Source organism: Varroa jacobsoni, unplaced genomic scaffold (assembly GCF_002532875.2).
Source record: "Varroa jacobsoni isolate VJ856 unplaced genomic scaffold, vjacob_1.0 contig01942, whole genome shotgun sequence".
Taxonomy (NCBI): Eukaryota; Metazoa; Arthropoda; class Arachnida; order Mesostigmata; family Varroidae; genus Varroa; species Varroa jacobsoni.
Genome location: NW_019214724.1, coordinates 1 through 67,032, shown reverse-complemented (window position 1 = coordinate 67,032; position 67,032 = coordinate 1). Strand labels below are relative to the sequence as shown.

Here is a 67,032-nt window from a genome sequence, read left to right as displayed (position 1 = left end):
AAACGAATTAGATTTGTCCCATGAATTTAAACACGAAGGAAATATAAACCGTGTTAATAATAATAATATAAATATAAACCATAAGAATAAATAAGCAAGGCAAAACTAATATTTTTACAACATAAGGTAAATTTTTTTAGAAGTTCTTCACGTTTTCTCTGCAATTATATAAATAGTAAAAAGCTAATAGTAAATAAATAAATTGAATTAATATATTAATATATAAAACTATTGTTTTTATCCATGTTTAGACCATACAGACATGCCCAGACTACTGCCGAAGTAGCTGCGAGCAATGCTTTATTGCTTTAAAATCATAGTACTCTGCGAATATATTAATAGCTTTTAATAAAATGAAATGCACCTTAATTATATTTAATTTAAATAACTGACCAGTATAGAAAATCTATTAGTTCGCAAACCTACCCTTTAATGAGTCTGCTATCATTATTCTTGTGTAACATAATACAAACCAATTCAATACTGAACGTACCACTATCGCCCAATTCATCCGATTGCAGAGTTTTTTTCAACAAGTTTACACATTTAAATGTTATCACGTCATCGCCGTATCTTACTTCATCAAAACACCATCGGAAATCTACGTTTATTATATCACTTTCTATATAATCTACGTTTAAAATATATAAAATTAATGAGGCTGTTTTACAAGTAATATAGATTTGCTAACATTCTCACCAATTTGGTCAAGGGGTGTAAATGAGTCCAAGCGGTCACGTCTCCGTTTTGCTTCGTAGCTTTTGTGCAGAAGAGCTTTGATAAGGTACTCCCGTTTAGTAAACTTATACCTAGAAAAACATAAACGCTATAATATGTGTGAATGAGCATGATGATTTCAACAAAAATAGGCTCTCTAACCATCGGTGACAACAACAGGCGCTCAAATTTATCTTTAAAAGTGCACCGGCTCCCTTCATGAACACTACATAGAGTACCACCTCATTTGAGGCTACTCAGACTAAAAAAACCTCGATCAAGGTTTCTCCAAATGAAATCCATACGACTCTCGCGGTAGTCGTACGGATATATTATACACCAAATAACTTTATTGATAACGCACCAAATGATTTTTAAAACTACAAATGATGGACAAGAATAGGCACTTAGAAGTTTTTGACAACAACTTGCATAATATTATCTTAGATTGTTTATATATAATGACAAAATTATTTCTGAAATATTTGCATATATTAGCATATTTACATGCATACATTTGCATAGTTTAGCATGACTTATTGCAGCATGTATTGCCTACCACAAAAATACTACATCTACCTTGACCCTAATGTAATTCAATGGGTAGAAAATCTTCTACATAAATATCTAAAGCTTACAAAAGCAGTTACAGTATACTCATTTAATTTTAATTAAAGGAAATGTACATCGCTACGAGGCGATGGTCTTTATGTTTTTCTCTGTCTATTTTTATATATCTTGACAGAGCTATCCTGAACTCATGTACACAATGAGCGTGTTATCTTGAATGTCACTCTGGCACGCAAGCGTAAAATGATTCTGGAAGCTTAAATCCTACCTCGAAAACAGACTCCTGAGAAGAACAAGTTCACAGACCTTTGGCCACCGAGGACTTCAGAACCCACGCAGAGGCTATCTGCGCATTCTTGCTGGAGTTTGGGACAATAATTCGGCGTGACAATGCGCTTATTAATGATTTCCCCTAGGAGAGCGCTCCCAGCATAATAACCTACACAAGTAATAAGCCCAAAGTGGTCTTTGCTGACCTCGGTTGTCAGTGTTTATCCATTAACAGATATAGTTCAGAATGGGGTACGTTCTCATGGTTGTTTATGTTAATTCTTATAATTTGCAACTAAATAACATTATTCAACCTATTGTATCATTTATAGGATGAATGCAACAACAAAAAGCTGTAAGCATGTTTAATTATTTTCCTGCTTCGTTTAGAACTCTACCTGTTCTGTAGTACGACCTTCTCAAAATCTTGAGGAACCTCAAGAGCTAAATCAACGATGAGTGCCGGCGACAGTTTTAAGCTGTTCGGGACCACTGCGAGAAAAATAAATACGTCTCTTTTAAACTTATCGGCAAACTAATGTTCATAGTGCTGTTAATGGCAGGTTTGGTTAGTGACCATATATACTCAACATATTTTAAAGAATTTTCATTTATTCTTATTATTATTTTACAATTAACATTTTATAGAGAGTACATAGATGAAGTTGCCAAGAGTGTGCAGTTAACACACGATACCTTCACACTATCAGGCAAAAATATTTAGTGAGATTAATTAACCAAATAAACCTAAATTGACCTATGTTTTTAATTAGAAATAATTTACCTTTAGGATGCGAATTGTTATGAGAATATGACCTTAGCTGGAAAGTTTGACCCGCACAATGGTTTATGACAGGCATCTGAAAGGATGATGAGGATCTTACTTTGAACTCAATAAATAACCAATAAAAGTACGTAAAATTATTAGATTTCTCTTCATACTCTTTTTTCAGTTTGCTTATATCAACCTTCACTTATGTGTTTCTACTTGACAACGTGTTTCAGAAAATATCGGTACTATCCCCATCTTATTAAGCTTAACCTTTAAAAAATAAACATACAATGGTCATCTCACATGGCCTCAAGCGAAAAAAAAAATAGCATAGATGATAACGGTATTTGCACTATATATATATTTAATTGTCTCCTAAATCAAGCATGCACACCTCTATTGAAAACATTTTTCTATAGGACGTTCTAAACAACCACAATCGTGACAACAACAATTATATTTTTCGTAGGTAATCTGACGCGTCATCCGTTGTTAATAATATAAAAAATAATGTTCTAGATACTATATTCAAGGTGAATGACTTACAAAATATAAGGCTAAAAGAGGTCCAAGCTGCACAGTTCGTTCCAAGATCATCTTCATAGTTAAAGCAGAGCAACGACTTTTCTGTAATAGGGAATCGCAAGAAAAGTAAGTGATCATGCCTATATACATATATTTCCTATTTTGTACGAGAGCTGGAACAAAATAACCAAACAGCATAGAAGAAGGTTAGAGTGTTTGCAGCTTCATGCTTGTCGCCAACCGCTTAACAAATTTCCCTCTCAACTAATTGCTTTGGATGCGAGTATCACTTACTACGAAAGTGGGCTTAATCCTCCGCTGGATGATAGCTAATGGGTAAAACGCTTGCTTGATTATAGAACGCACTCTCCAGTTCCGCATCGGACTGCACCTTGTAACATAGATATTGGACAAAGATGCCTTCAGTTCTTAGTACAAAAACAAGAGGGATAATGAAAGCTCGCAGGTTAATCTTGTAATTTTAGAATAAAACGTTAGTTAAACGTAATTTTAAATCAATTAATCGGGTTAAATATGTCTAATTATTCATTGTTGTTACCATTTCGTTGTCCACATCGGATTCATAAACGCGTATATCCGCTAATTCATAAAGATAAAACGGATAAAATGCTGTTTTTACTTAAAGATCTTTGCGACAAATTAGTTGCACAGAAAAAAGAATACTTGACGTAATGTGAACTGCGCCTGCAATTCCTTGCTAATCGCGAATTCCTACGATTGATCTTGATAAGTTTCTTGCAGAGCAAGTAAATCAGCTCAGCTCAACGAAGTAGTCTAAAGAGCTATCCTTTATAGATATTTACAAGAGCGGCCATTGCAGTTCATGTATTTATTCATAGAGAACTATCTATCACTACCCTCTTTCTATCTATTAAGACAATATCTCGTTTCTAATTAGTGTCAGTAACATTAAGAAAACACTTGAGTAAGAGCTGCAAGACCTTGAACCTTAAATGGCTTTAATTATAAGCATGTAAGCCTTCGGTTGTATTTTCTATTCAAATGTATTGCTTTGCTTTAAAAATATACAGCCAATGATAATTATATGTCCAACAAAAAAAGTCCGCAATGTTGAAAAGATCGCAGAGGTTCGTTCCAATTAAAGCATTTGGTTATGCATCAGTTTAACAGAGTTTTGTTATTATTTGCTGTCATTCCATATTTCTCTGACCACCAAAATACACTGCTCAGGCTGGTGGAATGACGCAGTCACGTCGAAAGACTTCACCTTCTATTGTATCATTTTGTGCTTAAATGGTATCGGTCGTTATGCTGCACATCTCTCATTTATACAAATAATATAAAATACTACATTTGCTATTGTCTCAAACATATTGGGCCGCAGTCTAAGTCCTTATACTCTCACTAGCAATAAACCACAGAATTATACTTGGGTTATACTCCTGTATGGTAACAATAATAACGTATGATTCACGTTGAACATCCGAAGCCACATTAACACTGCATCAAACAAATGTATCGACTGAGATTTAAACACAACATTAATATGACTTGCTTTACCTACAGAGGTCGTTTTGTACGAATTAATTGGCTGCGCAGCAGGATTAATGTGTCTTAATATTTAACAGGGAGATACAGTACCATATTGTAACGGAAGCCCTAAAAAATAAGCAAAAATCCATCTAAGAGGTGGCTGTGATAGAACTCAGTGCAAACCAAGATCGCACTATAATTGTACATGAGGCAGGGTTTTATTGTACAGCACATTCAATCACGGGATGAGGGTTCTTGAGCCATTATTTTTTTAGTTTTTATTATAATTTTAAAAGAAGATTAATTTGTGGAGTACTTTAGAAAAACAAATTCGTAATGAGTATCATATCATATGGAGCAATGTTTGCAAGGACTGGGCACTCGAGCACAATTTAAGATTATCAGTAGCGTGTTATCGACAGTTTATGCTATATATTTCTCGGAGCGTCTTTGAATAACTTTTGACAAAATGACCCCTTTAATATTTTTAATTTTTTAATGCCTCATCGAGTTCCAGAGCAGAAGAAAGAGTTTTAGCGAAGAAAAGGGGTGCCCAAATGCCTTTCTTCTCTATCGTCACTAGAATTTAAGGCTCAGGAAAGGTACCTACAAGTTTAATCGACACAACACGCTCCAGATAGCTATATGAGTTCCTGACGAGAGCGCCCTACTAATATTGCTACTATCAAAGGTAGTTGCAAAAATAACGTTGCTTTAGAACGAAAAAGCTTACGCCGCCTAACTACGAGTAACAGAGTAAATACGCGATAATACTGTGAAATTAAAAGTTTGCTATACTACTGCAAAGCTCTTGCCAATTCTAGCACACTGTCTTAATATTGATACAATTCAAAACCCTTTTATTTAAAAAAAATTGATAGTACTACAAACATACCGAGTTATTACTCTTTGTGACATGCATCAAGCCAAGGCATTATTTACAGTTAACAGGTAAGCGTGTACAACTTATTTGTAGATATTCTAATTTAGGCACTCGTTCCCGTCTTCGAAATAAATTTACAACGAGCCATTTGTGTAACCTTGGATGTAACGCTTCCGTACTTTCTTCATTGCTGTATGCATGGGTTGTTTTAAGAATAACGCGAATTCAAGTGAATGGGGCGGGAAATAATTATGTTATTTATCTAGCAGATAATTTTTCTTTCACTTTTGACCGATATTGAAATGCTACGGTCGTGAACAAATGTTGTTATTATTATTATAACTAATTTGGATTAGAGCATTCGCGGAATCGTCGCCTTCCAAAGTTGTCCTTCTTTGCAGAACCCTAATTCGAAATTCTTCCCGCCAGATTAGATCAGCATTGGGTGAGGGCACTCGATCACGTGACTTCGATTTTGTTTACATTCGATTTTTGGGCTCTCGCTGCCTCGAGTCAGAGACAAAATACACGTGTTGTTTGTGTTCTGATTTAATAAGGCTAACCGACTTCGCTGGTCGTGATAGCTCATCTAAGCTAGTTGTGTTCCATCGCACGAAACCACCAACAATAAGGCAGAACTGTATAGATTATCGCAGAATAGGTGCGTGCATCGTATCGAATTTTGTGGCTGATTCTTTGATGTGATAGTAAGAAATTTTTTTGAGTTTAACGGAGAATCTTAAGCTATTAATCATTGTGCAAACGCTATACAAAGTAGTTAGCACAAATCGGTATGGCAATGAAAAAAGTAGTAGCAAAACCTGCTGGCGGGTCGGCCAATAAAGGAGTACCTGCTATGGTCGGAAAGAAAACCAACGTGAGTTTATCATTAATTTGTTACGAAACTGCAATACCATACTGCTAAGATATTTATTCCATAACCAAATATTATTGCCAAAATACTATACTGAAATGGACTTAACAGTGTACTTGAATACTGTTTATTTTCTATTTTATTATTTTCGGGAAGGCTTTTAAGGAAGGGTACTGTTTTTAATAATTTCATTAACCTGTACTTTACATTGATTACATTAAATTATATTAATTTCTATATAGGACGTTTACACGAAAACTGCAATGCGCTGAGTATTATTTTGAACTTACGCTCTGCATCGAGCAACACACTTATTTCCAGGAATCTCTTGAGTAATTAATTGAGTTCAGATTATGGGTTTCAACATTAGCACTGCGTTGAAGACTTGAAAATAACCAATGTTGCATGTACGTTTACGCAACGCACTACTTAGTGCGTGACACAGCATGTAAGCACCATCAGACGAAAATGAAGAAAAATAAAAATTAAAAGTTCGTGGTATAGATCTCATAACTTTAGTCTTAATCTGCCTAATTCTATATCTAGCCCTACGTATTTAATTAATAACATTACCTTCTTCTTGCGTTTCAATAAAACAAAGATGGGTTTGTATATTATACATTGACAAAGAAATTAGAGCAGTTACTATTATTACTTGTAGGCTTGGTCTACTTGGTTTATTAAGTTTTTACAGCGTATACTCTATACAGATTTCACGATTTCTTTTATCCCGATGATTGTATGGTTTTGTACGGTCATTCTCCTACGGTATCAATGAGTGTTAACATAAATTAAGCTTTATGAACAGTATACCTATTTCGATTTCACAGGTTCAAAATTCAAATCCCCAAATGGAAAACGAAAATGAATCGGATGAAGACGAAGAGCTCAAATTGCAGGTAGGCCACTCGTTATATTATTATATATATATATATATATATATATATATATATAACGCAATAATATATTAGGTTTTCAAACAGGCGTCATTTAGCGATCGCGCGATATGTTTGCGCCAATTTTGTAGATGCCAATGTTTTGATCATTCGAATGGGTCCCTAAATAGGGTTCATCAATAATGATCAGATAAGAACCAGAGGAGAAGTTACGTATTACCAATAGTCTTTGAAGCAGTTGTGCCCACGATCTTGAAACACTCAATGGAGTAAAAAAATAGAAAACTTGAAAAAGGTTGAGCAAATCGAAGCTAAAAAATTGTAAGAATCCGGCTTTCTAAATGAGCAAATATTTTAGAACGAAATGGAAGTAAGAAGCCATTTTTGTTTTGACCTGCCGAAAAAATTTCCCACAATTGCTTCACCGTAAAAATGTGTACAAGACTTCACAGTAGCCAATGTTGGGTTGTCGTTGTGAGCTCAATTTAGTTTACTTTCGTGCACTTTTTGCTATGAATATATTTTTTATTTCAGAGTTTGTCCAACCTTTTATAGCCCGCTTATTGCTATTTGTGGTTCATTCTGCAGAAATCTTTATTTGAGAAAATCAAGAAGGCCGCTGAACCTGAAGGTTCAGATGAGGAGGATGAAGATGAGGCCGATGAAGATCTCGATGAAGAAGAGAATGATGCTGAGGAGAATAATGGTGACAACCTTGATGCTAAAATTATTGGAGCATTGAAAACAAAGGTTGTTGCCAGAGGTAGAGGTGCTAAAGAAGGTAAATCTGGTAGGTCTGCTGTTGAGAGCAACGACGACGAAGAAGAGAAGGAAGACGACCACGACCACGATGACGAAAATCAAAAAGACGACGACAACGATGGGAAAGAGGAGGAGCAAGAACGTGACGATGACAATAAATTTGAGCGGAAAGTGATAGATAAAAAAGGGATCCATTCGCAACTCTTATTCAAACATCTTGAAGCAATGCCAGGTAAGGTGCGCGGCGGCGATGATGATGATGGTGAGATGGCTGGGATGGGTGAAGATGATGACGAAGATGAAGAAATTAGTGATGAAGAAGAACGCCCGATGGAAATGCCCAGCAAAGAGCAGAAAAAGGGCAATTCGATGGAATACGGAAAAAAGGCCGGTGGAGGCATAAAACGGAAGACCCTTCTTGACCAGGCCGATGATGACGTTGGGGGAGTCTCGACGAAGAGAACACCAGTGCAAAAAAGAGCCAAAAAAACTAAATTTGCTACCAGTGATGAGGATGAGAATGAAGATGAAAAGGAGGAGAATGAAGAGGAAGACGATGATGATGATGATGATGATATTGTCTGTGAGTGGTGATCCAGTTAATGCTCTGGCTCAGAAATTATATAGTGCTTCGGTTTATAATGCAATATAAGCATTTTTAACGGGAGCGGTCAAAACACGCTCTTTTAATGCATATTTTACACTGAAAAAAACACATGTATTTTATAATCTGATGTTTAATTATTTTCACGACTGGTAAGAAAACTAGGTTTCGTGATATCAATTGTATGGCGCTGAGATCAATATATTAAATATGATACCTTCACAACACTTGTTCGGGCTAGAACTTATCTTTGCCAAAACACATATTCGATTTTAAGCGTCCAAAGTGCTAAACGGCTTTATTAATACAAGTTTTAAGAAAAATGTTGTTGGAATAAATGTTGTAATTTGTTCTTGCTATATTTCATGCATTTTTGGATGGCAGTACCAGTAAAACCGGCCACACAGAAGGACAGAGCCAAAAAGATCGTGGATGGAAAGCAAATCGATGAGAAGCTTGATCAACTTTTTAACACCTACAAAAGTATGTATTGGATTATTACTCACCTTTTTATATATTTGCGGTCAATAAATCTAAAGATGTTATGCCTATAGTTATATTGTCGATATTAACACTAAAAGGTGGTGTCTTTTTGTCTATTGATTTGTTCTGCCTGCATGCAGTAATTGCTTTAATACAATTACTTGTGAGCTTACACGGTGCCATCCTGAACGTTCTACCTGGCATTTTCTGCCGAAATCTTTCATTGATGAAACAATTTTTAAAAGCATTTTATCCACCTCCCCGACGACTCTTATCGTTATCATACCAATTTATTAGAGTAAGAGGCGAAGCCGAAGTGGGCAGAAACCCATGAGTTTCGACTGAGCAGTTACTTTCTAGTAATTGCTCTAAGTGCGACATCCATTACTATTTGACTGATCGGATCTTTTTTTAGAGAAGAAATGTGTTATTTTTATGAGATTTTTATTAATGATACAGAAATATTATTCTATCAATAATATATTATAATGGCTATATCGAATTACCTTGACTGACACTGCCCTTATATATTGCTTCATGGCTGCACACCTATAACAATTGTCTATTATTACACTTTTAATTAAAATAAGAGAATGTTTTTTTACGGAGCGCAGCAACTCCGGAAGAGGTTGAGCAGTTTAAAAATAACTACCTGGTAATGGTCAGTACGTGGCTATTCGTGCCTCATGTCCCGGACGACGCTACCGAAGAGGAGATTGCTGCAACGCATCCGAATATTAGCAAGGTACAGCACCCGACACTGTTCATAGAAATACATTTTAGCCATGTTGTACAAAACGAACTCTTTTGCTACGTGGCGTTGATTTAAGAAACATCCCGTTATAAGCCGCCGCTACTCATTACTAAAATGATCATTAACTTATTCATATGCATCTGTAGTGCAGCCTTGAATTGATAAGGTACGCGAGAATAACAGCGAAGATATTATTTTTAGAACTTACTAGAGATATATTTTTGAAACTACTTTAGTAGCACATCGTGGTTTAGGTTTGAATCTTCTGATACACCATACCCTGATTCTGATACCAGAATCGATGCCTAATGGTTCAAGCAGTAGACGTAAAACTTGGAAAAATTTAGTTTAGCTCTGTTTGAAGCATCTGTGCAATACACTTTTGTCAGTATTTATAACGTAAGCTAAATATGCATAAGAACATAGCCTATGACCATAGTATATTTGATAAAGGACGTTGAAATTTCTTGAACAATTCTAAAACACATATGTAACATAAACAATGTTTTTTTTTTGTTGTGGTTGCGGTCACGGACTCAAATTACAGGTTAAGCTTCCACGAAAGCGTAAAGAGGGCAAGAACTTTGCATTTCTCAACTTTATATCGAAAGAAAAAGCCGAGGAAGCTCTCAACGACTTGACACTTTCTTCGCCAACTATCAAAGGTTCTGAATTGACGGTGCAACGTTCCAGGGCAACGGGTATAACCCCCCCGGAGTATATTAATCGACGGAAACTATCCATTATCGCATGTCCTAAGGAAACCACACAGGTAAATTGTGATCCTTAGAAAACCTACATGGGTAAATAAGAAATAACTATCAGAACAGAACATTTATAGAATAATTACCTTTTACATACAATATACATTCCCATCATATAATCAGCTGAGGACTTGGAACTTCGCGAAGTTCCAACAGTCAAACAGGCGTTTGATTTCATTTCGTATTAGAAATAACACCGACCCATGATGGGTTAAAATAAGATGACGAATGTATAATTTACATCACGTTATCTCGTTCGGTATGAACTACTGGAAAAATGTGTTGTATATAGTCGCCATACGATTTTATCTAAACATAGTAATCATGTAATGGTACGCGATAACCTCATTTTATGCTGTTATATTGATGTAGCAAACGCGTATGTGATGCGCAGAAAAGTAGTGTGATATGTACACCATCGAATGAAATATTTAAATTGAAATGCTTAGTTACAGTAACTATCGCGCTCGCGCTCGGGGATAAAATTTCCTGTCTATCACGTACGATATAGTAACCGTCGTATTCTGCTAGTTATTCTGCAATCGAAAGCTGTGTATTTAAAGAGCTGTGCGGTAAATGTTTGATCTGCTAAATACTTTGTTTTATTTTAGGAGGAATTGTGTAAATTATTCCCACAGGCTACAACCGTGTGGCTCTCCAAGAATCCTCGCTCGGATACAGTCGAAAACTATCTGATGTTTCCTGGTTAGTTAGTTTCTCATTAATTCGATTAGCTCATCTTCACGTTATACTAAGCCCTCAATGAATTTGCGAATACTTAAATAACTGCTAGTGGCTAATCCGGACAACGCGCACTATGATTGATCGCTTTGAATATTTAGTTCTTTCATTTGTGTAACACACTAAAACGCCTAGGGCCTGTTATAGCCTTTAACGACCGAGTGGCGCGGTAGTGCCACAAGTGAGTTCTGTGTACGAAGGTGCAGATAGGCTATTTCCTTTTACTACATTCTTGTTAAACAGAGATGATCGGTAAGGCGAAATTGATTCTTTATGATGACATTGCTAAAACCATTATTTAATTTTTATTACGTTTAATAGACCTAATGCTCAAAGATATATTTTTCTGTAATGCTTAAAAATTATTCAAATTGTGAAAATATAATGATTACTGTTGTCTTAGAATCGGAATCCATATGTCAGAGTTACCCAGCCATTCTGAAATGTAGTTCTTTTAGTACACTTCCACGCATATTTGTACCTGTAAGTAATCTAATGACTTATATATTTATCTGAATTGCTTCCACCAGATGAAACCATATGTAAACAGGTACTTAATGACAATGGCACGGTCACATTGCATGGAAAGTGCTGTGCAGTTTTCTTCGACAACTACACTTACAAGAAAAAGACCGCTAGTCGAAAGTTAAAGAAGAAATTCGAAAGTGGTAAACATATCTCCGTCGACCGAATCTCTGTCGATGCACCGAAAAAGGGTCGCCGAGGAGGAGGAGGAGGTAGCTTTCGCGGCGACTTTCGAAATGGTGTCCCGAGGGGCGCTGGCGGCGGGGAAGGTGGTGCAGGACGGTTTCGTTTCAGAAGAGGCGGGCGAAACTTCAAGAGCCATCGCGCAGGCGACTACGATAACAAAAGGGATGATGACCGCCCACGCGACAGAAATCGACAAAGTTTCCGTGAAGCTAACCGCCACGGTGTCTGTGAGGGTAAGGGTTTTAGACGTGGCTTCAATAACCGAGGTGGTTTTCGAGAGCATGATAGGAACCACCGAGAAAGTGACGGTTTTCGGGGAGAACGAGTTAGCGGAGCCGGATCTCGCAGCGGAAAAAGTGGAGGTTTCCGTGGGGGACGGAGTGGAGGTGGAGATGGACGCGGATTCCGTGGTGGTGTAAGAGGTGGAGGTTCCCGCTATAGTAGTAGTGGAGGCGCAGGGTTTCGTGGCGGCCGTCTTGGTAATAGCCACTCTTCCAGGCGAGACGACTAAGAGGATATCTGTAAAAAAGTGTAAGGATCGTCATCGAAGCACCCTTGGTGACGTGCAGCAGCAGCAAAATACATTGCTGTACACGTCGTTTTCTTATAACCGAAATATATAGGAGGTGGTTAAATCAAATGAGATGGCGGTTTCTGAGAGGTTAATAGTTTTGTGTGATTTGTTTCACAATCAATTAGTCGCTGATGCAATGCGCTATTTTCCTTCGGCTTTTATGGGTCAAAAAATCTATGGATACCTACTGTAGTTTGTCGGTGAATGACTGCATGGATTAGGTTTGCTTGGAAACTACAGAGATCAAGGTCGCTATTAACGAAGGGCTTACTCGTATATAATAGTAGCATGTATTGTTGTAATAATGACTATGGGCCGTGTAGACATTACCATGTAAAAATTGTTGATGATTTACCTATAAACATCCTGTATTTAATTCACCATTAACTTGTATACCATAACTGTATATACAAGTTTACTCTTTACATATATATATTTAGTTAAGCCAAACTACGTTCTTAAGAATATGCAGAATGGATTTTCCTTCAGCGTCGAGGGCATGTTGCATTACTAAAAGTTATTAATAAAATGAGCACATTCATTAACAACGCAGATTTTTTTTCAGTATTTAGTATAAATGATTAAACTAATATTGATTACCTTCATGAGCTACTCATGCTTAAAATTTTCTTGTTCTTGAAAATGGAGGCTTTCGTGCAGTTTTTTTCAGACGTATAAAAATAATCAGTTGTCTCTCTGAGAAATTAGCCCTCTTGGATTTAATTCGCCGTTAGAAGTATAGCGAGACTACGAAAGTGTGTATGTGTCCTCATGTTTTACTCCAAGACTATTAAGCATTACTGGCTACTATCTCGGTTTCGAGTCTAAACCTTACGTGTTTGTACACAGGCAAACACGTTGCTACTGTGTTATTAGATAGAACGTGTGTATCAGTAATTTGATGAATGGGTAGGATGCACATTCTTCAGTGCTTACTAAATAGCCTATTCATTTGTAAAGGACAAGGTTCGAAAACTTAGTCGAGTCTTCTAAATAACACTGATTGCAACGTTATGTTTCTATTATGGAAACATATCTATATTTTTAACAGAGCTACTGTCTTGACAATGAAGTTAAACAAGCGAAAAGAGACCTCGTAAATATTTGCAGCGTCTATAAATATGTATCACTTTTGAGGCGACCAATTGATGGCTAGCACTTAGTGGTCAGACCTCACCATTACTGTAAATTTGGCGGCAGTTCGATAGGGCTGTCAAGGATGAGAAAACAGACGATCTAATTCGCGGTTACTTCGAGAGTTTCTAGCAGGCTGAAAGGGTAAGATCAGGACCACACAGGCTCTGATGGACGGATTGAAGCTTTTCTGTCTAACATTAAGAAAAGATTATCAATCGCTTTCGCGAATTTCGTCACAGCGCTGAATCCTAAATTCGTGCGTCCTGATCCTTATCCAGTACTTACTGGGCAGAGTTAGGTGGGGATCCTTAAACCGCTGCAGTTGAGCCACTTGCAGCAGTTGACATACGTAAGGCGACGTTCCAGGTGGGCATGTTCTCCTATGATGTTTGTAACGCTTTATAACTTTAATGTGAGGTTCTCGTAACAAATCTAGAAAAGCAGCCTGTCTACGTCAAAAGCGTCATTAAGTTAGGGCGGGCCCATGTATATAGGTCATTCCCTAAAGAAGAACTCTTTAGTACAACTACCTACCCACCGAACATATCATCGAAATTCCGTGTTGAAGAGGGACTGTATTAGTCTAACAGACGTCGTCAGATCTAGCGAGCAGTTACTGGCAGTTTTCCATGCTGCTCAAAGATAAGGAGAAAACAGAATTTTACACATCAGATGGCTTGTACCGATTCCAGCGGATGTTTTTTTAAGCTGGCTAATGTTCAGGCGACATTTCAACAGCTAATGAACCTGGTATTGGGTTGCTATATCGATCACTCGTAGTTTACATAAATGATATCGTGTTTTCCAAAAAAAAACAAAGAACATTTGCATTGCCCTTAGCAGGTGCTTGCTGTTCTTAGTACTGTGGCTTTGCACATCAGGAAATGCTTGTTCGCTGCGCAAGAATTTGTATGCCTTGATGCTAACGACTATTAACCCAGCAGGGGGATTGCATTCATTAAAAACCGAATATTTGGCTTTCGTCTGGGTGGTAAATAGCTTCCATCCGTACCTGTATAAGCAGTACTTTACAATGGCTACCATTGTGGAGCACTGAAGTACCTACAGAGTAAGACACGCCTGCTTAAAGTTGCCCCGATCGGCTCTGAGGTGTTAGAATAGGATTTTGAGGTCCTACACTGGAATGGCGCTCAGCTTTGCCATTTAAGAGACAGGTGGCCAACTTCGTATTGTGTGAAGCCAGGTTCTACCGTTACAGTCTGTGAGATCCCTGAGCAGCCCTCCCACGATCGGGTAAACAAACGGCGTTAGCTTTCTTGCACTTGTTAACCGGGCTTCACAAAGACCATTCAAAGGTTAGTGTCCCGCAACTTCCCGGAGTGCGGAGTATGGATAAGTATTTGGGATTATATTCGCAGTTGCAGGGTGTACTAAAGAACTAATCCAAGCCGTAATCGTGGGCTGCCCTCGACTCTTGTTGTCGCGTTTCGCTAAGAGGGATTACCAGATTTTTGTCCCAGGACGTATTCCTTTGGTCCGGGTAATATGTAGACTACTCAATTCCATTCGTTTATTTCCATCCGGGCCGTGCGAGCACTGTTTCTCCTTTAGGATAGCTGCGGGACTGACTTTCGTCATCACGGATCAGGCAAGAAAATCAGACACAAAGCTTCAAAGTCTAGATGGAGTGCCGAGAAATAAATCGCGCAATGGACTTATCGATTATGTCGGTCACAGAACCTGTAACCTTCAATATAAGAGATATAAAAAAACGAAGCGCAGGTTGGAGGTATCTCGTCCGGTAGCGTGGTCAAGTGAAACTTACGCGAAAATATGCATTGTTAGAATAAACGAACCTGTAGTTTCGGCCGGCTGAGGTGATAAAATACTTTGCAGCAAACAGGTAACTGGTGATAAGACCTCGCCATTGCAGCAAAATGTGCCAAGTTGCTGCTAAATTACATTTTGAGATAAGCATCCTCAGAATTTAACAGAATCACGTCGTAACTACCGTATTAAGCTATGTCACAGCAAAACTGCGTTACTGAAATTGGTAACACTGCAAATTCAATTGCCATGGTTGATAGTGACAGAGCTCCGGCCTCTAATGCTTTATAAATCAATTTTAAGCGTTCTCATATAATTCGAACTATCGGATTGCATTTGACACTTATATTACAAGATATAAAAATCTGGGTAATTAGGCGAAAAACTTCGTTTAAGAATCATTTATGAGATACTGAGACGAGGCAAATCTTTCAAAATCTATGGAATTACTCAAGACAGCTTTTGACCACGTCGAAAACACCAGACCTCATTACCGCACAAGATCCTCACACGTAGTCGGTGTTTAAGCATATTTTATAGCATTGGTATCCCAGTCAAATCGATCTAGCACCCTTAGGTTTAGAATTATACTCCTAAATACGTTTATGGGAGATATTTTAAAACTATGAAATACTTCTAACTCCATTACGCCGCGTTTTCTTATACTGTAAAAGTTAATTATCTACATACGTTGATGTTCTTACACATCTAGTTTTGACATGATTTATAATTGGAGTCGAATTTTAGATTCCTATTGACGAATCATTTTTAAGCACTTGTCAAAGTACTTGCATAGCTTCCAGTGAATCTGAGCTCATCTTAGACAATGGTTAACTGCAATATTGGAGATAAAATTATTTTAAACCTATGATTTAAATATTTCGTAAAAATTTGATTTAAAGGAGGGTTCAATTGCATGTTCGAACTTTGCGGAAAAACCTACGAAGGTGAACATGGCGTAAGCTGAATGGCACAGGTACTAATCACATTTGGTAATTTTTTCCACCATCATTTGAAAATAATCTGACAACCACAAAGCCAGTATTGTGAAAATGATAAATCATCGCGAACTCGATCCCGCATGAAGACTATGCTTTAATCGTTAAAATTAGACTTGACCGTTTGCGAAAACCAAAGGCTTACATACCCATTGAATCCAAAGAGCAGAATAGAACGTCATGTTTCTACAATACGTTACCAAAGCTATAACTATATAGAGGAAGAAATCGATGGGTAAATTAACCCCTGTGTTCGTACCAAGTCACCCCACCAAAGCACCGATCTTTGTAATGAAAGAGAAATTAAAGGCGATCCGTTTTTCAACAGAGTATTCAACAGCTATAAATTATATTCACTGCCTAAGTTAATTAAGAACGATAAAAAAATTCTTCTGGAAGCAAATTATCAATTTATTTTGAGCCGAGTAAAGAATATTTTAACATTAAAGCTTTTGTTATTTTTTATTCTACGTAAGTTCCTTAAGACCGTACAAGTTTATTCACGCAACCAAGCACGCATGTAATAATATCGCTAAAAGACTAAAGTTAACTAGTCTCAGATCAATTTTATTTTTTTACTCAGTCTTATTACTTTGAATGTTTCAATAACTGCACTCATATCGTTTGCTTCATCGAAAATCGCTTTTTTATTTCTGCTAATTACCAGCAAGAATAAAGTCATATCGATTTATACGGCAGCATGGCTAGGACTTCGGGTTACAGCACTTTTCGGATTGACTTTCGACATACAATTCACTTGAACTTTTTTGGCAACCAAAAGAAACTTAACAGGATTTAAATTTAGAAATTGTATACAGCATCTAGCCGACATTTTCTTTGTACTGGGATCCAGCTGTCTAGTGTAACATTTATTGCCACTGTCGATGACCAACCGCTTCGCTCACAGCGTTGATATTCTATTAGGTTCTTTAATTCCCTTAAAGTAATTATTATCTAATTACTTTAATAACGCATTCAGGCTGAGTGGGGAATTTCTAAGATATTATCTATCTTAGAAATTAATTCACTGTCACGCCACAGGTAGTTTCTAGTGCTACAGTAGCTATGTCGCTACATTGCGTTATTGTTGATACTCCATTTTGCATGCTGTAGTTGCTTTACAAGCCGTAAGTTTGTAGAATTGTCCCGTTCGTTAGTTATGGTCACCATCGTTGTATGGTTATAGTTATCCCACTATCCTATTAAATTCGACATACTTGCGTCCCGTGTTTAACGACTAACTATGTCTATAACTCTGCCTACTCTTTCCTCTCCCATCTACATAGGGTTGTAAATCTTTGTCGGTTTATAAATCGGACATTATGTTTGCAACTAACTAAAATCGCCCGATTTATAATAGCATATTGAAACCTATTAAACTAATGCTTTTGTATGTGTTACACGAATTTAAATCCAAGCAAGAACAGTCTTTATTTGCTTTTCTTACAGGTTTTGCAAGTAAGAATGATACTGACCAGCGATAGAACTACAGAAAAGTTTGGCGACTTACAGTCGTGTCATATCTACGCTAAATAATCCGAAGCAGACGAAAGGCGCCACGCAAACACTCTCACCCGAGCCAAACACACGCTTGCGTTTGGCACTTTTCTTAGGTTCGATAATTTGATGACATTGTTCTTAAGGACAAACCGAAAGATCTTGGTTGTTAACGCCATTGTTTGTTGATAATTTTGACTCGTACTAATCATCATTTTAATGTATTGCAAATAAGATTTAGACTTAAATTAGAAGTAATCACATCGGATTTATTTTTCTTTTTTAGTAGAAGTAATGTGCATATTATGTAGTATCTCTGAAGATTGCCGCTTTGCTGTATTTCTAAATGGTTCACGTACCTTGAATTGGATTCGTTTCCTGCAAATGACACCGCACGATCGTCAGTACGTCTTGTAACCTTCAAGGCAACTCTCGGGCTCGGGCTCAGTTCTCACTTCCCGCTCAGTGCTTATAGGTTCATTCGAGCTTGCCGGTTTATCTTTATTACAAAACGAATAAATCAAGTATAAAATGTGAGCGACTTAGTCATCAAAGTCTTCGACATTTTGTCTGAGTATCTTTGGCTAGCTGTCTAGTGTTCGTTTTTGGCTTTCATGACATTCGAATATACCAAGTTTAATTGCTTCACGAATATAAAAGAAGGTGCAGGCATCTATCGCTAAGAAAGCTGCCTCATGTCTCTATTATCGATCTTTTTCAAACCGGAAACCTTTTGCTGAGCAGCAGCGAGGCCGATAAGGGTGATAGCGATGAAGGACTTAGTGGCGATTTTTGTAGATATATTTGTATTATCTTTTTTAACAAATTCTTGCGGAAATGATAAACGGTTTAGCTTCCGCATATAATCTATAGAGATATATCGTAGCTCAGATTTCTATCTCTCTCGAATCGCGTGCCGTAGACTTCCCGCTGACAGAGGTAATTGTGCTGTCAAAAGCAGCCATTCATTTTCTCGTTTAACAGCTGCGTTTCCGTTAATTGCCGGTTTTGCAAAGCAAATTGTTTTTGTAGCCCAGCATACGGTAGCTCGATATTAGCAATGAATTATTGCTATCATATGGCGACTATTTCTAACTTTATTTAGCAATGAGATGTATTGAATTTTATCAGGGACGTTTCAAATGCAGCGTAGATATATTAGTTGCGCGGTAATGCAGTCATAGCTGCTCGCTTTTTTGAAACAGTCGTGCCCTAAAAAAGTCGCTTCTGCCTGTGTGTTTAAACCATACCAGTTTTATGAGAAACTGCAAATACTACAAGGCTGCTACAAGAGTAAGTGCGCAGCTTTTTATGCGGCACTACCGTCAAGCATTGCTCCTGGTCATGTTAATTGCTTAGTAGCCGTATAGATTATGTGCATGATTGCACGCATCGTGTTTTAGATGTTATATAAAGCTGGCAAAACCTTGGAGACTATCATCGAAGATCTGAACAGTAGATATTATATGCAGCCCAATGATTTCGTCTTTTTTCATCCTCGTATCGGCCTGCTTTTGTTCCTATCATAAACTGTACAACTTTTTTTTTCTTTTCTACATGTTTATTTTTAACCATTTAATGTCTGTATCCCGAGCCTTACTTCAGGACACTAATATTATCGAATGCATCAATGTGTTTCTTTAACAAAGGCGCATATCTTCATGTAGTACAGGCATTTGAGTTTTTTGATGCCGTTATATAGGGTAAGGCAGAAATAAACCCCCTTTATAGAAAACAGCAGAAAACTGTGTCACATACCACATTCGCTATCCTCTTGATATTCGTGATGTGTGTGCCGAAGTTGAAGAGACGACTAACGAGAACGTTCAAATCATGGACCCGCTAAGGTTTGGTGGTGGACCACGATTAAGAATATAGGCTAGATCAGAATACGAAGTTGACACCTCAATATATTTTAAAACTGAAATTAATATGTAATTGTTTTTGCGTCACTATAATCAACATAATACAAGATGTCCACTACTGGTGTGACGCACACCTCTAGTATCCTCGGATGGGGAAAAGGTAGCCCACACGGGACTGTTCCAAGGTCCCTGACTTGTGACCATCCAGTAAGTCTTGTTTCCTGTTTACTATAGCGCCGAGTTTCCTGTCAGTTAGACAACCAGACTATTATCCCACTATTTAGCTTAAGGAAGAGTCATTTTCGTATTGGACGAGATAAAAATACTGGCAAATGGTATTAAGTGTATACATGAGTCAAGCTATGTTTTGTTTTTTGCATGTAGTGCAATCTTGTGTCACGAATTTTATTAAACTTGATTTGCCTCTGTGCAACCTTTGCTGCAGCAGATTCTCATCCAACAGATATGTCTAAGTGAGAAAAAGCTAAAGGTGCGTTTAACAATTTTGTAACAATGTAAGTTAGTTGTTGTCTCCGAACTGTTTTGCTTTTTCGATTATATATTTTAGGCTGAACTGTATTATTTTTTTAACGCACTACATTGTTACCTATATATATAAAGAAAGAAAATTATTAGTGTCTATACAATTGTATCTACTTGCGGTAGTTTGCGAACTCGATGTAAATATAGAGGAGTACCTCTATAATTAGCTCTGATGCCAACAATTGCCGCACTTAGAGAAAAGGGCAGCATGAATTGAAGGACAGAATACTTAGTTGAAATAATAATTAGCCATCGTTACCCTGTAAAGCGCTCTAGCAAAAGACGGGTTTGGCGATTTTTTTGCGCGTAATGGAATTTACGCGTTGGATATTGGCTGAAACATATAGAACCGACTTTGCCGGTTTTTAATTTAATCTGCTTGCTTTGTACTTTACGTAAGTGTGCTTTGTGCATATAAATCTATATAACTATACTTTGGTTTCTTTTTGACATGTGATTGCTTTCGGTAGCCTCTTGTATTTGCCATTTTCGACGGCATAAAACAAGCGAAGAAACGACCACATGACGTTTGACATGTAGAAGCACTTTTATACAGTTCAAGCGAAAACATCCATTATTACCACTATATATATATATATATATATATGCGTCCGAGATTTTCAGTTATAAGAAATCATTGGACATTGTAGCGAGTGACGGAGCAAAATCCCGTCTGATCAAGTGGACAGAGGTCTTTTCGGAAATGGGAGTGCCTAGGTTCGATTTTAGGTGTATTAAGTATTATTACGTAAAATACCAAAACTGGTATAAATAATATCTTTGCATGCCGCATTTTACGCTTGCTTTTGTTTGTTTGTATGTATATTTACTTTAGCAATAAAGTCAAATACCAAAGAAATAATATGCGCTGTAAATAAGCATTCACATTTCGGTTTGTTATTATATCGTTTAAGGCACGTTGCGCAAATCTTTTGCAATAAGCGTGCCTTTTAACCGGCTGAGACGATGAAAGGTATTTTCGAAGTTGAGGATTATCTATGAAATACAAAGGAAAAAATACCTCGCCAATATATCAACAATATTTTGCTTAATCAAATCTAAGGAAACCCTAGAATAGGCTGACACTGTAGCAACAGCTTTTAAGCTATTATTCAAGCTTTGTATGCTTGCTGATAGGACGGTAGAGAAGAAATGACGCAGCATACCGTTAATTATTTAAAAAGGTATCTACTTGATGCTCTAAAGCTGATTTTGCTCTATCGCAGACATCTGAGCATCACATTTAAGAGAGCCCTTTTCCGGCTTGGTTATGATTTCCATCAAGCCAATTTCTAAGCAATTTAAATCAGCAGAAGTTTCATTAGGACTTTGATCATGGATACTTCAACCAGTGCCCTACACGATGTGGTTCCTAGTTTTAACCTACTTATTCGGTAGCTTTATGGTGATTCTTTCATTACTCACTATCGGCTGCATGAACTGAGATATCTGGTAGCCTTGCAAGACGTCTGGATATAAATGTTTGTTTTTTTTTTTAACAACACGTGAAAAGAGATTCATTTGAGGATTGATTAGAGGATGTTCCAACAAAAGCTGTGTAAAGTAAATGAAAAATAGATTATAAAAATTATCATTAAAATGATTAGCTATTATGTTTAAGATTCTTAAAAATAGTTGTCATAATGCTTATAAAAATCTTCTGTATTTTCTGAGAAAGTAGCTATTGAAACATCGAATTTTCCGAACTGCGAATACCTAATACGTCCGGTGTCACCGTTGAACACGAAACGGCGGTTGTCTATGCCGGGGCTCGGACCTAAATTACAACATGTCTTTAATGTTATTAAACAAATGCGTTACCCGCTAAGCTATCACTAGGACACACAGTAGTACCTGCGTTCTATGAATGGTCACCTCGAAATGTCCAAGATCACTTTGGATAGGCAACAGACATACTACCGCCGTCTTTTAACTGAACTGAACACATTTCGAGACAATATTTTCAGTTGGAGAAGCAGATACGACCATTAAGCTTTCATTATTTTTACTGCCTTTTGGCTTTATCACAGTTAGTGGATACGTTGCCCAGGGATAGTTTTAATTCTAATTTAATTAACTAGACATGAATAGAGGCTTGTAATTGTCTGTATGCAGCTACTAGCTCATGTTCAGCTATTACTGGCGGTAGAAATAGGTCAATGATATACTGTGTACGTTAATGCATAGGTGGGTGCTTAACACTACTGGAGACGCACGTAATGTAAATATTTGAAAAGTAACTTAAAACTAATTACGTTTATTCTATGTATCCCACTCATCTATCCTGTAGAATCTTCTTGCACTATAAGTTATTGCGTACGTAAATATAATACGCTGTTCTTTCGTTAATTATGCGTTTTTATTGCTCATTGTTGATACGATTTCGTAGTGGCTTCATAGACCATATAATTACCCAATTATCTATCACAAATATATACTAAGATAACAAAAGGTTTTGATGCGCTAAAAACTTTATAACGTTTTTAGCTGCGGTGCTTGCGAATTCGGCGCCCGAAGATCGAAACACGGTCCATCTATGATGCGAACTTTTGAAAAGCTAGACCTAGTACCTTCCTACGCAAGGTTTCGCGATGGCTGTGGCTACAGGGTAAGTTCCGATTCAGTTTCCGTAGTAGGCTTCAGCTGAGGTTGAGCTCAGCATCCCATACACATAAAAAGCCATAGCAAATGAACATATTGTGCCTCGTTGTATTGAAAAGCACAATGAACCGTTTTCATTTTGGTTTTTCGAAAAATCACTGGATAGATACGCGACTAAACAGATTTAGTGTAAAATAAAATTTATTAATGACGTTGGTATAACTTGAAGGTGAAGTCTACACCCCTACAATACCGAATGTTCAGTTAATTATCCACTTCGCCTTAATCATTAGCTACGACTGGCCTTTGATAATAACAAAGACAAACAGTCATTTGTGAAATAGGATTAGTACCTTCAAGGGAAACCCAAAGAGCCTGAACTAAGGCACAATGCAGATAGCAGATGGAGGAGACGTCTAAGGGAGGATGATCATATAGGGATGGTTAACAGAATTTCCAGTGTAAAAGGAGGCTAAGTAGTAGTAAAAGAAGTATACAACGGACGGTAACAAGCGGTGCGCCACATTACTGTATATCAAATATACATGCAAGAGTGATATATAACTCGATAAGTGTGATATATTTATTGTACGAAAGAATTAGGACATTACGTTTATTTTTGACAAACTAATTTAAACCGTCGTGTTTTACTGCTAATCTATTATACATCCGTGTTGACCTCAATCCTTATATCAGAATACCGGGAAGACGCCTATCAGCAAATAATAAAAAATCAGTGGAAGTGTAGTTCGCTCTTTACATAGTCAACAAGTAGGGCTAAGATATGTAATCATTAAGTTCCATAGCCATTTGTGGGATGAGGGGATATCGATATCTTTTTGGGCCATGCATGAAAGATATTTTGAAGATAGAGAAAACACTCGCTAAATCAAAACTAGGCCGTTAAAAATGAAAGACATTTTCAATAATCATAGATGAGGCATTGATAAAATCAGCCTTAATTGAGGAACGCTGATATTCCTGCCTGAGCTGTAGCAAAGCAAATAGAAACGATTAATGCGAACGTAAACAGGAAGTTCATGAAGACTTTTTGAGTATGCATTGATTGCGCTTCTCAACGTCAAAATTTGTCAGTGTTGCCATTGCTGGATATATATGTAAATGCGCAACCCGTAGGGCGAGAATGACGGCACATATGTTTAAAACAAACCTACCACTATAAAGCCATGAGTTAATTAGGCCACGACGAGGTTCCATATGAAACACAGACCTAAAGCAACGGAGCTTACTATCATGTTAAACATAAGGAGTTGCCACATCTATGCAATGTTATGCATGTAAAACTTCCTTGTATTTGACATTTTGAAAAGCGTCATAGAATGATTCTCTACTGAGCGTAATTAGTCATACCATTAGGATAAACGCGGTACTTCCACTAGAGATTTTGAATTTTTTGCTATCGTTGCTTCCAATCTTCCTCAATGGCTACACTAGTTACGTACCATAAAAATTGTTCCCTTACTGTGAGCCGCAAGCACGTACAACAAGAGAACATGCTTGTCACTTAACATGAAATGTGTCACTGATTTTACGTTCTGTCGTAGAGACAGATAAATTTCATTAGTTGTGTGTGTGCGTGTGTAGTTCAACAGAAATAGATATGCAGTCATAGGCTCTTTTGTGTATCGCACGTACGGGGTAAAGTCATACTATATTATAATTTCAATTATTATTCGAATATTTAAGAATGAAAAAAGGTTACACTCACTAATAGCTTATAACATAATCCTAATATTATAATGTTTTAGAAGGGGCTTAGTAGATTTAGGAATAAGTCAAAAGTGAAGTACTGCAACGCTTCCTCAGACAGCTATAAAAAATGATTTCTGCTGATTCTAAGACCTCTCGGTTTACCAGTTTTTTTTGTAAGGATCAAAACGGCAAAAATTGAGAGGTCATCGTATTAACTGAATATATAGGCGAGGTCAAACAAAAAAACAAATCATTACAGGATTATTTTGAACGCTAGACTAAATGTAAATATTGATATCCTTAGGCACGGTCCATTATATAGTGCTGGAATCGTAAAATTTCCTATAGGAATGATTAAAAAAAACTTATTTCAGACAGTTTGCCTATGGCAAGTACAAAATAGAGTTGGATTTCGCTTTGCGACCTCACTTAAACGTCGAATAGAACGCGGTACAGCGATATCGTCGATGTTGATTTCAAGAACAGATTCGAAACCACGCTGCATAAATGTTTGCTCTCCCTATGACTCTGTTAGGGAATTTGTTTGACGGTCGTCTCAAATCTTCTGCGTAACTGGCTATTCATGACGAAGTTATACCATAAATGCAATAGGACAGGAATAGCCCATGGGACGTTAATTTGGAAAACTTTCCAGGCTCTTTATGATGTGTATCATCGAGCTGATGGGTAACGTAAGTTCATTACAGGATCGATCGAAACCCTTGTCAGCATCTATGTATGGACCGATTCTATAGAAATTTAGAAACATTCATGATACCTATGAGCTAGAATTTCCAAGGTCTGCTTTGCTACCTAGAGCGGAAATGTCCAAATTTTTAAGAAAACGATATTATTTACTTATTTCAGTTGGTTGAAAGATAACATAGAACAATGGGCAGCCTCGAGTATTTTTCCTAAATAATAAACCAATAACAATGAATTTACCTGACGAGTTGAAAAAAGACGGACGCTCAGAAAGTTTGGCTGTGAAATATGAAAGAGATATAACAAAACATAAATGACTTGATCAATAAGAGCGAGATAAAATCACCCACATCAAAGTAGCTCCCGTATTAACTTCGCGATCTAAAAAAGCTTAATCTACGCTCCGTTAGTTCTAGTCCTGGCAACTCTGAAAGAGTTGAAACTTGTTTGCAAACTATGACAGCAAATAGTTACGAACAAGATCACCCTAAAACTATGAATAGAGTTTTTGAAAATAGTTTTCTTAATTTCAATAATTAAACGACCTACAGGTCACATCTCTACCTGGTCCTGACGATGAAGCATTAATTATTAGAATAAAAAACACTACTTAACCAGTAATGTATTAATAAAAACAGTTGACAACATGATCAAAAAGAACGTTTTATAATCTCCAAGGTGAACATTTTTCTGCGGAATTAATAATCGAAGTAGCTGAAGAGGGCAAAGGCTCATCATTGAAAAAGCTGACGTAACTAAAAAAAGTGTGAAGAATTAAAAGTCTAGTCCAAAACATGTCCAAAAAACGAAGTCTACCTTAAAAAAACCTATCTATTACTTAAACAGTTAAAAATGCATATAATGACGTACAAAAACAAGTTAGACGGACTTATCAGACTCGCTCATGCGATATCTAAACAGCGTCAATTATAAAATAGAGGTCTCTTTTAGCAGTAATAGGCTAAGATGAAATACTATGTCGAATTATAAAGAATAATGCCGCCTTATCTTTATAAAACACTTTATTAGACTCTGTATAGAATGCAGAGCATTTCTACCAAATTTCAAGGAAATTATAGTAACGTCGGTATACAAAGGAGGTAAACTAATAAGCGATAATCTGAGACTTATAAAGATCCTTACTCTTCAGCAAAAATCTAAAGTAGTTGAAGAAATTAGTATGGCTTCCAACCTGAAAAGTAGTGAAAATGCAACGAAATTAAGGTTAAAAAATTCCTAGAAGGAGCCACCGAAATATAATAAAAATAAGGAAACAGTTTTTTTAATCCTAAAAAAATTCTAAAAAAAGCCAGCGTAAATTGACAAAGGTTGGCAAACAAACTAATTGCACTGGCTTTAGTTAGGAAACAGATAGGATACAGAGCATAGTAAAAGCACGAGATAAATATAGTATACTTATACGTATAGTTCAGTCTTAAGTCGGATTTTTGAGGTCCATGTGAATGAATTATATGGTCGGGTTTAGAAAAGCATCACGTAGCGTGCAAACGACACGTGTCTACTTACTACCAAAACAGACCAGCACATATTAAAAGTGTATATAATAACATATAAAAAAGTTAGGAAAACTTATTAGTTTTAACATGTCAGTTAAAGCCAATTACTAATCTAAAGTTAACATAAAAACCCGAATATTAGAAATAAACTTGAAAAGCGAAATAAGAAATAATGCACATGACCCAAGGCAGCCATAGTTTCTGAAATAGAGGCAAAAGCAAAAATCGAAGGCCATCGATGGACGATCAAATGACATCTAATTAGATTTTAAGCGTCTGTCTAATTACAGGAATCATCAATAATGTTTTATAAACCCAACGCGAACAATTCTAAACTTAATGAAATTAACAGCCATAAATAGTATCTCAAAATAACCTGAAATTAGACACAAAGTTGGAAATGTACTAAAAAAAAAACAGATAAGAAGTTGTCATTTTACATAACGTGAAAAATGTAGCCAGCATACGTCTACGCAGGTATGTTAAGCTTGTCCATCAGTAACAAATTCCAGTAACATTTCGTATTCTTCGTTACTCTCCACGATCTTCTCCCATCTATCAACCAATTCATTTCTTCTTTCCCGTTAAAAGTTTGCAGGTATGACGCTGACAGATTTTGAAATCCTCTTTATTGTCAACTGTAGAATTACAAATTTCATTGGCTAGTGATCGGAAAAGGTGATATTTCGTCCAAAGGAGGATCAAAAACATGGCGAAAAGCCTCCTATTTAACGGCTTGCGGCGCAGCTACAATCTGGCCTAATTGATTCTTAAGTTCAAGAAGAGGTAATGAAGTCTTTCGTGAGTACGAGTTTGCGAGGCCACGCGCTGCGAAACCATTAGATCATCCAGAATCTAATTGGCTACACGTGGTGCTCGGTATTATATAGCAGTGCAAAAATATTCCAAGTCAAATTTCTCCCTCCCTATTGCCCCGTCGATGAAGAAGTTATTAGTAGGGAGCCATCTATTAAGATGTAAATGCTGGGATTGTGTTTTCTGGACCCGAGGCTTGAGAAGCCTTAGAGCTACTGATGCCCTATAAAGTCCAGCAGCACTTGTCAATGCCTTCTTCTAAACCTTCTGTACTTTTTGCGGTGTTGCTCGTTACAAGCAATCTCCGTGGCCGTTTTCCGCTTGGGCCTTAATTTAAATTGTGGCTTGCTTTTGTTCCATAACTACATTCTTGAATTCAGTACAGGCCATAAAGTTCAGTGTGATCATATTTTCAGCACTCGTGGCGAAGCACTGTATTTTGTGTGCACTTGTTAAACATGTGCCAAACATTTCATACCTGTAGCAACGTTTGCGCTTGACTTTTTCGCTTCTGCACTTTTTGGCGTAATGGCCTCGCTTTTGACAGTTAAAACAGGTCGATAGCGAAACATACTCCTCAGGCTTACAAATATAGTGTCTTATCTTGACATTTTCAGGGACATAACTTGCTGATGCTTGTTATGACTAAATACATTAATGATGCTTGCAGTGGAAGTGTATGTGAGCATTGCCATTTTCCGTTCTTTATAATTTGGGGCTCTTCCATGAGCAACTTGGCGCTGTCCGGCAGGACAAGCCTAGATTATAGTTGTTTGTCGATTTAGTTGACGAATAAGAAGAAGTCCACTTTTCTGAAAACCACCGTAGTTGAAGCACTTATCACATTGCGTATGTCGACGTCTATGCTTCCTTTTTGGTGTACGATGTCAATATAGGTCTTGCCTCGTCCTGTCTTGGTTTCAGCTACCCCCATAACGAGGTACCCTTCTCTTGTTGTAATGACTCGCTTGTAGAGAGGTTCGCGACAGTTGTGGCTGAGGGTGAGTGTGCCGCATTTGCTATAGTAGAATCTTATCTTTTGTCGATCCTGGGTAGCAGTTATAATGCAGGATTTTAGGAACCCAAGTAGGCTTCCCTTACTTAGGGCACACCATTAAAGTATTTTATTGACCACCCTTATATTTTTGCTTTCTCGATCTTTTACTCAGTTTTCTTCGCTGGGTTCAACGTTCGAGTACTGCTAGCCGCTCTCCCTCGATTTGCCTGTTGCACTTTAAATCAAGGATGGTTTGTCCAGTCTCTCTCCGGTCTGCCTCAAAATTTCGCTTTTCTCGCGAAACCTCTAGCTTCTTTACTTCTGCTTCTGTAGCTCAAGACTCTTGATAAACCAACCCGTGCTCCTGATCGAGGGTTTTTGATTGTTCCAATAAAAAGCCGTTCTTCTGCTAGAGTTCTTAGTTGCCCTTTTTAATTCCTCGTGGAATTTGTTTTTACTTTTTAGAAAGCAACCACACTGCTATTTCTAGTCTGATTATCATTATGTTGCACGGATTATCATTATGTTGAGCGGAGTTCCTCCGCTCTCCTTAAAAGGGTCTATCCTACGGCTCTAAGGTACTTGTCTTTTTGAGGTTACCACGAGGATGTCAGGTAAAAAAACTCGGCAGCCTGAACTTACCCCTAAAATTTTAGGTTTATACGCCATACTGTTCTCTCTCTCCCTCTCGCTGTCTCTCTCTTAATTTTGCCTTATGAAAAAAGGTGTGAAAGCTCTTCCATAAACTCTTAAGAGACGGAGTAAACAGTATTATACGTCAAGTAAGGTTTCTTGGGATAACTCTTCGTAAAGTTTTTTGCTTTGCCGACAAGCCTCAGTTATCAAAAGTTGAGACAGTGTTAAGCCCAACATTGCAGTTTCAAAAATGGGCCTATATGAGCTCGCCAAATAAGTCGATAAGATGATATCCTACCCCTGCCAGCATTACATAGAGACCGACGCACTCAAAGGACTTATGCTAAATTATTTATTTAATATGTAGTAGAGCTGTCTAATACCTTATAATAAAGATATATATCTGGCCAGATTTAATAATTGGCGTATCGAGAAGCAACGAGTATTATCGAAAGCGATGTAACTTTGCCGTAAGCCCGAAGTTTCGGTGCGAGATATGTAACAGTCCATTTAGCAGAATAAAAGGGCCTGACGGCGACAAAGGACAAGTGTAGATGGCCAAAGTCCTTTTGAGAGGGGTACCCAAATTATACGCCTTCTAAAAGTAGTCAGTTTTCCGCAACACCGGTATGTTGCAGGTGAGGTTAGATCTTATCTCTGCCTGCCAAAGTGCGAGCAGCGAAACCAAAGGATCCGACTTTTGCCGTCGCCATCCATACTACTTGTGGAACGAGGTCGCGCAGGCGATTAAGTGGTGTATCGCAAACCAGCGCCTAGACATACGGGCAAAGACGGAGTCAGCAAAAGGGGTAGCTAGCAATAGAGTCTTACAGAGCAACGCCCTAAGGCCTCAGGCCTTAGGGCGTTGCTCTGTAACTTATTGAACTTCCTCAGGAAGTTCATTCGAAAGAGAAGAAACAAAAAGAAGTAGTAGGACAGGTGGAAGCAGACACATGGGATCTACCATATCAAATCATCACGGCTAAGGTTAAAAAAATTTTTTTTTAAGGCCTCGGAAATAAATTGCCCAGGAACAATGTTTCCACAAAGCTAGAAAAAGGCCAAACTTATCTTTTTCTCCTTAGTACCTCGGCGTGTTAACCAATATGTCTCCCTATAACAACTGCAAAGCCAATAGAGAATTTCCTAGTACACACGCTAAACGGGAGATTGAAGAGAGGCTAAACTAACTAGGATCCAAGAAGGGGCGATCGACGCCAAGTCCTGTTCGAAGGATGCACATGTAGCCCCCAAAGAGGTTCAAAAATCCTGCCTCCCTGTCACAGCGGGCGTTCCGTAGGGGTCGGTTCTCGGACCGCCTCTGTGGAACACTGGCTATGACTGAGTACGTGAGTTACTTCATATGCCCAAGAAGATGGAACTAATTAAATACGCTGACGTTTACATTGCTGAAGCTCGATTTTGAAAAATTCGCCAATGGCTCAAAAACTAGATGCGGAAACATTAGCTGCGAGTGGCACTGCCAAAGTGCGAGCCCTTCACGTTATAGGAACAAAACTGTGCCAAAGAAATTTTAAATTGAGATAGACAAGCAAGGCCTGAAGCTCAAGACAATTGTCAAGTCTTTAGATATTATCTTGCATATAAGACTAGCCGGTGCAGAGTACACGAAGCACGCCGGTGGAAAAGCTCTCAACTTGGAGTTAAGCCTAACGCGCGTATTTCCAAGGTTAGGAAGCGCGAGACAATTTGCATGACGCCTTCTGGCTTCGGCAGTCGAATCTATAGTTTTGTACGCCTTCATTGCCTGTTTGGGGGACATAGACCTGAGCTCTAAAAGCAACAGGCGGACGTTGTTGTCAACGCATATCAAATAGTACCAACGGAGGTGATAATGATGCTTGTTAAAAGGCAGCTCGTTGTCCGCCACGTGTAACTGTATATTAACAAACTTCAAAATTTACATATTTATCTAATAACAACAAAGCATCCAACTCAATTCGACAGTAGGCATATAAATCGGATAATCCATATATGATATTTGAATTGTGTAAAAATAAGAGCCCTAAGTGGTTTTGTATGAAGTTGAAGCCTTGTTATACCCTACAAAGCAGAGAACTGTTCCTATTAGGTACAGCACTTTTTTGGCATACATCGATTTAAAGCTGCTTTACTTTTTCAATGAATATTCCATGTTGAGCTATATTATTGTTTATATACATTACATTGTTATCTACCTTGTTGTGGCTAGATGCAACATTTTTTAAATTCTTTCAAACAAAAAAAGCTTTCTATTAGTCCTTAAGATAGCAATTACTTCATTCTAAGACTATAGGAAAACTGAAATATGGGTTGAATTTGCAGCTAGCAGCATACGATTAAATCAAATAACAATAACAATAATATAGTCAGCTAGGGCTGCTAATAGCATGATCCAGAAACTATTGCGCGGCATAAATACCATAAATGTTCACCATTGCCATTGTAATGTAAATTTATCTCAATTATGGCTCGACATATAGGCACGCTTCGTGTAACATAAACATAGGCTATGTTGTCTTGCAGTTTTGTTCTATCATATGCTTACGATCACCTCTTTCTAACGATAGTTTACCACGCAAAGACAACTGTACTTCGTTTGCCACCTACGTAGGCATTATGTCGACTTTTTACTGAAAGCGTTGTTGAGTAAGCTTACAAGGAAGTTGATATTTTTCCATGTACATTAACCAGTTCGCGATACAATTAAGTTAGAGAGAAATAAAATTCAGTACTAAATAAAACAACTTTCTCTTTATTGCCAGTTTATTCAAGTGCACATGCCTCTCAGCAGGCCATGGCGACGTGGGTAGCTTTTTGGATAGGGAAACCTTTATTAAATTATTGACAAGCAATATTATAAAGTTGGTGCCTTACTAATACACTATCCTGCCAATAAACCGTTAAAAAATAGTAACCCTTTTTTCCGACATATAACCGTGTAAGGATTATTAAAGTCTGCCTGTATTTATTAAATAAATGCCCTAAATTAAGCTTTTGAATAAGTAACAAACGTGGCTTTTAATTATACTTGACTAACCGATACCTGCAGTTGGAGCCATACATGCCAAGGCTAAGTTTTAGTTACTTCTTGCGCTCCTTAACTTCGTACTTAACTACGGTGATGCGTCTGAGCTCAGAGTCGAAATATTGGCCTATAATTGTTTGCCCATCACTAGTGTAATGTTAATCAGCGTTGCACTGTATACTGCATAGACTCATAATAGATACAGTATGAGGTAGGTCTGGATAAATTTTCATTACTTTTTCCTTTTTATGATATGTATCCCTAAAAACGAATTAAGAAGTGACTTTTAATGGATGTTTTAAAAAATTCGCTCTGCCTTGCTTTCACTGGTAAATATATAATTCAAGCGTTTGAAAAGTAACTTAATTAACTACGCTTAGACCAGTTCAACGCGTCCTATCTGTCTACTTTGGCACCCTTTTGGTACCCTTTTGTGGTACTATTAAACAATGATGTAAATCAAATCATCTACTCTGTTTGTTAATTGATCATTGTTAAAGCGATTCTATAAGGCGCAGTGTACGATTACTTAAAACTGAAACTGGATAATTAAGGTACTGTTTTTCTTCTGACTGTCGGCTAACGTTACCTATGACCGTGGCTGGCTTACATTTTTATACCCTTTACCCAGTATACATCAAGTCTAGAATTCACACGATCATGAACTGAGCGTATAAAAAAACATGTCAGATCAACCTGGGGCAACACTACTAGTAGACTGGTATTTGCTGGCATAGATGCTTTTTTAGGACCATAGAGTAAAAATCTTGTAAAGGTGCATAGCAAAAATATCTGACAAATCGTTTCAATGTTTGTTTGAATAGAGCTACTGAAAATAAAAATAATTAAAATGAGGCTAACAGTTATAGACAACGTTGTGGTAAAATAAGGACGGGTAGTATTCGTCAAACATATCCTGCATAGCAAAGCCAATAAAGGCGACCAATGCGAAAGCAAACAGGAGTTTGATGGCGATTTTTTAAATATTCTCTGATCGGGCTTCTTAACATTAAGCGCTGCTAATTTTTCATTTCGCTAAAATGATACCACATATACCTGTATATACAATTCATAGACAGCTACTATGGTAACACATCTGTTTAAAACCACCCCAGACAATAACCTACATCAGTTTTATTAAGTCACTGCATAAAATTTAGATTTAAAGCGAAAGGAGTCATTGTCTTGTCAAACGGAAACAATCGCCAAACATATGCGACATAACAAATGGCGAACGTTCTTATGTTCCACAAGTAAAAAAACTGCACAAGGTTACAGGTCTATTTTCCAATGAATACCACCGGCTCGGCTATAAAAGCAAACACTGTCTTTCTGTGCATTTTTTTAAGGATCGTCTATTCTGTCAGTCAGCTGCAATGGCTGCAAAAGTTATATACAATGACAAACAGGTTTTCTGATTATAAACCTAAGTTCATCCAGCAGCCATATTGGAGAACATATTTGTGAGATTGAATGGAACATTAAATAGGTTGCCTATGTCGTGTTTCATCGTAGAGATCTCCTGACTCTAACTACTCTGTAGCATATTTACTATTACCAGTCGGCTTCGAGCAGGAAGCTTGTCAGGTTAACCTAGAGACCTAGAACATATATAGGAAAAAAACACTGCATGTGTTTTCGGACAAATCTAAGAAGTCGTCTCTAACTTTGCTCCAGTTGTAGGTTCTTTTGCAATGGTTGAAATCTCCCTATGCTTTTAGTACGGGATTAGCCTTGTTCGTATGACAGTAGTTAACGTACGTATATAACGATATACGTTGTTGATCACTAGTGCTAAATTGAATGTGCAAGCGGAGTCAGGCACGAGACATAAAATAACGGCTCAGTCCATTTTAGCTGATTCTACTTCATGGCCTTATTCGCTTGTTGAATAAATACGGGGGCACAAAAACACCATTCACCATATCAAGAACGGACTGGACCCCCACGAACTTGTGCCATTCACGTAACCTTCGGTTTTTTCCGGCACCCTTTTTGTGAGAACACGTCCTCAGAATCATTTCTTTTTCTTTCGTATAATATCAGCGACTTGACTTATGGGAAGGATTAGTCCGGGTGGATTTACCCGCGGTCTTCCCCAACAGACTTATAAACCGGCATGACAGCCCAATGTGTGCTTCCGCTGTATTTGTAATTAGTCGTGTCTTTCCTTCGCGCTATTTAATCCCTGGTAAATCATTTCTGCCACTGCTAGGGTTCAAGCTAACATGGCTTTTGCTCTTTCACAACTGCCACAACGGTGCGCTCAAAGACGTGCGCATTGGTTTAGTTTTTGAAGATTTGCATATCATTCGTCAGTAAAACAAAACTAGTACCTAAGCACTTACCCATAGATCTGTATGACGCATATACAGGTAGGTGAGGTCAAGCTGACAGGCAACTCAAACTCCATCAAGGATGCTTCTACATATAAAGATTTGATGCGAAATCAGGCTTTGGTAGAGCCCTCAAGCTTTCCTTCGCTCTGATTATCACGCTATTTCCAGACAATGCTAATGAACATAAATATGCCACTACTGTTTAAAATCTCTGCAAAGCTACCAACTTAAAACCACTGGAGAACTCATACATTTTTGCAGGGCGCCAAGCTTCGGCGTAGTCCCTTTGTTATCTTCTATAACATCAACGACAAAAGTAAATTTTGAAAGTGGATTTTAAGCTTGCAGATTGTTGGTAAAAAACAAACCCTCGGTACTTATCTAACTAAAAGCAAGTACCTTTGTTTGTGTTTCGTGCAATAATTATAGCCAAAATCAGATGTGTAAGTTACACCGTTCATACGGAAGGTGGCTCAGATGGACGTGGCCCGGAAGATGTACCATGTTTTCTAAAGCCATTCTAAACTCCAAAAGGCTTAAGTGACGCATACATAAGTAATAAACTAGTTTCATGATCATCAAAACTGTCTTCTCGGTGCATTGAAAAGTTATACTAACTAGGCGATATAAAGGAATCAGATCGTGGAACTGGTGCACGTCCTCCGTCGCCGATTGTATTGTATTGGGAATTTACGTGTTTGTCTAGTAAGAACAAGGCTTGTTACTCAATTTGACACTAGACAGATAAATCACGAGTGTCGAATAAGTTGCGCTCTATATTCGGTGGTTTTGTATAGAATTTGGATTTCTTAAGCTCAACTTATACCCTATATCGATGCTGTTTATCTATTTGGCGTAAAGTGAAGAACTATGCTTACTAGGTACTTCCCCAATGAAGCATTATGTGTAGATATTTGATTGACGTCGTTTTGAAGTTGCTTTGTTACTTCAATGATTATTTTGTCGTAGCACGTTTTGCATGCATTAGACTGTGCTTCATTTACTTGTGGCTTGATTCGGCGTACGTTGAACGTTAGAAGTTATCTTACTACAAGGCTGGGACGAAATTGCAGTAGTCGGCTGCTAGCAGAAGCATTCAGCGAATCGCAAGGCTTCGAAGATTATTGACAACTAAAGATAGTTATGCGTCGAATATGGGCATACATACAGAAAATGTTTTCCATTGTTGCTACAGTTACCGCTTTCTCTCTCTCTCTCTCCCTCTTTATAAATATAAATAAGTTAAAATTATGTCGCTTATCTAGGCACGCGTTGTATATATATAGTTTCGCGTATCCGTTGAATATAGAAGTCCTCAGCCCTGTGCGTCCATTTTCGTTTCGGCATGTTTGCTATGAATAAAATCTTTTACTAGCCATTTTCAGCGGCATCCGACAGGTGACCGCGCACACTAACCATATGTTAATTAGCAACTAAAAACAAAGTGAAGACATATTTGATTAGGTATACAATTGGCTAGTATCTATTTCAATGTATATTGACAATGTAAAAAAGATAGTCAAGTTGGAAGTAGACGAGACCCGTTGCTAATTAAGCACTCGTAGATTAATTTACCTCTTGCCGCATCGTCTAAAGCAGCTCGCAGCCATACATTGTTCCATTGCACGTTCCTTTTAGCACGCCGACGCGACATCTTGTCTGGTTCTGATGAGGGATAAACTGTTTAAGTTTCAACAAGGGTACGAACGATAAAATATCGTCAGTATTTTGCTAGAACAACACTGCACTATTAGGAATCTAGATTGCCTTCTTCAATACGAACTGTGTGGGATTATGAAACGGTGATTTCTCTAAAACCAGCCCCAGAAGCAGAACTCGCCGCTGAGAAATGTTTTTTTGCCATACCTTTTTTTCTGTATTTGCATGCGTAGCGTGCATAATATTACAGAGTAGGTTAAACGAATGCACGTAATCTCAATGAATGTTGCTAAGATTGATTGACTGACTCATAAAGTTCACATTCTTTTCAATTTCCTTCAAATTGTCAAAAGATATTTTTTTGTAGAATATCATATCGTAGCGTTCATCGATCTTTCGGAAAGGTGTTACTGATCTGTTTTTACTTACTTAAAAAGGTTGCAATTTACTTTCACTGCAGTATCTACTTATCTTTAGAGTGTGAGATGAATGGATGATGACAATGATTTTGGTTGAGAAAGAGGCATTCGGGCGCCGAACTACCGCTTCTTAGTCAAACTTAGCTAGAGGGCGTTTCGAGTTGGAAACATAGTTGCCAGCCTTTTCTGCGTTACTCTATCATTCTTATCCGATGTGTCAATTAAGGAGATGCTCAGTCATTTGACTATCGCGGTTCGCCGGCCGCTTTTTGTGACAGGTAGTAATCTAAAGGATGCCTTTTAATGTAAATTCTAAAAATCGACACTCGATGTTATTTTAAAATGGCAAGTGGCAAAGCATTCGAAAAGTAAGTTAAAATTAACTCAAATTTGCTTAAACCACTTCAATACGCTTCCTACCTATTTACTTAAGTACGCCGTAGCCGTTTGTGGTACTATTAAATAATGATGTAAATCAAATCGTCCGCTCTATTTGTTGATGATCGTTAAAGTGATTCGATAAGGCGCAGTGTACGATTACTTAAAACTGATAGAAACTGGATAATTAAGGTACTGTTTTTCTTCTGATTATGGCTTACCTTTTTATACCCCTTACCCAGTATTTATCATATCTAGAATTCACACAATTATGACAACTGAACGTATAAAAAAATATATCAAATCAACTTATAGTAACACTAAGATGGCACACTCAGTATTCTCAAAACCTCGGCATCTGAAAAGCAACCTAAAGTCCGCCTACCTTTGGTTCATGTCCGCGCCTGGTGCAGATGGTAACGCAAACACTCAACGACCTTCTCCATCCCCACTCGCATCTCGGTCTCTTTGTTACAGGGTGGATGGGTGCAATGGTGGATGTCACTTGAGGCACATTCGTGGAGTTCTCTGCACAAAAAAGCAACAACAAACTTAGAAACGATGCTACTCTATACGAAGAAGTCTACGGTCGGTTATTGTGTCCCTTCCGAGCTTTCCAGTAGTCATAACATGTGTCCAGTACAGGACAGTACAATGAAAAGCATATACGTGCCGAACGTACAATTGATGCACCGCATAATTGTAAAATAAGGAGATACGTAAAAGCAAAATATAACTTGAACGGAAATACTATATTTAGATACGATGAAACTAAGGTACTACGAAGGACAGCGTATAGGGCTATTTTAACAAATTTGCTTCAGCCATCGTAGTTGCATCCGTATTCACTTGTATCAGAACATCATGATATATTCAGTATAATCTTAACTGACACTTTGTATAGTTAACAAGTAGAGATCATTCTATGTAATCATTAGATTGACTGCTATAGCCAATGTTGGGATGGGCTGGCATAGAAGTTTTCTTTAGGACCATAGAGTAAAAATTCCGTAAAGACGCACAGGTAAAATATCTTATAAATCGTCTTAATGTTTATTTGAAAAGAGCTATTGAAGATAAAACTAGGCTAAGGGTCATAGACAACGGTGTGGTAAAGTAAGCTTTAACTTAGGACGGGCAGTATTCTTCAAACATACCCTGCATAGCAAAGCCAATAAAGGCGACTAGTGCGAAAGCAAACAGGAGTTTCATGACGATTTTCTAAAGATTCTCTGATCGGGCTTCTTAAGATTTTTCATTTCGCTAAAATGATACCACGTATATACCTATATATACAATTCATAGACAGTTACTATGGTAACGCATCTGTTTAAAACCACCCCAGACAATAACCTACATCAATTTTATTAAGTCACTACATGAAACTTAGATTTAAAGCGAAAAGAGCCATTGTCTTGTCAAACGGAAACGATCGCCAAACATATGCGACATAACAAATGGCACTCTTTCTTATGTTCCACAAGTAAAAAAACTGCACAAGGTTACATATCTATTTTCCATTGAACACCACCGGCTCGGCTATAAAAGCAAACGTTGTCTTTCTGCGCATTTTTTTAAGGATCGTCTATTCTGTCAGTCAGCTGCAATGGCTGCAAAAGTTATATCCAATGACAAACAGGTTTTCTGAATATAAATCTAAGCTCATCCAATAGTCATGTTAGAGAACATATCTGTGAGATTGAATTGAACATTAAATAGGTCGCCTATGTCGTGTTCCATCGTAGAGATCTCCTAACTCTTTCGCTGCTCTCTAACATATTTACTATTATCAGGCGACTTGGAGCAGGAGGCTTGACAGGTTCATCTAAGAGACCTAGAATATATATAGGAGGAAAACACTGCATGTGTTCTCGGACAAATGTAAAAAGTCATCTCTATCCTTGCTCCAGTGGCTTCTTTTGCAACGGTCAAAATCTCCCTATGCTTTTAGTATGGAACTAGCCTTGTTCGTATGACAGTAATTAACGTACATAATAAAATCTTTTATTTACTATTTCCAGTAGCATTTAGTAAATATTCGCACAGACTAACCACATGTTGTTTAGTAAATAAAACCCAATTTTACGTTCAAGGTGAAGATATATTTGATTAGTTTTATAAGTGGGTTGGTTAATCTAGTCCGACGTATATTGACAATTTAGAAATACAATCAAGTTAAAGGTAAGGAATATATCAACCTACTTCTTACAGCATCATCTAAAATTCGTCGCAGCTGAAAGATGTCCCAGCGCACCTGCGTTTTAGCAGGCCAACACGATATGGGCCATCTTTCAGATGATTTGTTTAAGTCTCAACAAGGGTACGAACAATGGAATATCATCGGTGTTTTGTTAATACACCATTAATTATGTCAGTGCACCATTAGGAATCTAGATTGTTTTTTCCAATACGAGCTGTGTTCATAAATTGTTGATGTTTATAAGAACAGCCCCAGAAGCAGAATTGGGTGTAGAGAAATGTAACTTCTCTTTTTTTTTTTCCATAACCTCTTTTTATTTGCCTACGTAGGGTACAACATTACAGAGTAGGTTAAATGAATGCATGTAATCTCAGTGAATGTTGCTAAGACTGATTGACTGACTGATTCATAAAATTCTGATTTTTTTAGCCGTCTGATGAAATGCCTAACGGCAATATCGGTCTTAAAGCCCGGAACATAAAGGTTTGGAAATTACACAGTATTCAGCAGCAAATGTGTAGGATGACAAGAGAAATCAATCTATAACGATACTATTATGACAGCTTCAGCAAACCTGTCATTCAAGATCTAAAGGTTCGAACAGGAAACGTGAATAGTGAAAAAAAAAACATTTTTTTGCACTGGTTTTATTAAGTGGCCCGTGGGATCAAAAAACTCGTGCTAAGCATAGATAAAAGCAATTGCCCAGTTGATTTTTACAATCAGGTGTAAACATTTTCAAGGTAATATAAAAATGCTCCGGTTGGCTTATTTTCGTAAACTAAAAGCCTCTTGACATCTTTAGCTACGATATTTGTAAATTCGGATTCTGAAAATAGAAACAGAATATGAACAAAGGTACGGGAATAATATTAAAGTAATGAGAATACTTAGGGGTTTGAAAACTTAGTACAATAAACGGTCCCTTGCTGCTTCACCCTTTGTCGCACGGCTGAGGAGCTGGCTGCAGCTTGGGCTAAGGCGCTATGATAAGCTCGCTGTGAGAGTCATCGGTGGGCTTTAGTTGAGGCTCCGTCGTAATTATGTAGGTATATCAAAATAGCATCTTGGCCGTCGAGGTGAACTCTTGTGGTGCTGGATTGTTAGACAACTTCTTAAGTGAGTTTGACGCACTTCGTTTGTCCGAACTTTCAACGGAACGTCGATACTAATAATGTGTACGTAAGTCTACGTACCAGCTAGCTCTTCGGTTTCACCCCGTTATTTCGATACCTCGGGCGACTTTCCACGCAACCTGACTTCTAATATACGCCCTTGTGCATGCTTATAAAAAGCCTACATTGAAATTGCCGCCAAGTCCTCTAGGATCACACGATAGCTCTTAACTTTTTAGCAGTGCACCTCGTGCACAAGACGGAAGTTGTATAAACGATCAGCTCTTAAAATCCTCGTACCATGGGCAACTTGCCAGGCTAACGTCTGCTGACGACGGAACTTTTCTCCTTAGAGATGCTTTGATTAGGGAGTATCCGACTTTTTTCTTAATAGAAGCTTAGCGGAAAACTGCAGGGTGGACTCCTACAGAAGGAGGGGATCGATATTAAGGTCCCCGGTGCATGGCGCTTGTCGTGAGGGTTAAGGTGAGCCCCCGAAAGCTGAAAGGCGTGCAGGGCCAGAAATTCATGTACTATTTACATGGGCTGCTCGCACTTCCTAGGAGGTTGCAGGAAATAGCACAAAAAACGCCATAAAAGTAGACTTGGATAGCGAGTCAGATACCATAAGAGAAGAGCAGAGCGAGCACAGCTACGCACGAGAAGGGGAAAGTTAGCAAGGAAGGAAACAGCTTTGGGATCTCCGTAAACTCTGAGCATATTTCTGCAGATCCCAGAAGGAAAGAAGCCGAGAAAGCAAAACAAGATGGAGTCCTTAAGGGTTTTGATAGCTGACCCGCCGAAAAACTTTGATGAAGCTTTTGAAAGAATAAACGATGCACTCAAGCTCCTTAAGAATCTACGAAAACAACATGGAAACACGCAGAGTTCAATAAAAGCTGCTATTACAGAACTTAAGAAAAGATAAGATATCCTGGGACAAAAATAAAATATTTTTTGGTGTAGCAGTGGAAGACTACAGAGGAACATTCTAGAGCTCAGCCAGAGAAACAGGTTAATCATGGAATAATTTGAGACCTTGGGTAGATAGTACGGATCACTACATAAGGGAAGCAATGACAGGCTGAAAAACTCTTTGTTAATGGATCGAAATGATAAGGCTGTATATAAGACAAGGTATCTAGGAGTCTGGATGTATCTGGTGTATCAAAAGAGAACCTCATGTCAAAACAGTCCTAGAGGAATCGGCAAGTTCGGACTTCTCGTGTTCGTCGTAGAGTCAGTAGCTCTTTTCGGTGCCTCAGTTTAGCTAAGGAGGTCTGTGGATTTTAAAACTGGGAAGGAACAACATAACGGTCAAAAGACAGCAGCGCTGTGCATCACACAGTCGTATAGGATAGTAAGAATGCGCACACTATTGGTCTTCTGCTGAGACGCACTCATAGTATCCGGAAAAGGGAATGAAGGGAAATGGGAAAATGTACTTACTGGCTCAAAAAGAAACGAACGGAAATTAATTCCGGACAGCTGGCAGGCGTGATAGTCTTCTATACGGGCCGGCCGATTGGTGTCTAAATTACAGGATCTAGTAGAGGACACCCAAAAATGGTTGGATCGACTTAGAGGAAGAAATTTTTTATTACTTGACGCAAATAATAGCTGGCCATGGGGATGTTCAGTGTTACTAGAGCTTAGTAGTACTGGGTTCATACACCAGTTCCGTTGTATGCTAGAGTTAAGCTTCAATAACAGGCTCTAGTTCTTGTAGAACTAGTTCCTTGCAGACTCGGACCCAAGCTTAGGGGTAAGCTCGAGCTGAGGTTTGGTAGTCGACTCGCGCTAAAACTCAACAGAGAGTAAACAAAAACTTCACGATGATGATTTTTTGAAGACTCACTAATCGCGTTTTCTAAGGTCAAAATTAGCGATTCTAGGTATATAGTTATACGTATGTACGTACGTACTTAACAGATGGTCACACTATAGCAAGAATGACGGCAAAGTTGTCCAAACAATCGTAAGCTAGAGTTTAGTTATACTACGCTGAATTCCTATATAGTAGTATAGGAATTTTTGAGTCCAAGGTTGCAACGATAGGAAGTTGCTGAATCAATACGATATAATTAATATTAGGTTTCGTTGAGTTTCATACGGGGAAGGATACCATATGATGATTTTTTACTGGGCGAAATCAGCCGCACGATGAGGGCAGACACTGTTTTTTTGGTCCGACATTTATAATCTATCGTTTTTTTCGTTGCCATTGCTTACAGTTATCTATAATAGTGATACAAACATGTTTACCAAATACAAACATAAGTCTGTGGCATATCTGTCAGACTGATGGTCTCTATTTCGTGTTTTTTTTTTCGTAAGGGCACTAAAGTTTTTTAGTTTACCCTCATTAAAAATTGACAGTATCCCCGTTAAGACGACAATCCCGTTCAACAGACCCAAGACATAAATTAGGAAGAAAAGACCGCAGCTTTTTTCGTACAAACAGTGAATAAAATAATCTGACAAACCGAAAATTTCGCATAGTAGTTTTTCCACAACGGATATCGTGTGCTCATCGTTTTAGCAGAACTAGCCTTGTCCGTCTTATGAAAGGTAACATCTACTTAATAACAGACATTAGTAGCGCAAGCCGAATTGCTTGTGCACCGAAAAGTTTTAGACGGTAAACACATTTAGTGGATGAGTGCATATGTTTGCAACATTCAATGCGTGTGATTAACATGAGAGAAATTTAAATCAAATATCAAATGAAGAACGTGGGTATTTATCATCTTTATGTTATCGTATATATAAAACTGCCTAGGTTTACCGAATGGGTTGATGATAGGCCATGAGAACATCAGGTGCTGACGCTAAGCCATACTTGCGTCATCTTTGCGATGTTTATTTAAATAAAGCAGCAGTGTCAAGGGTTGGATTGATTTTTTTCCAGTAGCAGTTTGCTGCGTCGGATATGACGCGCCGACTACAGCGAAGTCGCCGAGATTTCAGCTGCACTTCAGTACCTCAGCACTGTTCGTAAGGGGTTCAGTTGAGCTGCTTGAGCGTACTTGAGTGTTGTGAGGTACAGTTCCGCCGAATGGTTCAAAGATTTCCGATCCTTTACCTGCTTCGTATCCAGAATAGTAAGAAACGACAATCATTGTAAACCCTATCAAGGTGAACACTACACGGAAGGTAACGCAAGCAAGTAAAGGGATGTAGACGTTTTGAAAAACAAAATATAGATGAAGGAAATTTTACCGTAATGGACAAAGCCCGTAAGAAGTGGCAAAGAATTGCACTCCTGTCCATATGTCCTTATATTTGTCAATGCAAAGTCGAGCTGTTAAAGAGTGAAACTTAAGAGAGGTGGAATACAGGTTTAGTATGATACTGGTGGACCAGAAGTAACCGCCGGGAAGAAAGCCCTACATTGCTTTAAGAGAGGTGGCATGCATTTAGAATCGTCTTTCATAAAAACCATAAGATCTTATACTTGCTATACAGGAAGCCGGTCCGAGGAATATTTACGGCTTTTCCTTTGCTCTTTTTGCACAGAGAGTGTACCGCGGATTAAACAGTGACTTTAGTATTCTTCGGGTTTACAGCATTATTTCTGGCTCGGAAAAGCCACACAGACTGCGTGGAAAAGGAACCCAAGCTTTAGATGATATGAGGAGAAAAGGCCGAAAAAACGGAAGAAATAAACCCCATCGACCGTAGGTGCCATCACATTCGAAATCAACAACAGCACATGAGAGTTAGGTTTAAAAAAAACTCCGAAGAACTCAGTGCAGTAATAAAATTTGGGCGTACTTATGCGATTTCCTTCTAGCGTATGACACCGGCCATACAGATAACCAACCTTGACCCTATGTTGATTTTGCAAGGCACTGCGCATGGAGACATTTAGATAAATGTCACTCCCAGTTCGACTTGCAATTGACTTACGTTTGTAGACCTGGAGCTCGAAACGTTGATTTGGGTGACGAATCTTCGATATCCAGGAGATACAAAGGGGCAAACCGCAAGAACCCAGGACGACAGCAGGTTTTCAGGTTGTGGGTCGCCATATAATTGTGATACCGCTGTTTTTAGCTGAATTCGTGGATCACACACGGTAACAGAGCACCACTGATGATCTCAAGAAGCAGTTAATATGCTGAAACCCAATCAACCGGCGTGAATAAAAATGAGAGAACTAATAAAAATAATAAATATGCGCACGCCAAAACAACCACAAGGGGTGGAAAAGTTAATTTTTTAGGAAGTCAGGGCAATTCAGAAACGAGTATGGATTGATTCCCATGGAAAAAAAAACATGGGAAAAGCAACTGGGCAAGCTGGAACGAAAAAAGGTCGGACGAGAGGCTTGACGTCACTGAACAAGAATAGTGAAGGTCTTTTTAAAACGCTACTACATGATGCGTCGAAGGCCGAAGGCGTCAGAGCCATAGGATTGATCTAGCTGGCAGTACCGGAAGCTGCTAACGGAGCTTAGTAATAACTTAGTAATAAATAACAAAAAAAATAAGAATAATTAATAATAATAGTGATAACCTGAACAAAGTAGGTATGTACACTTGAAGTGAAAGGTGGTTGAGAAAGAAATTAGCGCATTTAACTTTGAACTAGGTAGTCTTAGGGGTGCTAACGATAAGGACAAAAGAAGTACAACTGAAGTTCAACGCCGAACGGAATTAGACTGATCTACAGCTGAAACTACATTACTAACGAATATTCGTTCCAGGCTGGCGACGCTTATAGGCAAGGGACTAACTACTGAACTAACCAAGGATAATTGGCTAACAGATACTCTTAAAGACTAAACTTCAACACTCTATTTTCAAAGACACAAATGTTCAAAATTCGTGGTGAACCGTTTTCATGGAAGGCTTAGGGAAATCCTTCCGCTAAAGTAAACTTGAGCATAGCGAACGGACAGCATGAAGGCGGCTTTGGCCCTAGCGAAAACAATCGTGTACGATGTTGAAGCGAGAGAAAAACCAAAGGTATAAGAAGACCCTATAGAGGATATAAGGGATGATTTAATAAAAAAAAAATACCAACGAGAAAGGGTCGCTTTGCAAACCGATTTGCCGGATCTAGTACCAAAAATATGAGATTTTATATTAAGACTTGGCCAGAAATACCCGGAGGCAAGCTTTCCTTTTTCTTGACACAATTTTTCGTCAAACACAGTATCTTTCAGGCGTACATACCTACTCAGAGTGGGAAAAGCCCGTTTGGAAATTTATAATCTCTGTTGACTAGGCAGAGAATGACGCCTTTCACACGCTGTCAGTCTGCTCTGCACTGGATTACGTACACGTGAGTAGACATCACGGTCTCACCAGCAGATGGCCTCCAAGGCTTTGCACGGCATATCTGTTTATCCAGGCATCGTTAGAAAGTGGCCGTATGCTTGCCAAATGAATAATTAAAGAAAACATAAGACTAGCGAAGATAGATTTACAGTCGCGAAAGACGATGCTACTTCACAAGGTGAGCGAGTACGCAGTTTTACGTTCCGCCCCTAGCCCGTCTGGCGTGGTGAGAGCTCCAACCAGATGATTTTGGCCAGTTAGTTCAATGGCGTGTACCACATCCTCCTACCAAAAGGTAGTACCATGAAAAGAAGATCCGTACTCGCACGGAGTGATGTATGAAGGAGGAGTTGAGCATTACCAATCAGTGGTCTCAACGGACCAACCAAGGCCGACCGTTGATGTCGGACCCCACACTTGGGTCACATCAAATAGATTCAACCCTGGTCCAATCGTAGAACGCAAAGTGTGACACTCCAAACCAGCTGCTGAAAAAAAATAATGAAAACAATTTTAAACGAATGGCAAAACGAATGTTGGACTGTGTAGAGCATTAACCCCAGTGGTGGAAAGTATTACGCAGTAAAGTAATATGCAAGAAGATAGCCTGGAAAAAGAGTTGGTTAAACAGAGATTTTAGAACTATTCCCCTTGATTACTTGATGACTATTTCCTTAACAGTTATTGCTAAAAAGGCATTCCCTAGTGCATGAAAGAAAAAAGGTATTTGGACAGTAGCTTTATGAACAAGGAACTTGGAACAAACGCTGCAAGGATGGCATGAAAGGTGGCAGCTGAACAAAGCGAATACAATCAAAATCATTAGGAAACTGACAAGAAACGTAAGTAAACGCGTAACGATAAGGCAAAGTAGCTGACGGCTCGACGCGGGCACGATGCACTACTTGGCTGGAATGTGCATAAAAGATTTCCGCTAGCAGCGACTCCTGAAAAAGAGAAAATATAAAAAGGATGGAAAACGAGGCTACAGTTATCCTTCGATAACATCCATTTATACAGGTCGAACTGTAATCGGCATTTATCTAAATGCCATTCGTTCGATAGATCCGTAATTTTTTTTTGGTGATCAGCAATATTGTTTCCGTACTAAGTCTACGCTTCTTATTTCATATCCGATATCCAACATAATCGAATAGTTCAATTATAGCATCTGCTACTTCTATTGGTACAGCCTTCATTGCAAACAACAACCCCACGCCAACAGAAGGCTTCTTGGCAGCACTCCAGTATGATTGAGCTTATTATAGCGATACAACAAAACTTAACGCTTTTCTTCAGTGTCATTTTCTGGCGTAACATTTGGCCCTAGTATCCGCCCTCCTAGGTCTTCTAGCGAATCCATGTTGTGACATATCGAATCGGTAGCGTTGTGCTTCGGAGAAATGTCTTCGAGTACCAACTTTTCACCCATCAGTAGTCTCTTTAGTTAGATCATGTAAACAGAGATCATAGAGAGAAGGTAACTATACCGTAATCTGTCGATGGCAAAATAGATTCCGTTTGTAAATGTGACAAAAATATAAGCCAAGTTGTGAAGTAGTCGACCTCTTTTTGGTGACACACAGCTGCAGGATGAAGTGCAGCTCGAGAAAATGACTAAGCAGATGAACCACGTAAGCGTAGACGAAACGACGACCCTTTTTTCTATCGACCGTTTACATTTCGAGCAAGTTGACATATAATTATAGTTTTTTTAAGCCATGACCCGCTATATAGTTTGAATAAGGTAGAAGATAAATGAAATTATATGTAATACACATAATACAATTGACATCGATCAAATGGCCGGCTACTGTATATGAGTACGGAACTGAACAAGTTCTTCTTTGTTAATATCGTGCAACTTATAAACTGGAGAACATTTGGTAAAAGGCGTACGAAAAAACAATTGTGTTTGCGGTAGCGATGCAGTCAGCCATCGCTCAATCGACCACTCATTTTAGTTATAATAGAAACGCTATATTTACAAAATTTATCAGAGCATCAACAAAATATACGTGTATATGTATATGAATGATGTGCATTTCAGCACGTAATTTTTTGCCAGCGATATCTGAAAATTAATTCTATTTGTTTATTTATCAATTTTATGTGTAGTACCATGGTGTGATATAACTACCTGTGTTGACGAGTTCTAACACAAAGAAAAGCAGCTCACGTATACTTGTATTTTATTTACAAATATATAGGACATTGGTCACCCCTTTATACCGACAAAAGCACAACATTTCAGGCTGCATTTTTAGCTCTGACGCTGTTCGTGTGGGCTTTGGCCGCCTACACTATCCGTTATTTTCGTCTAGTCAATGCCACGTCCCATTATAACACACAACAATAACATTCATACTACCTCTCACCTAGACTTTAAGGCCTGCCTTATGGTGCGAAACCCAGTATAGTTTGAAAACAGTACCACTAACCATTGTATTTCAAAAAGAATCTAAGCTACGTACGTAAATACGTTAATTCAATGGTAACTTTTTGTCTAATTAAACTAAGCCGACCCCACGAATTTGAAAACCAGTTAGTATGAACGCAGACAGAGCCATGATAGACTGCTGTCCGATCGATGCCTTCGAGGCTTCAAAATTTCGAGATCAATTTGCTTTCGACGGCGCCATTATTGAAGTGCTCTAGGGTCTATAAAGTGCTACGATTTAATTATCCTTGTCAGTCACTTCTTACCGTCGATGTTTATTACTTAGCTTGCTTAGTTTTGTGCGTGCTCATTTACTTCGCCTCATGATTGATTTGTTCGGATGGCCAGAGGTCAGGCCTAAAAGACGTGTTTGCTATTATAACCGCGACATTTTCTCTTTCCTCGTTGTTCGCGTTTTACTAAAAACAAAAAGTCCGTCGAGATAAGCATGTGTAAATGTTACATATGCGGTAAAGACGATATAGTTCAAAATAGTAATGAAAAGTGGTGCGTGGTGGCATCTTGTGCTCAAAAGAACGCTCTTCTACTAAGCTCTTTGAGTTCGCCGAGGATTGGCTAAGGTTTGTCTAGAAGGCAAATAATTATCATATATGTCTATGCATCGAAGCTATAAAGGTATTAGAAAGCGTAATAAATATAACTGGGCTAATTAGCTTTTGTCTCTAGAAATATGTATTTATCGAACCTAAAGTCACTATGAAATGTTGACGAAATCGAAAGAGAAGATTTTCCAATATGTTGGCCATTTGGCAAAAAAAAAACAAATAACAAAAGCTTATTGACTTGCCTAAACGTAAATGGAAAGCTACTCTGAACCGGAAGAACACTTGCCTATATAACTTAGAAGCTTGAAATATCTCTAAAAGCCTCTACGTCTTTTAGTGGTCTAATTTTAACCGGACTATGTTTACTAGTTAACTAGCGTACTTGTACCGTCCAGCTGATCACAAACTTCAACCGATTGCTCGGTTAAGCGTAATGTTGCCGGTTCATCTTTGGTTAAATAAGTATTTGGCGGTACATTGCAGTCTTAGGTTAGGTCCATTTGTCTAGCTGGAGCTTAGCAACTATGGCTCAGGACTCTGCGAAAATTTGTATCACTAATTAAAATGCTTGCAAAAAAATCAAAGTGAAGATTAAAGACATATTGGATGATACAGTCTTCAAAAGATATATAACTCTCATTATCATGGCTGAGCGATAGGCAGAGTGGAGCCTTTATGCAACAGTACTAAACATTCGGTCTTGGTATATCTCTATTGAGATATAACTTGTTGTTTGAAACAGGGTAGAGAAATAGGACGACGTCCGATAATTTCAACTAATATAAATTGAGCCAGTGGCCTCGTGGCTTCTCTGTGCTACAAGCGCTGTAACTGTTCAATCGAAGCTGCTTGTTCTTAACCTCAGAAGAATCATCAGGTAACTTGTATTATTTTTCGAGAAACGCTTTACTCGAACTCGCGAGTCACATTCTTAACTGTGTTCTTACTTTTTCAGTACTGCACAAGCCCTGTACTTTCGTTGTTTCAATTACAATGGGAATTAGCCCTCCATAGTTTTATATCGACAGCGTGCAATAATAACATAATCCATGAGAGGATTTGTATGGGCCAGTTATCGATCTGCCGACGCTGTATAGAAAAAATGCCCCTTTGTGCTTCTTTTGATTAGCTATGTTACTGGTCGCTACATAGATGACCATTGTTTAGGCAGATTCAGTCATTCGTGCAACAGCGCAGTATGTACGAATCCCTATAGAATAAAGGGCCTCAAAAAAGCGAATAGACGGTAAGTCGTCATAGTTTAAAGGAAAGGAATGTTTCACACATCCATTTAAACTGAATTTCTCACACTATTTGAAGTTCGTAAAAAAGTATGCCGAGGTTCGTCACTTACCTTCGTTTAGGTCAGTTTATTCATACATACAAAATTTTTTGGCTATGACAGCTAAACATGTATACAGTAGGTCCCTAGAGAAAGATTATGTCTTGTCTAAATATCTGTGAGATCAAGGCATATATTAACAATAACCTACGTAAGGACGACGTAGGCCAAGTATGATTGATGATAAATCACATCTCCGAACCTTCATCCTTCCACAAACCTAAAGAGTAGATAACATTTCGCAGCAGAATTTCTGCTACGACAAAATAAATAGAAAAGTTTTACGCGCTGAATACGATTGCCATGGCGCTACGGTCGGGCAGGACGCCTAATTCATAATTATGCGATGCCGTAACTTAAGCTATTTGCTCAATGATATTGTTTGCAAGCGGAAACACAAAGAGCCTTTTTTAACATCAAATCACCGTTCAACGATTCAGTGATTTTTACCGGGTCGCTATCATTGTTCTGAATAAAAGAGGCTAAGATGATTTCAAGACACGCCGTCTGTACTAGTACAGAACGTCATCACGATATGCCTTGGTGGTGACTAAACACAGTTTCGTTTATTTATTTAATTGATACATTATTTTGTGGCACATGGTTAGACACAGGTGAAAACAGACTCTTGTTGTAAACTGCAAGTTTGTGCCATAGATTCACGTCTAGTGGTTAGGGCAGCCGAGGTCGGCGTTTCAAAATGTTTACGGCCCCCAAATGACAACTAATTCATTTCTAAACCTTGAAGATAACCCTGAGGCAATGATTCGAAACGAGTAATAAAAGGTCTGCCTTATTTTTAATTTATGATTTCTGCTTAAATTTATAGTCTGAGAGAAAATGATGCTTAAGCCTACGACATGAGAGGCTGTGATTTTTAGATAGAATAACTGTTTCCAAAATAGGCCTTTGCCAGATCTTGTCTATGCTGAAATTCTATCAAATAATCAATGCCCTATTATGCCCACGTTCCATTTAGCTTTTTGCATCCTGCCACGTCGAATGAATGTATCGATGTTTTTTTTTCTTGTCATTCAGTTCCACCCTTTCATCGGGTTTGACATTTCTTGAAATCGGAATGATATTATTAGGAGGCTATGATGACACTAATCACAGCTTAAGAAGTCGTGTTCACTAGTCGAAGTTGGTCAGTATTCGAGAATTAGGATATGCTTTGCGTTACGGTTACATCCGCGCTACGACGTAGGCGTCGGTCATGACGTATAGTTATTTCTGTATGTCCTAGTCGCCTTCGCAAAGTACAAACAATGAGTTAGATACTTTCTAAAGCACGTGTTACTGCGTTTTTAACACCGTCATGGCTTGTTGTGTGTTGTATCAAACTTACTTTGAGCTGAAGAAATTTTCTATTGTTTGTTATTATTGCAAGAATATTTCCCCATCGGTTCCAATTGTAGAAATTGCAACTATCTTATTGTATTATTCTCATAATTTCAACAAGAACTGAACATTTACCATTCGCCAATACTATAATGTCTATTGTGCTTTGTTATTTCTACGATCTGTGATCACGAAACGGCAAGGTTATGTGCCCTGGCAATCACCATTGCGATATCACAGGGCAGTAAAATATGCCGCTTATTCCTACTACAGCCTGCTTTCAACTGGCAGTCTGCCCACAAGATCTTCATAGTTTGACTGAAAGCTTTAAACAGTGTCCAAATATAATTTTACAAGTTAGCGTCGTGTCCGTCATAGTTACAACGGCGACATATCTTTGGAACGAATCATATCAGCAGTCAGCGTCAATATTTGGGGGTCGTCAGCGTTCATTTTCGCTGTTCTTTAGCGTCTTTGGAAGTGTAGGCACATTGGCTTCCATTTTATCAAGCTCCCTTTAACTTAAACCACTGCAAGAGCTGCTTGACTAACTCGTCTGCGGCAAAAACGGCACTTCTTTGGATCTAAACCCGTATGGTAACACAAAATTGTGGAAATCGTGTTGACTGTTGTGTTATTGGCTAGATGGACATCGGGATTTACATTTGATTGGGTCGTGGCTGTATGCCCTGAAGTACTGCTGTTCCGATCGAGACCTCCTTTTAACCTTCTGCAAGGAGTAAGTCGCTAGTGTAAGACATTAGCTTAATCGTAGTGAGATACGGTAAATTGGCAAGATACGCACTGTTGTAATAGAGATATACATGAGTTGTCGATTTACTAACATCGAGATAGAGACCGGAAGCGCATCGAAATGCCCATCAAGATGAAATCCTTCTATGGAAACTATTAGTTATTTAGGCCATCACATTCGTAATTTATTAAGCTAGGCTTTTTTGCTCATTCAAACACAAATATAAACATAAAATAAATAAAAATGAATATTTAATTAATAAGCACTGTTGGACGTTTATGGAAATAGAGTGTGGTTTTTAATGTAAATTGGGGCGTATATTGGGGGTTCACTTGCTCGGTAGCGTTTACAGAGCATTCGTCGTAATAGGTTTGGCAAGTTGACGTCTATTACGCTTGTTTTGCCCATTGGAACTACGTATTTCTTCATTACGATAAACTGACTTACGCTGCATGCTAGAATTATGTCAACGAGTACATCAAACAAAGGTTGCTAGCTCATTGGTTATAGTATCGCAAACGTAACAAAGCCGAAAATAATTCAGACAGTTCCAGAACAGTGACGTATAATAGCTCTCTCGGATGGTTCAAATTTTATTCGTAGGGAAACCCTTGACTATATTCTGGAAGAATATTTGAAAACAGGGTGTTCTAATACTTGCGCATTAATATCAGGTTAACGCTTCTGTTTTTCCCTTTCTAAATTGATCGAAAGCCCTATTTGCATCGCAAATAGCACGAGAAGATAATAACATGGTAATCGTGTTGTAGTAATAAACCCACCCATGGAGTTTGAAAACCTATATATACCGTATTTCTTACAGTTTTCGTGAACCAATTATCCTACCATTGTTAGCTATAAGACATACAATATCATACTGGACAAATAGGAAACAAGTTACCGCATAACTGAGTCGCTAAATAAGTATTCAGGAGACTTACATACTAGAAGCTTTTGTTTATGATTTACATCTAGCGGCTTACTACACGACTGAGCTTCACGGACAAGATCACAAATGCGGTTAACAAATAAAGAGCTTGACGCACTTGTATTGCATCAAGCTGGCGTGGTTGCTCAGAAAAGACTAGCCCGTGGTCTCAAGCTAAACCACCCCGAAGCTGTAGCGCTGATTGCCTCTCAGGTAAAAACACTCAAGTGAATGATCTTTTAACCTTTCGATGGGCATCCTTTCCTTCAACTGCTATGTGTGCAGTTCGCGCTTGCAGTCGTCTAATCAAAGTATTAGAAATTAAATTTAACAAATAAACCATCAACTTCCCCTTACAAAATGGTAATAAATAAAATCAGCCATTTCGCGAACTGCATTTTAGGAATTGCTGTGTTTGACGAAATTGAAGCATGAACGCTTTTAATATTTACTGGCATTTATGTAGCAAGTACTACATATATTTTAGCTTTTTTTAATGGAAGATTGCGTTACGTTCAGGTGCAAGAATTTGCACGTGATGGTCTAAGCGTCGCTGAGACGACGGCTAGGGGGAGCCGTATTCTAGGAAGAAACCACGTTATGCCAGGTGTGGCAGAAATGATACACGAATTATCCATTGAGGCCTGCTTCGATGATGGAACCAAATTGGTAAGTTGCTTTTAGACTTTCGCAAAACACGAATTTTTAATATACTTTTATTATTTTGTTTTCTATCGTATTCGAAACTGTATGATGGGTAACTTGGGGGGTTTAGCGTACCCGTAGCTAGCCAATCCCATCATAGTTCCAAAACCTTGACAAACTGGTCAAAGCTGCATGCTTTTCTCTTATTCTCAGGTGTGTCTTAATTACCCCATTACCGAGGCCAGGCTGCCATTTGATTTGGCACTCTATGGAAGCTTTATTCAAAAGTCTGCGTTGGGCATTTCGATGGAAGATACAGAATTACAGGAATCGGAGATTGAAGGGGAGTCGGTGAATCCGCAAGATAACACTGAAAATGGGCATGATATATTCAAACCCGGTTAGTGATGAAAGGAACTTTATTTGTTTGAAGAGTTTCTCAACTTCCAAGTGACACTATTGTCTACTAAACGATTTCTATTTGATGCGCAGTAAGATTTTATATTGTTTTTTTAATATTCGATGATAACTTCGGCATGAATGTACGATAGTGCGCTCGAGGAGGCTGCGTACTTTTAGTCTTGATACGTACGTTGAATAATATGTAGATACGGGCCGCCAGTCATCTGGCATTTGAGGGAAGAACGCGATCGACTAAAAGTTTAACAAAGAACCTCTGTAACGTTGTCGCAGAAATATGGTGGTCGCTTTTCTGTAGCCAAAGAACGTAACTAGGAAAATCCCAACTTGATGTTGGTGGTGTCAATCCATAATGATTGACACCGACCGCTCGATGTAACCTGTCATGAAAGTACCTGTAAGAGGTAACGTGCACCTGCCAATGTTTTTTTACTAAGCTTTACACTCAAAGAAACATCGCCCTACCCGTTGCGAACTGGCAAAGATTCCTACCGTGATCTCTAACTCTAGCGCTTAAGGCAATATCTCCGATCCGCCTTAAAGAGCTCCTGCGTTTTGAGGCGGATAACCTCCTTCTATTCGAAGCACACACCGCTGTACATTACGATTATATTCACCATATCCACTATAGCAACGGTTTGCTTTTTGGCTTTTGTGTCTGCAATAAGGGTATTAATTAACATATTTATATCTTACTGTATCAAAACGAACACTTGGCACTAAAACGGTCTCATTGAAAGAATAGCTATACAAATAAATAAAATTCCTATGTATGCCCAAAACAAATTGATTTCAGGTGAGGTTCTTACCGATGATACATCCCTTGTACTCAACGAAGGCCGCCTTAAGCGAGAGCTAAGAGTTACCAGTGTCTGCGACAGACCTATCCAGGTATTTAAACCGCTTTTCGACTATAAATGAAATGTACCGTTTAATTGTACACAATGATTTGTTGAAACATCTGTGACTATAGTGGATTTTGGTACAGACCGACATAGACTGGTGAGTAATGGGCATGCATGCGATCATCGTGGGTTCAGATCTCAGCGTTAGGAGCTGGTTAACATATGATTGCCAAATCGTGTTTGTGGGTTTGTTAAAGAAACCCTAGATAATGTCAGCAAGATTTACCCCTTACTAGGAGAGAATGCTTGATGCTATACCTAAAGAACTAATACTGATAATTTGTTGACACAATAGAAAAAGTTGTTACCCCAATACCTCCTTCTTTTTATTTCGGTAGATTGGGTCGCACTTCCCGTTCATCGAAGCCAATCCCAATCTTATTTTCGACCGTGCCGTAGCTTATGGAATGCGCCTGGTAAGTTTACACAAATTAAGATTAACGTTATGAAAATGAATGGAGTGTTACGTCTAGTGTTGGCGTTGACTATCATTTTAGACGGCGCGCTCCCAGCGCAAAATGGAGCATGCATGCATTTAACAGAAATTCATTTGATTTCCCTTCATACTGATCATGATACACCTTTATATACATTTATTCAATACGTTAGCCTCCGTAGCTAAGTGCCCTATGCGAACTACGAACTGTCGCTGTTGCCTTACCTAGGAAACACTACCTAGCAGACAATTGTTCTCTCCTTTAGTAGACGAATCAGAAAGAACGCTTTGTCTCGAAGCATAGGGCTTTTGGTGTGACGTTAACGAGGTGCCTTCACTAGAAGGTGTACATGAAGCGCATATGAAATGCCGAAGTGATAATTTGGTAAAACTGAAATTTGAATCAGCGCTGGCCGCATACTCACGGCAACAGTGACAAATGTCCCTAGATTTTACCTATACATAGCTATCATTAAAGGCCGAACTGGTGTTAAAAGGGACGCAATTGGCCAAAATTTTTTTTTCCGAATCTCTATGTGGGAACGCTTTTGTGATACTACTGGCTATTCTAGAACACAGACAAGATATATGTCACTCGTGAAAAGCTGTATGATTCTGGACAACTATATCGACCCTGCAGAGTCGAGGTATGCTGGTTCTAGACCTGCGCCAAGAAAAAACATGGGTCCAAGGGGCTTAAATTTTTCTTATAATTTAGCCACCACGCACCAAAAACTACAATGTGGCGGCTATGTTCTATCTAAAAGACGATATGGACAAACACTACTTACTGACATAACATCTCACGTAATTGCTGCCCAATCAGATATTTTAATTATAATACATATGCATACTTTTATCAGGAGTGCGTGGGACCTCAGGTTTGACAATACACCAGCGGCTACATTTTTTTAAACTCTATAGGCGCTGATTTAAATGTATCGTAGTAATTGACTGGTCTGATAAAACGCCAGCGCTGGCCGTAACACTCCAAGCATTTAGGCGTTTATTGGTATTAACGGTGAGGTATGTCCCGTATGTCTGTAGTTTTTTTGGTTTATCTATCATTTAACGTTGGCTAAAGAAGCTTAAGCTAAATTAAACCGCAGGACATACCCTCCGGGATGTCTGTTCGATTCGAGCCAGGCGATACGAAGAGGATCCGTCTTGTTGAACTGGCCGGAAACAAGTAAGTATCAAATCCAATTTGCCTTTGAAAATAACATACTTTTATTATGACGAACTCTGAGCAATTTATTGACTTCGACTAAGCTCCAGGTAAACGTGGTTTCGTTACATGATACAGAAAAAACAATCGCAGTTTTTGTTGGGATACCGATTATGTCACTCTACATGTCTTCATATAGTCGGCGGTATTTTCTAAATCTTTAATATTGCTGAAGTGAATGATAAATAAATCCTGAAGTACCCTTCAAGTAAACCAGCGAATAATTTCTTAAAAGATCATACTGCAAGTGGTTTTATCGGGTCTAATAAGTCTTAGAGAAAAGTACTTTCATGGGTTTTCCATCGACTTCAGAAGAATCTATGGAGGAAACAACATTTCACTAGGTCCTCTTAGCGACGAACGTTTATCGTGTGCCCTGGATACGGTCCACGTGCATGGGTTTCGTAACGCAAACGAGAAGGCAGCCAGAGAACCGATCGACGTGCCGCTAGAGATGAAACGGTGACCTTTTATATAATTCGAAATTCTTCTTCAATTTCAACAGTATTCAGTTCATAATCATGAATTTGTTAGGCATCACTTCAAAATTTTCTCCCTTAATAACAGATTGCTTTTTAACTGAATACAAAAACAGACAATCTAAAAGACTGAATAGGCTCAGTCAAAAAGCAAACGTAATGTATATCCAATCCATTAAAAGTTTAAATGTGCAAGTTAGAAATTTCGCAATTTTCATTTTATTATTTATTTACGCTTTATGAAAATATATTTCTTTAAAAGATTAGTAATTTCTTTATTTTACATTAACCTCTAGCTATGGATAATTTGTGTTCCCTGCCATAATAGACATGCCTACGCAGAAAATTATGGACCGTCAGCTGGAGACCGAGTTCGACTGGGCGATACGAACCTCTTTATAAAGGTGGAATCGGACACAGGGTCATATGGCGATGAAGTGAAATTTGGAGGCGGCAAGGTAACTTCGAATTAGCTTTGTTTCTTTAGGTATTTATATTACGTCTGTACGATCGTGCAATGGTAACAGGTTCGATTACTACACGATAAGAACACGGTTTCGAATGCGGGCATGAACACTTTTTGTTTTATCCTAGAAACCAACCGTTTAAAGCAATGCTCAACGTAGGTGATACTTGACGCAAAAAAAGGAACAAATGTTTGATGCACTGCGAAGTCGAAACGTGCTTTAGATGTTTGTCTCACGCAGCGTTTTAGTAGGTAACGGGTCTGTCTGTATATTTAGGAGTATTTAAGTTTTGAACTGAGCCTTGGAGCACGCCTATTTGCTTCGAACCAGAGAGCAGCCACTTTCTGAAGTAATGTTTACGCGGTCTCGAACATGAAACCTGAAACAATTACTATATATGTTTGTTACAATGTATTTACGCCTAATAAAGACTCGCAGGACACAGGACTCGAAGACTTTTATAATAATTAGGCCTTGTTTATTAGCTAGGCTGTTTTCAGAGCAGTAGCTGTAGTGCTAGCGAAACTCACACGGCACACACACAAAAGATACAACATTATCTGTGTTTTTAATCAGACTTTCTTCTGCGATGCTTCATGGCCACCGAAATGCGTTATGGATATCTTGATAATTAAACTGTCAAGTACACTTAACCTAGTATAAAAAGAAATGTATATTTTAACAATATAATTGTGCTTATCCTTACACGAATTTTAACAAAATATATGGACTCAAGTAAGTGTATTTAGTATCGTATGGAATAATCGATATTTTGGAATGTGCAGGAAACTGAAAAAGCGTTTTGCACCTTTGATCCTATGAGTCCTGATAGCCTGTCAGAAATTTCTGAAACAACTGCGCCATCTTTTTTACAACAGCCGCATTCATTCATGCCTCATTCTAAAATTGTAGGTAGGTGCATTAATATAATGAATATAATATAATATCATTATCTTTGCTGGTATAAACAAGACGTGTACTTTACGACAAGTGTGACTGAATAAATAAACATTTTCTTTAGTTTGTTTATGTGACAGTGTTGAAGGTCCACGCAACTACCTTACGTATTGCATATTGCAGAATGTTAAGAATACTCACAAATTACCAACCTTAAAGATCGTTTTCGTGATTTGTTAACTCATTGGTTGAAATCTACGCGATCCGAACTGCTGCAAATGATGTTATATTGCTTCCAGTTTTTAAAATAAATTCTATATATCGAACAGTCGTATTATGTGAACCATTACAGTAACGCCATGTTTATTTTTTTCCTAACCATTGAGCAGTATAGGTGACAACCTTAAGCAGTAAATAGCTGAACTTAGTGTGAGAGGCGGAAAACAATAATTAGGTAATCCTATATTTGCAAGGTTATTAGGGACGGCATGGGCCAGGCTGTAGGGTACAATAGCGATCGTACACTCGACCTTGTCCTGACAAATGCCCTTATCATCGACGCAGTATCTGGAATAATCAAAGCGGATATTGGTATCAAGGTAATCATTTTTATAAGCGGTTTCTACGAACGATACTACAACAATGAGCCTACACCGTCGAAGTGATACAAGCTCCGGCTTCAAATCTAAATAAATAAAATGTAGGCTCATAACAGTGTTATGTCATGCGTTATTATTTGATAACCTTCTGAAAATATCCCTACTTGATTTAAGGCAATCAATGTTCATTGAAGCTAAAAATTTGATGTGCTTTATTTATGCTATAAATCGATATCTGTTGAGTACAGAACAATCAAATCATCGGGATTGGAAAAGCGGGTAACCCAGACATTATGCCAAATGTGAACCCTCTTCTCGTGATCGGCGCGGGCACTGAAGTTGTGGCAGCTGAAGGAATGATTATCACAGCAGGCGCCATTGATTGCCACGTCCATTATATCTGTCCACAGCTCATTGAACAAGCTCTCCAAGTGAGTGTGAACATGTAAAAAATATGGAAAAACTAGTCTGGTATGTTCCTAGTCCGTCAAGGAGAGATCATGTACCATCTATCTTCACTTGTTTTGTTCATAGGTAATATTTTAGCACAAATATAAAACGTGAACAGATTCGGAATTGTTCAGTGTCAGTCCGTACCATTCCACGTAGATTTCTCGGTCAGCGAAGCTGGCACAGAGCATTCGTACTAGAGGTATGGATGTAACAGCGTCTGTGGTGCGTATTTTTACAAACAGCAGGAAGATTTCAAGAATGCTGTGCTCAAGTAGAGATAAAACCAAATGCATAGTACTGAAGGCTACGACTGCGCTGTTTTTCTCTACGTCACACTATTCAAGGGAGCCGTCCTTTTACGTGAGGCTAGGTGATATCCCTCACAGTGGCGTTCCGTGACGTACAGAAATGCAGCTCTCGGCTGAGATTCATTAGTACATACGGTACGATGAAAGCCATGTGCTGCGCAAGGGAACACCACATGTGAATTCTTTGCCTGTGGTTCCTTTTGTGCAGTATAGAGCTAATGGCTAACAATTCATGGTCGACTTCAACCATTTGTGCCTCTCGTTGTCGAATAGATTCTAAGTAAGCTGGCGTTTTTGATAAGTCAAACAGGTGTTGGTGATTTTCGACAAATAGTTGGGTATCCGTTAGCAAATATATGTAGACATTATAACTGAGCGTATGCAGGCCCAGTGCTCTCCTGAGAAAAAGAGGCTTCACGCGGTCCAATCTAAATATTTTGACTTCTCTGGGATTATCCTATATGAGTTTGATACCATTTAAGGCCACTGGTGCGAGGTTACTATTGAGAAAGCGTATCGCCAGATTTAAAGAGAGATAACTTTTCATACATAATCGTTACTAGCGTTTTTCTAACGTGTTCTGTTATCGCTCGGTGTAACGAGTCCCGTGCCAGAACAAAATCAGGCTTAAAAACCAAAAATAGTTCATGCATTTCAAGGGTGACGGATGTTATTTGCTGCTGGTGGCCGTACTTTTTGGAATTGCATGGCTTCGATCTTGTCCAAGTTAATTTATAGGCGAGGTTCGTTACATTTTGGTCAAGGCTAACCAATGTCTATTGAACCTCAAAGCGACCTGTTACGTAAATCGAAATTATCATAAACATACGCTTTGACAGTTTTGGGCTTACCGATCATGGTGCTTGGGAGATCTTTCAGGAGAACTGATAGCGGCAAGGTGTTGAAGTTATGGTCCTGGGCCATTTCTGTCATCTGTTGCAGAGCGTTTACTTTCCTACGCCATTGTGCGTTGTAAGGGGGTACTCCTGCAAAATCGAAGCGGTGAACTGTGTGAGCTTTTAAGAACTTCCTGCCCTGATGAACTTAACCGAAATGCAGACGCTCATGATTTTGTCAAATGCTGTTTTAAAAGCAACAAATGCAACATATATAAGCTGTTTGGTAGCCCTTGTATTAATCCTGTTTTGGCAAGCAGTCGTAGACAACTTGCTTCTATGCAAGCCGCGTCGTTCCACTGGGATAGCTTAAATCATCAGTGACATAAGATAGAACATCAGAGTACCATTTAGCTTGTTCACATTTTAGAGTGGAGTAACTACGCTAATTGGTGGAGGCACTGGACCAACCCAAGGGACTCGAGCCACCACATGTACGCCAGGACCTAACAATATAAGGTAATGCAACTCCCAGTTGCAGACTTTTTGAGTTTATTTAAGGTGCCTTAGCAAAGACCTTTTTGTTTGTTTAGAGCATAAAAAAATTGCGTGATATCAATTTCAGAAATATGTTCGAAAGTTGTGACGTATTCCCTGTCAATATTGGCTTTACTGGAAAGGGAAATTGTTCTTCTATAAATCCGGAGACGCTCGCGCCCGAACTCGAAGACCAGATTCGAGCTGGAGCTATGGGGTATGTGCTTCCTTGTTGATTCTTGAAATTTCACGTCCAAGCCTTTTATTGGCTTTGCTTCCGCTGTTGGGTCTAAGCAAACATCGTATGACTGGGCTGTTTCATGGTTCCTAAAACGCTGGAAACAGCAACCTTTGCTGTATTACTTTGTACATTTTGGCACATTCTACAACCCGGTCTTACTTGGTTACTCGTCGCTTCAATAAATTACTTTCGTTCCACATTTATTACTGTGATGGATTTTAGCATATGGTATATATACTGTATTAAAAGTACGGATTTGATGTTGTATGTCTCATGCTTTCAAAGAGCGAGATAAACCACGATACTCTTGACCCGTAGGCCTCACCTTAAAAAGTTTGTAAATGAGTGGGCTTCTGCGGTAAGACCTCGCCGTTTGGAAGTTACAGTTAACACATTTCGAAACCTTAGTATTTTCTCGGATCGCATTGAATCGCAAAATCGAGATATACCAAGAAAGTCAACCCCTTCCGTATATTTTAATACTCTTCCCGAAAAAAATCAGCCAATTGTCCTTTGGAATAGGTAACTTTGCCAAAAAAAAGCCTGTTATTTTTCAAAATAGGTGAATGTGATAGGCACAATTCTAGAATTTTAAGCTATGTCGAGAACAAGATCTTAATCGGATTTTGTGGAGGCTTTTTGCGACCTCTGTGTAGAAGTCTTTAAGAAATATGGTGTGACACACACACCTCTTTGGAGGTCACTTCTGAGCCATAACAGTAACTAATTTTCTCGCAAGGACTCCAAAATAAATCTGCTTTTTTTATGCATAAAATTCTATATATATATATATATATATATGAATTCATACGACCCGAGAAAAGCAAGGAAACAAAACAACTTGACGTCGTTTTTAGAAATATAACTATAATCATTGAGTGGTTAATACAGGAGAATGGTTATGATAGAGCATGCCAGCACTTTGGAAGCACCGGTGAGTTGCACCATGAAAAATTAAATGAGAGGACTACATGTCATGTATGTCGGTCCTTTGCTGCGCGAAATTATTATGGCATTATGTCACTTCCATGAAATGATATGACTGCATTTAAATTGCCAACTAATGCAATTCTTAGCAATAGATTCTGCTAATTTGTACAATCCGTCAACATCAGTGTTGTTGTGACGCTGTCCTTTTTATGTCTGATGATTTTTCTATTGTAGATTAAAACTTCACGAGGACTGGGGGACAACGCCTTCGGCTATTGACTCCTGTCTTCGTGTTGCCGAAAAACACGACATCCAGGCATGTGTGGACCGAAAACAGGACGATCGTACCAATCTTTCAAATAAAAATTACGTTTCATGCCATTGCATTTTTATTTATGCGTTTCAATGATTTTATTACCGTTTTATATGATATCAGAAAACTACGAAATCGGTTGTGCGTTATCATTTTCACCAGCATCCGATGGTATTGCAGTTAAAATTGAGCTATCTGTCACTGTTTAGTCCGTTTTCTAAAACTAAGACGATATTCAACGTGCTAACGAATTACAGTCACAATCGTACACAGGTGATGATACATACAGATACCTTGAACGAAGCGGGCTGTGTAGAGGATACGTTACGGGCTTTTCGTGATCGCACCGTTCACGCCTATCACGCAGAAGGTGCTGGCGGAGGACACGCTCCTGATTTACTTCGTGTGTGCGGTGAAAAGCATATCATTCCTTCATCGACGAATCCCACACGGCCATACACCGTCAACACTATGGACGAAGTCATTGATATGCTAATGATTTGTCATCATCTGGACAAGTGTGTCTACGGCATTACTGTTGCAAGTTCTACTATAGTAGGGTTACTATGCGCTGTATGATTCTCTACCTAGCATTTTTTCGATCTGCTATTACCTGCATAAACCTTGGCAAAGGTGCCGATCGTGTCAATACAACCATACTTTTGAGCTAACCCTATTATAACTAATCATATCGCCAAATTACTCGAACACAAAGCGTGTAGATACGTTGTCTCCACAGAGTCAAATTTATTATAGGGTTGCTCGTTGTCGACCATGATGCTGCGCATACAAAAACGTTTAATTACGAAATGTACGTGTTTCTTAAAAGTTTATTCGGCAGACGCCAAAGAGCTCAACGTTTATTTGACTTTATTCGACGGAACCAATACTGAGCGAAGAGAAATTACTTTGCGTTTCAGTGCGGAATGGCCACTGGTTATCCGTGAGTCTCTTTTAAAAACCAAACTTGTTTTGTATCTTGAAAGAAAATGAATGCACTCGCACCCTTTAGTGAAAACTTATTCTTTCCTCATTAGGAATATTCGGGAAGATCTAGCATTTGCAGAGTCTCGCATGCGTGCAGAAACTGTATCCGCTGAGGACATACTTCATGATTTGGGAGCCATTTCACTGTTCACTTCCGACAGTCAGGTAAATTGGTTAACTATAATAATTTTTCGATGGGTCTCCTGATTAGACGTTTGTCTATTTAAACGTTTCGTTAATTTCAAGGTGTTATATGCACTAGGAAAATATTGTATTCTTATATTATAAGAAGACTATGATAATCTTCGTAGTGACAACTTTTAATTAAATATTTAACCCATTGCAGTTAGAATGGATTCATGAATGCTTTTTGGGGTAGTAATGGAAATTCTACTCTACCAAGTATTAAGACTGCCAAGTAAATAGTTTGACATGTGCACTCCACTCTGTCAGGCAATGGGCCGGATTGGAGAGACTGTTTGCCGGACATGGCAAACAGCCCACAAAATGAAGGAACAATATGGGCCTCTACCAGAAGATGCTGAAACAAATAGTGATAATTTCCGAGTCAAAAGATACATTGCTAAATACACGATAAATCCAGCGCGCGCACATGGAATAGCTGGTAAGTCCAATTCTAGCACAGATTGTATCTACTTGTTAGGGCTTACTCTAGGAGGATGGTAACCGCTAATGTCTGCACGGCTGTGGTGGCATAAATTATGAGTTTATTAGGTGTTCATCTCTAATCTAAAAAAGCGTAACATAAGATAGAAAACTACTGCGCATACTAATCATGCGTCAACTTGTATTGACGCCAAATTACGCATAAATCATTTTGTGTAATAAATCGGCTAAAAATGAGTCTGCTGTCTACTTCCATAGATTACGTGGGCAGTGTTGAAGAAGGCAAGTACGCGGATCTCGTTCTGTGGCATCCGGCATTTTTTGGAGTCAAACCGGAGCTTATAATCAAAGGAGGACAGATCGTCACGGCAAACATAGGTACAATTAGAGATTATGCATAAATTATTGAATAATTGTGCAACATAGCATTATAGTTAGAAACACATTTGAAGTTGTTGTGACGTACCATCTTTTTAAAGATCACATTTGGTGCAATAATCTACGGTTCAATTTGGATAGAGTAAAGCCGGATTATTTCAACTGACATGAAATTCAAGCTGAAAAAAGCTTTATTACTCAAACCAAATTTCTACGTATGAATACAAAATTCTATTTCATGTCGTCAGTTCAGAAGTGTCTCACGTCAGAAAGCTTGAACGTCTTAAATCTCGCAAGCCTGCATACTTGACTTTTGGAGCTTACTGACGTTCCAAAGGAACGGCGTGGTCTGGATGGCTAATACACATCTCTAGAAGTGCGTTGTTCAAAAAAGACCATTACTGTGTCACTCTAGCTCAAATCTCAGCGTTGGCAAAAATCAATACCTTAATAGATGATAATAGGATAATAAGAAGATAAAAAAAGAACAAAAATTTAAAAGTAATGGGGGCAAATCCTTAGTGCTAAGCCTAGCAATAGATTATCCCAAGAAGTTGTTTGCAAAAAAAAAGAAACGACTATAAATGTGCGAAAAAAATTTCAGCACTCAATATGCCGCTTTTATTCGGCTTTTTTTTGGCGATCAACATACCATCTGATTGCGAATCGCCTCTAATTCTTCTTCATAAGTGTAAAGAATGCAATACTTTAACAACAAACTACCAGCTTCTTTAAGTCTCATTGAGCGAATCGTGTCTACAGGACGACCCTTTCCAAGACCATAAAACATTTTATTTCATGTGCGGTTTTTGGAATATGTTCAGGCCCAGCAAACGCATCGATTCCAACGGCGGAACCTATGAATTTCCAACAAATGTTCGGATCATGTGGAACCGCCGTGACACGTAACTCTCTCTACTTCGTGTCGGAGGCGTCACTAACTGCGCCAACCGACATCCGAGCTTTGTACAGGGTTCGCAGAGAAATGAGGCCGGTAAAAGGGACACGCACGGTGAGCAAGCAGGATATGCTCTACAACAATTACGTGCCGCAAATAGCTGGTACGTTTTGTTTTGGGGTCTCTAATATTGTTATCTGCATGATACGCTAGTACGAAATTATAATAATCTCGATAGAATATAGCGATTTCAAAATAAACGACTTAATGTAACCGCACATGTTGCTGGAGCCACTGCAATGCAAATGCCAGTATATAGGTAAGGTGAAAATTATTGTAAATAAACTTACTTAATTTGTTGAATTGTTGAAAATGTTGAAGGAAACTTAAGGGTAATTTTCTAAGTGCGGTAACACGAACAAGGAACTATGCACAAAAGTAATCGGGAGTTCTCACCATTCTAGAGGCATAGCTTATGTCTAAAGGCAAGCCTTGATTTAAAAAAAAAAACCGTTTAGATGAGCACTGTGTTTAGTAAGTAAGGCAATTGTAGGGTAGGAACGGCGCCGTACCGTCGCAGCAGACGTTTAATTGGTTCATCTGATCTTATCAGTTGACTCTGCTTTGTTTCAGTGGACCCTGAGACTTATGAAGTGACCATAAAGAACGAAGATGGCGAAAAGCGTACACTGCAATGCGAACCAGCACAAAGTATACCCCTTGCTAGGAGATATCTATTTTTCTAAGCAACTGCATAAAAATAGTAGCCATATACATTCATCTTAAGTGCAGTTGCTAATCAGGTAATTAAGAGAAGAGTAAAGAGAAATGTAACAGTAATTGCGAGATAACGGGATTGTTAATTAGTACTCAACGTGAAGTTGTGCACGAATTGATAGAAGAACTTGAAAAAGCAAATATTACGAAGATAGATTAGAAAGGAGCCCTTAACTCAGACCTAAGATAAAATGAATTGGTAACCGGTACTTCTAAGATTATAATCTGATAATACTGGTAAAGGAATGTCGAAAAGAACAAAAAAGCTATATAAATTTAGTCTTCCTTGTCTTTATTGAAAGTAACAGTACATACTTTTCGTTGTTCAATTCTTGCTAGGGTTTGCAAAGTTGATGTGCAACTAAAATTGACTTCATGTATGTTGCCTTCACACACGTTCTAGCTTATCAATCACTTAGCTCGCGATTCATATAGCAGCAACCCGCTCAAAAAAGCAAGTAGATAAAGCGATAGTAATAACAATAAAGCGTTGTGTATTAATATATATATATATATATTAGATTCCAGATATTTAACGTTATCGCAATGGCTCTATATATATATACATATATATATATATAAATATATTATAAATGCTCGGAAAGCCTCAGGAATCCTGATCTGTGCTACTGTTGCGATATACAGA

General features: G+C 38.4%; 3 protein-coding genes and 2 long non-coding RNA genes across 18 annotated transcripts; 2 read left to right on the top strand and 3 right to left on the bottom strand.

Annotated features, from left to right (window-relative positions):
• Positions 1-637: 637 nt before the first annotated feature.
• Positions 638-5,381, bottom strand: LOC111272283 (uncharacterized). 7 transcript variants are annotated; one of them, XM_022853645.2, is made up of 7 exons: positions 3,414-3,445; positions 3,149-3,245; positions 2,876-2,956; positions 2,342-2,417; positions 1,956-2,049; positions 1,556-1,646; positions 699-826 (listed from the first exon to the last, which is right to left on the bottom strand). In XM_022853645.2, exons 1-6 carry the CDS (start codon positions 3,437-3,439, stop codon positions 1,586-1,588), a joined length of 435 nt encoding a protein of 144 aa, XP_022709380.1. In that variant the 5' UTR covers positions 3,440-3,445; the 3' UTR covers positions 699-826; positions 1,556-1,585. The 7 variants fall into 7 exon arrangements, with proteins under 7 accessions (XP_086829350.1, XP_086829351.1, XP_022709374.1 ...); XM_022853644.2 differs by having other exon boundaries at positions 699-809; XM_086973224.1 differs by lacking the exons at positions 1,556-1,646; positions 3,414-3,445 and adding an exon at positions 5,265-5,381 and having other exon boundaries at positions 638-809.
• A 353-nt stretch (positions 5,382-5,734) lies between these two features.
• On the top strand, positions 5,735-12,963 carry LOC111272287 (uncharacterized). 2 transcript variants are annotated; one of them, XM_022853650.2, is made up of 8 exons: positions 5,735-6,129; positions 6,957-7,025; positions 7,611-8,367; positions 8,773-8,871; positions 9,486-9,616; positions 10,173-10,397; positions 11,001-11,094; positions 11,661-12,963. In XM_022853650.2, the coding sequence occupies exons 1-8, from the start codon at positions 6,046-6,048 to the stop codon at positions 12,350-12,352; spliced, it is 2,151 nt and encodes a 716-aa protein (XP_022709385.1). In that variant the 5' UTR covers positions 5,735-6,045; the 3' UTR covers positions 12,353-12,963. The 2 variants fall into 2 exon arrangements, with proteins under 2 accessions (XP_022709385.1, XP_022709386.1); XM_022853651.2 differs by having other exon boundaries at positions 5,736-5,913.
• Positions 12,964-16,961: 3,998 nt separating this feature from the next.
• LOC111272286 (uncharacterized) lies at positions 16,962-38,335 on the bottom strand. Of its 5 annotated transcripts, none has more exons than XR_002687435.2 (5): positions 38,209-38,335; positions 37,437-37,579; positions 36,171-36,275; positions 18,195-18,213; positions 16,962-17,975 (listed from the first exon to the last, which is right to left on the bottom strand). It is a non-coding gene; the product is annotated as an uncharacterized LOC111272286 (long non-coding RNA). The 5 variants fall into 5 exon arrangements; XR_015315678.1 differs by lacking the exons at positions 16,962-17,975; positions 18,195-18,213 and adding exons at positions 26,267-26,454; positions 35,474-35,726; XR_015315676.1 differs by having other exon boundaries at positions 16,962-18,213.
• A 7,220-nt stretch (positions 38,336-45,555) lies between these two features.
• LOC147751877 (uncharacterized) lies at positions 45,556-51,407 on the bottom strand. Its single transcript, XR_015315673.1, has 3 exons — positions 51,351-51,407; positions 46,490-46,601; positions 45,556-46,139 (listed from the first exon to the last, which is right to left on the bottom strand). It is a non-coding gene; the product is annotated as an uncharacterized LOC147751877 (long non-coding RNA).
• A 282-nt stretch (positions 51,408-51,689) lies between these two features.
• On the top strand, positions 51,690-66,665 carry LOC111272285 (uncharacterized). 3 transcript variants are annotated; one of them, XM_022853647.2, is made up of 21 exons: positions 51,690-52,082; positions 53,073-53,238; positions 53,545-53,694; positions 53,884-54,070; positions 54,887-54,981; positions 55,334-55,411; positions 56,541-56,620; positions 56,972-57,121; positions 57,467-57,596; positions 58,391-58,513; positions 58,976-59,101; positions 59,350-59,532; positions 61,129-61,217; positions 61,324-61,452; positions 62,641-62,722; positions 62,993-63,237; positions 63,757-63,871; positions 64,160-64,331; positions 64,592-64,711; positions 65,536-65,772; positions 66,243-66,665. In XM_022853647.2, the coding sequence occupies exons 2-21, from the start codon at positions 53,113-53,115 to the stop codon at positions 66,353-66,355; spliced, it is 2,730 nt and encodes a 909-aa protein (XP_022709382.1). In that variant the 5' UTR covers positions 51,690-52,082; positions 53,073-53,112; the 3' UTR covers positions 66,356-66,665. The 3 variants fall into 3 exon arrangements, with proteins under 3 accessions (XP_022709382.1, XP_022709383.1, XP_022709384.1); XM_022853648.2 differs by lacking the exon at positions 58,391-58,513 and having other exon boundaries at positions 51,695-52,082; XM_022853649.2 differs by lacking the exons at positions 58,391-58,513; positions 58,976-59,101 and having other exon boundaries at positions 51,697-52,082.
• The last annotated feature ends 367 nt before the right edge of the window (positions 66,666-67,032 follow it).

Bases quoted from the DNA above. Each gene is read 5' to 3' on its own strand.
- LOC111272283 (XM_022853639.1), bottom strand. From the start codon at position 3,439: ATGAATCCGATGTGGACAACGAAATG. The intron at 2,957-3,148 runs GTAAGTGATACT...TCCCTATTACAG, and splicing joins GGATTAAGCCCACTTTCGTA to AAAAGTCGTTGCTCTGCTTT. The intron at 2,050-2,341 runs GTAAATTATTTC...TTTTTCTCGCAG, and splicing joins TAACAATTCGCATCCTAAAG to TGGTCCCGAACAGCTTAAAA.
- LOC111272285 (XM_022853647.2), top strand. From the start codon at position 53,113: ATGCGGTTAACAAATAAAGAGCTTGACGCACTTGTATTGCATCAAGCT. The intron at 54,071-54,886 runs GTTAGTGATGAA...AATTGATTTCAG, and splicing joins GCATGATATATTCAAACCCG to GTGAGGTTCTTACCGATGAT. The intron at 62,723-62,992 runs GCATGTGTGGAC...AATCGTACACAG, and splicing joins CCGAAAAACACGACATCCAG to GTGATGATACATACAGATAC.
- LOC111272287 (XM_022853650.2), top strand. From the start codon at position 6,046: ATGGCAATGAAAAAAGTAGTAGCAAAACCTGCTGGCGGGTCGGCCAAT. The intron at 8,368-8,772 runs GTGAGTGGTGAT...TTTGGATGGCAG, and splicing joins TGATGATGATGATATTGTCT to TACCAGTAAAACCGGCCACA. The intron at 8,872-9,485 runs GTATGTATTGGA...TACGGAGCGCAG, and splicing joins ACTTTTTAACACCTACAAAA to CAACTCCGGAAGAGGTTGAG.